Here is a 72,089-nt window from a genome sequence, read left to right as displayed (position 1 = left end):
CACAATAATACTACCTTTAAAGGAGTATACCAGGCCCAAAGGCCCACTGTACGGGCTCTATAGTACTAGAGGTTGTACTCGGTTCTCCCAACAACTTCCGAAGTGAAAAGTTAACCTTCGACATCGCTCCATTCCGAAGCGGCTATCAAGCACTACTCGGAAGAACAGCTTTCACTCGTTTTAATGCAGTACCACATTACGCTTCTCTTAAGCTTAAGATGCCCGGTCCACGTGGCATCATCACAATTAGCAGAAATATTGAGCGTTCCTTGCGCGCGGAAGAACGTGTGGCGGCTTTAGCAGCCGAACACTAAACGGCCTCTCCAACCAGAACAAATGATCGGTCGTCAAGACCACGGACACGACTAGACTAGTCCGGCGCATCACTAGCTGTAACAGCCTAGTTAAACATGAGATTGGTTTGATGGATATACCCCCATAGGCGGTACCAGGGGCTCCCGCATGTAAAAAGGACCACAGTTCGGCTCGACCTTACTTATCTTTAATTTTAATGGTCTATTGAGAATAACCAATTTTTTGCACGACAACTTTCACCTAAGTTTTTCTCTTTTACAGATGATAATCGTGCTACACCCTTCTAGGATACGGCACAACGGAGACACGGGCGCAGACGTGCAGCAGGGCCCCGCTCAAAGGTTTCTATTTTAGATTAAGACCCTGTGTAAACCTTTTTTACTGTCTCTTGTTGCTTCACATCCTCCGGATACTCAGTATAACCGAGAGGGATGCTGACGTTATTGGCATTTCGCTACGTCAGAATAATGCACGTACCTGGACACTTGGGGTTCATTATCAAGGGCGCTACTCAGCCCGGCATATGTTGTAAAGACCGAATACCTTAGGGAGTGTTCGGCGTCGCGAGTTTGGCCTTATATGCATCAGCTCCGAATCATGTCTTTGGTCAAATGTTGGGTTTGCCCGGCTCCCGCGTTTTGCTACCTTACGTTCCGCTCTATCGGCTAAGGTGGCACCGGGAGAACTACTGCGATTGTGCCCTCGTTCATCCGGATGAGCACCTCAGTAGAGAAAGCCAAAAACTGACTGTCGTGATAAAGCGTGCGGCTGGTCAACCACTTGATGACTCATCGGAATCTTCGGGATTCCTCTGCATTAACGAAGGACAGGTTTCCCCGGTCACGTACGTATGCGCACCGTATTCGGATAGCCGCGGAAATATCAGGGGCTATATCGTAGCCCCACTATCAAACTCCTATGGTTAAGTGAAAGTGTTAAAGCAATATAGTCCGATTGCCTCGTTCATCGCGCTACCACCTCCTTCATGGACCAAGACGTCGGATCAAGTGTGAAGACGCGTTTTTGCGAACACCCCCGCATTATATGCGTGGGGGCTGAAGCCGACGACTGCAAACTTTCAGGATATATATATACATACATAAACGACCGCACAGGAGGCATAATCATACTTTCAGGCAAAAGTATAAACACGACCTTTATAATTCAAATAACATTGTTTTTACAATTGGGATACATGTCACTAGAACATGATACTCTTCGAGCACTGAGCCTCTATTAAACGAGTGCCTTCTAAGACTTCTTCAAAATAGTGCTCGGCCGATACCGGGCCTACCGCCGAACTGTGGGATGCAATAGTGGTGGCCTCCATCTCTGCCCAATATGTCTTGACACGGGCAAGAGCCATCCGCGCACCCTCAATGCACGCCGACCTCTTCACAACGTCGATATGCAACACAGCACCAATGAATTGTTGCACTAAGCCAAAATAACTATTCGGCTTTGGTCCTTCCGGCCAAAGATGATCCACAACAGACCTCATGGCAAGCCCGGACAACCTATGGAGCTCGGCCCACTCGGCCATTTGCTCATTTAACAGTAGCGGACGCGCCGGAGCATTGAACTGCGACCAGAACAACTTTTCCACTTCGTGATCTTTTTGATCTTCGAAAAACTTGGTCGCATCAGCAGCACTCGCTGCCAAATCCAGGTACGCATTCGCAGAACTCCATAATTGATCCAGAAGGGCATACTCAGGATCTCCGAACTTTGTCCGCAACAAAAAGGGCTTCCCAGCCGTGATATTTCTGGCTTGACGTAGCTCCTCCTTCGCTGCTCTGATCTTAGAGCGGGCTTCCTTGGCTGCTACCGTGGCTTTCTCTAGGTCCGCCGTCTTCGTTCGGTTTTCCTTTTCAAGAAGCTCATAACGGTCGGCGGCCCCTTTCAGCTCAACAGCCATCTTGGCTATTTTCTCTTTGCTCTGGCAATGGGCAGCCTGTTCGGCTCTTAGCTCTTCGATCGCCTTTAGGGCGGCCGCATCACTCCTCTTGGCTTGTTCCTTGGCTCGGGCAAGTTCCGCCCAAAGGGTCTCCACGGCGGCAGCTCCATCTGCAGTCACAGCATATTACAGATACTAGCATCATGCTCCTCTTAATATGTGTTGATCATAGGAGAATATGTACCATGTGCCTCGTCAAACCGCTTGTTTACAAGCACGATGTCGGCATCTGCCGCATCAAGTTGCCGCTTCAGTTCGGCAAACTCACCAGTCCGGCTAGCCACCGGACCCTCAGACGCCTGCACATGAAAGCAACACGGTTATTACCTGGGACTATGATCCTCTATTTGCTGTCCTTTTTGACAGCAACCAGAGTCTCAGGGGCTACTATCTGCATAGGGCACACCTAGCATGTGCAGTACCATCAAAAAATACATATTACTTTGCGTACCTCAAAGCCTCTCAGCAGGCTCATAAAAGCTTCATGCAACCCGCTTTTGGCAGATGAAATCCTCTCAACCACCGTACCCATTAGCGTACGATGCGCTTCTGAGATAGCCGCTTGCTCCAGAAGATTCATCAGTGCGTCTGGTCGCACACCGGATAGTTCCGGACTCTTTCTGTTGCTCTCCTTAGGAGTCGAATACCCCGGACTTCGGGTGGCCGAAGGGTTACCTTCTGGCCTTGGCGGATCAGGAGAAATCCTCCGTGACGACACCTCAGGGTTGCCCGCTTCACGAGGCGGGGAGGTGCGGGGAGGTGTTTCGCTTTCCATCATCTCCGGAAGAAGATCCCCCGAAGACGAACTCTGTCGAGAAGAGCTATGATCCGAACTACAAAACATACGTCTCGGTTATTATTCTCAGAAATGAAGCAGGGTATAATTACTATAAAGTACTTTTGTTTACTTACAGCTCGGTGGAGGGCTGGTCCCCTAGCGGGCACAGTGCAGTAAGGATGCCCTCCGGGGTAGGGCCCCCTGACAAAGGTTTCTTCCCTCGCTTGGAGAACATTGCTTCCAAGTCTTCAGAGGCGGTCCTCTTCCTTCCCTGGGGAGAGGGAATTTTAGATCCTTCTCCCCGGTTATCCTCCTTCGTGGAGGCACTAATTCCCCCGGTCTGGATGAATAATGAGTGAGGCTCGCTTTCGGCTTCTTTGTTCCTCCCTTTATCTTCCCCTGATGGCGCTTGATAAGGCACAAGCTCAAGCATCCTAGCTAGTACGGGATCCGGTGAGCCTTCGGGAAGGGGGGCCGAACACCTGATCATCTTCGCCTTCTTTATCCAGTCCTGGTCAAAAGGCGACTTTTCAGAACAATGTTGTGACAAATAGAAGACAACATGTTCAGCCGCGGAATTACTTACTTGGGTATCTGGACAATTGCAGTTCAGACCCGCATCCTCGGTGATGTCCGAACACTTTATTCGTGATCCGAAGAACAATTTGTACATCTCTTCGAGCGTCATGCTGAAGAAGTGCTGGATAGTTCGCGGTCCTTCCGGGTTGAACTCCCACATACGGAGAGGTCGACGTTTGCAAGGTAGGACTCGACGAACTAGCATGACTTGCTTTACCTTAACGAGGTTGACATCTCTCTCTAGGAGATCTCGGATGCGACTCTGCAATATCGGCACATCATTTACTGGTCCCCAGTCCAGCCCCTTGTTGACCCAGGATGCCAATTGAGGCGGGGGGTCCGAGCGGAAGGCAGGGGCGGCTACCCACTTGGTACCTCGGGGAGCTGTGATATAAAACCACTCCCGTTGCCACAAGCTAGACACCTCCGGGAAGGAACCCTTTGGCCATGGAGCATCGGCGCCTTTGCTTATTACGGCACCTCCGCACTCTGCGTGTCGCCCCCTCAATCATCTTCGGCTCCACATTGAAGGTCTTGAGCCATAAGCCGAAGTGTGGGGTAATGCGGAGGAAGGCTTCGCACACGACGATGAACGACGAAATGTGAAGGACGGAATCCGGAGCCAGATCATGGAAATCAATCCCGTAGTAGAACATGAGCCCTCTGACAAAGGGATCTAGACTAAAACCTAGCCCTCGGAGGAAGTGGGAAATAAATACGACACTCTCGTTGGGTTCGGGAGTGGGGATGACCTGCCCTCGAGCAGGCAGCCTGTGCGAGATTTCGCCGGTCAAATATCTAGCTTCTCTTAGCTTCTTGATGTCCTCCTCTGTGACAGAGGAGGGCATCCACCGACCTTGATGGTTGGATCCGGACATGATTGTAGGTCCGAAGCGCCTAGCCTGAGCCCTGGGTGTTGGAACTCAAGGTGGGGGAAGGGTTCGTCATGACCAGACCACATCAGCACGTCACGTTATGAAAAGCTGTCAGCAGATTAGATTTGTGGAAATATTCTTCTCTCTACGGTAGTATGTGGAATTTGTTTTGCAGAGCCGGACACTATCCTTGTGTTCAAAAACTTCTGTGGAGTATTCGGAGGAGGAACCCGCCTTGCAATGCCGAAGACAATCTGCGCGCCGGACTCATCGTCATTGAAGCCTGGTTCAGGGGCTACTGAGAGAGTCCTGGATTAGGGGGTCCTCGGACAGCCGGACTATATCCTTTGGCCGGACTGTTGGACTATGGAGATACAAGACTCAAGACTTCGTCCCGTGTCCGGATGGGACTCTCCTTGGCGTGGAAGGCAAGCTTGGCAATACGGATATGTAGATCTCCTCCCTTGTAACCGACTCTGTGTAACCCTAGCCCCCTCCGGTGTCTATATAAACCGGAGGGTTTTAGTCCATAGGACAACAACAATCATACCATAGGCTAGCTTCTAGGGTTTAGCCTCTACGATCTCGTGGTAGATCAACTCTTGTAATACTCATATCATCAAGATCAATCAAGCAGGAAGTAGGGTATTACCTCCATCGAGAGGGCCCGAACCTGGGTAAACATTGTGTCCCCCGCCTCCTGTTACCATCCGCCTTAGACGCACAGTTCGGGACCCCCTACCCGAGATCCGCCGGTTTTGACACCGACAGCGGGCACACTCCAGATCTGGTGAGGGAGCGAGAGAAGGGGATCGGGGCGAGTGGGGAGAGCGACGGGGATCGAGCGCCCTCTCTTGTGACGGTGCTGGAGGGAGAGGGTGGAGATCGTGCTGGGAGTGGGGTTGGTTCTAGGGTTTGGTTAGGGGGAGTGGCCTAATAGGCCAGGGGCAAAGTGGCCGGCTGGGCCAGTTGGCCCAGCGTGGGGAGGGGGTTGTTTCTTTTCCTTTTTTTACTTTTCTGCTTATTCAGTTCACCACTATTTGACATTTTACTTTATTACCAAATGAGTTTTCTTCAACATGAAACTTGTCACATAGATAGTGGTCATTATTTTTGAGAGGCCCACAAAGTTTCAAGTGGTTTGGGAAAGGTAAGACTGCTTGTTGAAATTTTAAACGACCAAATTAAATGTTGCTGATCCACCAAAATATTGCTAGGGCCAAAATAAAATTCCAATTTGATTTGATTTCTTCATGAGAATTACTCAAGGGTGATTTGCAATAACTCGAACATTTTTGTCTCTCTGTTTGGAGAAATAATAATTTGACTTGAAACTTAAGTTTGATTTCGAGGTTGGATTGGAACAAAGTGAGGACTAGCAACTTAACCCTGATGACATGGCATCATTAACAGGAGATTACTGTAGCTTAATTATCCGGGCGTCACAATTCTCCTCCACAACAAGAAATCTCGTCCTGAGATTTAAGAGGTAGGGTTAGGGGGAAAGATCTGGTTACTAAATTCTAACGATTCTTCCCGGTCTTAGTTGCTCTTCTCGAAGAGGTCAATCCATTACATTGATGTCTTCATTTCTCTGCTTCGGGCCATCATGATGAAGTGGTCTCCTTCCTTCCAGATCTTCATCGTACTTACGAAAAGGATAAGGGGTATCTTCAAAAGGACAGACCTCTACAAGGTTGCTTATCTGATAGATAATATTAGGGAAGGTGGCGGAAAGTAACTCTCGAGTTGAAACTTAAGAAATTATCGAGAGCAAAGTAAGAAGGTGCATAATAGAAGTTTCAAGCGCATAGGCAATCGTTCGTTGCCTGATACGAAATGTGAAAGGGGTTTAGAGCAACGGGGATAAGTATTGTGTTTGATACCAGAATTGATGATCCCTCAGAATGGTGGCTCATGAATTACATACGAGGCCACGCGCGAGGAAAAACCTTGGGAACAGGGGGTGTACAGGAGATTCAGGTTTCGATCCTGTGGAACTGTGGGTTATGGGCCCACCATATGGGTTACAAAGTAGGGAGGGCTCTTTCATCATGCACGATCATGATAGCAAGGCATGTCAGAGAATAGACTGTTAGTTATGTCGGCAACAACATCGGTACCAAGGGCGAGGGGCGAAGAGAACCATTTTTCTGCTCGTTGAAACGAGGCAGACCAATAGGCAAAGTTCTCGTCCATCGGTGGTTACCAAAATGTCATCAACAATAGTATCACGGTCTTACTAACAAGGTTGTACACCGGGGTGTTTATATAAGTAGCAAATTATTACTGCTTAGATCATATAACCCACGACAATGGTTAAACAAGACAATGGAAAGGAAAATGTGCTCATCACATTAAACAGAAAAATGGAAAGGAAAATGTGTTTAAACACATATTTCAGGGGTATATCCTTCCCAAGGACAAGCAGATGATATCCATGATAGGATAGAAGGTAGAAAACCATTTAGGTAAGGGGAGAGAAATTTCCTGACATTACCCATACAACGGTGTTTGGATAATTGATAAGGAAAATTTAGCATTGTGCTTTAAATGTTTTTATTGAAAATCAAAGTACCATAGACATGTTTCGAGATAGCATTGACATGGTCTTCAAGCAAAGGTCAGACTTTGGATACACAAAGGATCCATCGGGATAAACTTATTAAACAAGGCATTCAATTTCCTCATGGAAAAATGGTTAACCTTGTTAAAAAGGAAACTATAACACTTGGTCCTCCGGTCAGGTGTGCATGACATCACCTTACCGGGTCATATGAGGATCAATGTTATAACTCTTGAAAATATGTTGCAACCATCATATCTGACCGAGATTCAGATCTGATTGGTGTCAAGATAACTCAGACACGGGATTCCTGAAAAGAAAAGGTGCAACACAAATTGACGAGATGACATTGTAAGATTCTTGGGAAATGGACTATGGAAGCAGGTCCCGAAACCAAAGTTCAGCTTTAAACCAAGGAGAGGATGAGGAGGTGGCTGATGGACTCAGCGACATATCATCGAGATTTCCAAAAAGATGGATTTCCAAAATTATGTGAACAAGGAGATAACATTTGTCATATCAAATGATATAACAATGTATGCTAGAGGAAAAACATACATATTTAAACTTTGGTTGAAAGGTGTGCCCGAAATATGGGCATAGGTAGCCTGATCAATTGTCAGAATGGTGATCCAATAACCGATAGGCTAAGAATGAACTGTCGATCATTAACTTCAAAGCAATAGGGTTGTGCTACCTCTTGAGCACAGTGTTGGTTTTCCCTTGAAGAGGAAAGGGTGATGCAACAAAGTAGCGTAAGTATTTCCCTCAGTTTTGATAACCAAGGTATCAATCCAGTAGGAGGCCATGCACAAGTCCATCGCACCCACACAAACAAATAAATCCTCGCAACCAACACAATAAAGGGGTTGTCAATCCCTTCACGGTCACTTACGAGAGTGAGATCTGATAAATATGATAAGATAATATTTTTGGTATTTTTATGATAAAGATGCAAAGTAAAGAAAGCAAAATAAAGACAACGCTAGAAATAACTTCTTGATCGGAGATTAATATGATGGAAAATAGACCCGGGGGCCATAGGTTTCACTAGTGGCTTCTCTCAAGAGCATAGGTATTTCGGTGGGTCAACAAATTACTGTTGAGCAATTGACAGAGCATAGTTATGAGAATATCTAGGTATGATCATGTATATAGGCATCACGTCTGAGACAAGTAGATCGACTCCTGCCTGCATCTACTACTATTACTCCACACATCGACCGCTATCCAGCATGCATCAAGAGTATTAAGTTCATAAGAACAGAGTAACGCTTTAAGTAAGATGACATGATGTAGAGGGATAAACTCATGCAATATGATATAAACCCCATCTTGTTATCCTCGATGGCAACAATACAATACGTGCCTTGTTGCCTCTACTGTCACTAGGAAAGGACACCGCAAGATTGAACCCAATGCTAAGCACTTCTCCCATTGCAAGAAAGATCAATCTAGTAGGCCAAACCAAACTGATAATTCGAAGAGACTTGCAAAGATAACCAATCATACATAAAAGAATTCAGAGAAGATTCAAATATTGTTCATAGATAAACTTGATCATAAACCCATAATTCATCGGTCTCAACAAACACATCGCAAAAGAAGATTACATCGAATAGATCTCCACAAGAGAGGGGGAGAACATTGTATTGAGATCCAAAAAGAGAGAAGAAGCCATCTAGCTAATAACTATGGACCCGAAGGTCCGAGGTAAACTTCTCACACATCATCGGAGAGGCTATGGTGTTGATGTACAAGCCCTCCATGATCGATGCCCCCTCCGGCGGAGCTCCGGAAAAGGCCCCAAGATGGGATCCCACGGGTACAGAAGGTTGCGGCGGTGGAATTAGATTTTTGGCTCCGTATCTGGTATTTTGGGGGTACGTAGGTATATATAGGAGGAAGAAGTACGTCGGTGGAGCAACGTGGGGCCCACGAGGGTGGACGGCGCGCCTAGGGGGGTAGGCGCGCCCCCTACCTCGTGCCTTCCTGGTTGATGTCTTGACGTAGGGTCCAAGTCCTCTGGATCACGTTCGTTCCAAAAATCACGTTCCCGAAGGTTTCATTCCGTTTGGACTCCGTTTGATATTTTTTTCTGCAAAACTCTGAAATAGGCAAAACAACAACAATTCTGGGCTGGGCCTCCGGTTAATAGGCTAGTTCCAAAAATAATATAAAAGTGTATAATAAAGCCCATTAATGTCCAAAACAGAATATAATATAGCACGGAAAAATAAAAAATTATAGATACGTTGGAGACGTATCAAGCATCCCCAAGCTTAATTCCTGCTCGTCCTCGAGTAGATAAATGATAAAACAGAATTTTTGATGTGGAATGCTACTTGGCATAATTTCAATGTAATTCTCTTAATTGTGGTAGGAATATTCAGATCCGAAAGATTCAAGACAAAAGTTTAATATTGACATAAAAATAATAATACTTCAAGCATACTAACTAAGCAATTATGTCTTCTCAAAATAACATGGCCAAAGAAAGTTATCCCTACAAAATCATATAGTCTGGCTATGCTCTATCTTCACCACACAAAGTATTTAAATCATGCACAACCCCGATGACAAGGCAAGCAATTGTTTCATACTTTTGATGCTCTCAAACTTTTTCAATCTTCACGCAATACATGAGCGTGAGCCATGGACATAGCACTATATGTGGAATAGAATGGTGGTTGTGAAGAAGACAAAAAAGGAGAAGATAGTCTCACATCAACTAGGCGTATCAACGGGCTATGGAGATGCCCATTAATAGACATCAATGTGAGTGAGTAGGGATTGCCATGCAACAGATGCACTAGAGCTATAAGTATATGAAAGCTCAACAAAAGGAACTAAGTGGGTGTGCATCCAACTCGCTTGCTCACGAAGACCTAGGGCATTTTTAGGAAGCCCATCATTGGAATATGCAAGCCAGGTTCTATAATGAAAATTTCCCACTAGTACATGAAAGTGATATTATAGGAGACTCTCTATCATGAAGATCATGGTGCTACTTTGAAGCACAAGTGTGGTAAAAGGATAGTAACATTGTCCCTTCTCTCTTTTTCTCTCTTTTTTATTTGGGCCTTTTCTTCCTTTTTATGGCCTCTTTTTTTTAGTCCGGAGTCTCATCCCGACTTGTGGGGGAATCATAGTCTCCATCATCCTTTCCTCACTTGGGACAATGCTCTAAAAAATGATGATCATCACACTTTTATTTACTTACAACTCAACAATTACAACTCAATACTTAGAACAAAATATGACTCTATGTGAATGCCTCCGGCGGTGTACCGGGATATGCAATGAATCAAGAGTGACAGGTATGAAAGAATTATGAACAGTGGCTTTGCCACAAATACAATGTCGACTACATGATCATGCGAAGCAATATGACAATGATGGAGCGTGTTATAGTAAACGGAACGGTGGAAAGTTGCATGGCAATATATCTCGGAATGGCTATGGAAATGCCATGATAGGTAGGTATGGCGGCTGTTTTGAGGAAGGTATATGGTGGGTGTATGATACCGACGAGAAGTGTGCGGTATTAGAAAGGCTAGCAATGGTGGAAGGAAGGAAGAAAAGTGCGTATAATCAATGGACTCAACATTAGTCATAAAGAACTCATATACTTATTGCAAAAATCTACAAGCTATCAAAGCAAAGTATTACGCGCATGCTCCTAGGGGGATAGATTGGTAGGAAAAGACCTTCGCTCGTCCCCGACCGCCACTCATAAGGAAGACAATCAATAAATAAATCATGCTCCGACTTCATCACATAACGGTTCACCATACGTGCATGCTACGGGAATCACAAACTTGAACACAAGTATTTCTCAAATTCACAACTACTCAACTAGCATGACTCTAATATCATCATCTCCATATCTAAAAACAATTATCAAGCATCTAACTTGTCATAGTATTCAACACACTCATAAGAAAAAAATATTACTAATCTTGAATGCCTATCATAATTAAAGAAAATTACCATGCTGTTTTGTAGGACTCTCAAAATAATCTAAGTGAAGCATGAGAGAACAATAGTTTCTATAAAACAAAACCACCACCGTGCTCTAAAAGATATAAGTGAAGCACTAGAGCAAAAACTATATAACTCAGAAGATATAAGTGAAGCACATAGAGTATTCTAACAAATTCCGAATCATGTGTGTCTCTCTCAAAAGGTGTGTACAGCAAGGATGATTGTGGCAAACTAACAAACAAAGACTCAAATCATACAAGACGCTCCAAGCAAAACACATATTATGTGGTGAATAAAAATATAGCTCCAAGTAAAGTTACCGATGGAAGCAGACGAAAGAGGGGATGCCTTCCGGGGCATCCCCAAGCTTTGGCTTTTTGGTGTCCTTAGATTACCTTGGGGTGCCATGGGCATCCCCAAGCTTAGGCTCTTGCCACTCCTTGTTCCATAATCCATCAAATCTTTTACCCAAAACTTGAAAACTTCACAACACAAAACTTAACAGAAAATCTCGTGAGCTCCGTTAGCGAAAGAAAACAAAACAGCACTTCAAGGTACTGTAATGAACTCGTTCTTTATTTATATTGGTGTTAAAACTACTGTATTCCAACTTCTCTATGGTTTATAAACTATTTTACTAGCCATAGATTCATCAAAATAAGCAAACAACACACGAAAAACAGAATCTGTCAAAAACAGAACAGTCTGTAGTAATCTGTAACTAACGCAAACTTCTGGAACTCCAAAACTTCAGCCAACATAGGACGACCTAGATAATTTGTTTATTGATCATCAGCAATTGGAATCAATATTTTATCACGTTCTGGTGATTTCTAACAATTGTTTTCGTGAACAGAAAGTTTCTGCAATTTTCAGCAAGATCAAATAACTATCATCCAAGAAGATCCTATAGGTTAAACTTGGCACAAACACTAATTAAAACATAAAAACAAATCTAACCAGAGGCTAGATTAAATATTTATTCCTAAATAGAAGCAAAAAGCAAAAAACTGAAAATAAAATTGGGTTGCCTCCCAACAAGCGCTATCGTTTAACACCCCTAGCTAGGCAAAATAGCAAGGATAGATCTAGGTATTGCCATCTTTGGTAGGCAATCCATAAGTGGCTCTCATGATAGATTCATATGGTAATTTTATTTTATTTCTAGGAAAGTGTTCCATGCCTTTCCTTAACGGAAATTGGAATCTAATATTTCCTTCCTTCATATCAATAATTGCACTAATCGTTCTAAGAAAAGGTCTACCAAGAATAATAGGACATGAAGGATTTCCAACTATACCAAGAACAATAAAATCTATGGGCACATAATTCCTATTTGCAATAATAAGAACATCATTAATTCTTCCCATAGGTTTCTTAATGGTGGAATCCGCAAGGTGCAAGTTTAAAGAGCAATCATCAAAATCACGGAAACCTAGCAAGTCGCACAAAGTTTTTGGGATCGTGGAAACACTAGCACCCAAATCACATAAAGCATAGCAATCATGATATTTAATTTTAATTTTCATAGTAGGTTCCCACTAATCATAAAGTTTTCTAGGGATAGAAACTTCCAACTCAAGTTTTTCTTCATAAGATTGCATCAAAGTATCAACGATATGTTTAGTAAAAGGTTTATATTGGCTATAAGCATGTGGAGAATTTAGCATGGATTGCAACAAGGAAATACAATCTATCAAAGAGCGATTATCATAATTAAATTCCTTGAAATCCAAAATTGTGGGTTCATTAATATCTAGAGTTTTGATCTCTTCAATCCCACTTTTACCAAATTTTGCATCAAGATCTAAAGGCTCTGAATTTTTGGAACGCCTTCTAGGTAAAGGTGGATCATATTCAGTCCCATCATTATCAAGATTCATATTGCAAAGCAAAGATTTAATAGGGGACACATCAATAACTTTTAGATCTTCATCTTTATTTTCATAGAAATTTTCTGGCTTAGCGGCCATCTTATTAACTAAGGTGGCCTGCTTATCCGAAACTTCAGCTATTAACTTCTCAAAATGAGCAATCTGAGATTTCAAACCATCAAATTCTTTAGACATATCATCGAGCTCTTTATTCATATAACCCATAAAGCTTTTTTGTTCTTTCAGCTCATTTCTAAAGAAATTATTATGCTCAAATTGTAAGACCATAAAACTCCTAACGTTGCTTTCGATCTCTTCTAACCTTTTAAGGTGAAGATCACCAAATCTAGGTAGGGTCATCGTGACAAGCAAGCGATCCAACACACGAGCAAACAAGAAGCAAGCGAGAAAAAAGCGAACGGAAAAGAGAGGGCGAATAAAACGGCAAGGGTGACGTGGGGAGAGGAAAACGAGAGGCAAATGGCAAATAATGTAATGCGGGAGATAAGGGTTTGTGATGGGTACTTGGTATGTTGACTTTTGCGTAGACTCCCCGGCAACGGCGCCAGAAATCCTTCTTGCTACCTCTCGAGCACTGCGTTGGTTTTCCCTTGAAGAGGAAAGGGTGATGCAGCAAAGTAGCGTAAGTATTTCCCTCAGTTTTTGAGAACCAAGGTATCAATCCAGTAGGAGGCCACGCACAAGTCCCTCGCACCTATAGAAACAAATAAATCCTCACAACCAACGCAATAAAGGGGTTGTCAATCCCTTCACGGTCACTTACGAGAGTGAGATCTGATAGATATGATAAGATAATATTTTTGGTATTTTTATGATAAAGATGCAAAGTAAAGAAAGCAAAATAAAGACAACGCTAGAAATAACTTGTTGACGGGAGATTAATATGATGGAAAATAGACCCGGGGGCCATAGGTTTCACTAGTGGCTTCTCTCGAGAGCATAAGTATTACGATGAGTGAACAAATTACTGTTGAGCAATTGACAGAATTGAGCATAGTTATGAGAATATCTAGGTATGATCATGTATATAGGCATCACGTCCGAGACAAGTAGACCGACTCCTACCTGCATCTACTACTATTACTCCACACATCGACCGCTATCCAGCATGCATCTAGAGTATTAAGTTCATAAGAATAGAGTAACGCTTTAAGTAAGATGACATGATGTAGAGGGATAAACTCATGCAATATGATATAAACCCCATCTTGTTATCCTCGATGGCAACAATACAATATGTGCCTTGCTGCCGCTACTGTCACTGGGAAAGGACACCGCAAGATTGAACCCAAAGCTAAGCACTTCTCCCATTGCAAGAAAGATCAATCTAGTAGGACAAACCAAACTGATAATTTGAAGAGACTTGCAAAGATAACCAATCATACATAAAAGAATTCAGAGAAGATTCAAATATTGTTCATAGATAAACTTGATCATAAACCCACAATTCATCGGTCTCAACAAACACACCGCAAAAGAAGATTACATCGAATAGATCTCCACAAGAGAGGGGGAGAACATTGTATTGAGATCCAAAAAGAGAGAAGAAGCCATCTAGCTAATAACTATGGACCCAAAGGTGTAAGGTAAACTACTCACACATCATCGGAGAGGCTATGGTGTTGATGTAGAAGCCCTCCGTGATCGATGCCCCTCCGGCGGAGCTCCGGAAAAGGCCCCAAGATGGGATCTCACGGGTACAGAAGGTTGTGGCGGTCGAATTAGGTTTTTGGCTCCGTATCTGGTAGTTTGGGGGTACGTAGGTATATATAGGAGGAAGAAGTACGTCGGTGGAGCAACATGGGGCCCACGAGGGTGGAGGGCGCGCCCAGGGGGGTAGGCGCGCCCCCCTACCTCGTGCCTTCCTGGTTGATGTCTTGACGTAGGGTCCAAGTCCTCTGGATCACGTTCATTCCAAAAATCACGTTCCCGAAGGTTTCATTCCGTTTGGACTCCGTTTGATATTCTTTTTCTGCGAAACTCTGAAATAGGCAAAAAAACAGCAATTCTAGGCTGGGCCTCCGGTTAATAGGTTAGTCCCAAAAATAATATAAAAGTGTATAATAAAGCCCATTAATGTCCAAAATAGAATATAATATAGCATGGAACAATAAAAATTATAGATACATTGGAGACATATCAGGTTGCTAGAAGTGCAGAATCCAAACAACACCGTTCACTTGTTGGTACCCCGGTTAGAACCAACACGGGGACCAAGAAAGAATGATGATGGGGAGAAGTATCACTATACCAAGAATTCTTAAGAGGTGGAGCAATCCTCACAACATTCTTGATATAGAAGACAGTAATACTACAAGGTAGAACATAACCTAAGCTAGATAGCTAGGGAATCAAGATACAACACAAAACAAGAACACATTTCGTGTTGGAGGGAATGCAATAATGTTGTCGATGATAACCCAAATTATCAAGGGGTAAGGATGATATCTCTCATCATGAATTTGATTGATATCCTGGAAACGCTCAGAATGTAGATGATGATCACGACACATTTGTCGAGAGGTTTCATGAAGATGTAATCGAACATCGATGACATCAAGTCAAAGGACTGATGAAGCGAAGTTATTGGAACCAAGGGTACGACAGGAACTCGAAATCAAGCTTGATGTTAAAGGCGAAATGATATGACAAGGAAGATCGACGTAAGTTTAGCTCATCATTTAAAGTTGTGCTCCGGGAAGGACCAGGTAGTACAGTTAAAATTGGCACAATAATGATGTAGCCGATCAGGCTAGGAATGAGTTGAAAGATTATTAAACTCATAAGCAATGAAAATTACTTAAGAGTTATTGAATCGGAGTGCGGAATCGATTCACTTATCGATGTTCTTGAGTGAAATAACTCAGAACCCGGGGGAAATCTGAAATCGGTGAGAAGCAATACTAGATGAAGACTCATAGGGAGCAACACAGTTCTTTGATATTCTCGAGATACTGGAGGGTATTACTCGAAGGAAGATCGACATAGGGGTTGTGGAGATGTATTTATCTGTAGAAGACAAGTGTTTTCACTTGCCTGAGAAATGGAATCAAGGAGAATATATGGTCGGAACCACGATTGCAAAGGATCAATTCACAGATACCAGATGATATTATAACAAGGAAATAGTTATTATTACAAGAAGCTTCCATGATAGGATCTACATCGTGTCCATGGGCATGAACACAAAGTTCATGGTCGACTCCCACTTCTCCAATGCATAACCTTTCATTCACTTCTCGCGTTTGATGAAGTTATCGTGTTGAAATTTTATCTGGCAAAATACCAGAAGAATATGACTAGTGAAAACTTTCGCGTTCACACATAGTAAAGAAGCCATAGGTCAACCCATCGGGGCATCGTGGAAACATATACCACAAGATTCAATAGTAAATATCACCAGCTCGAAAGCAGAGCAAGTTCGACAAAGCAGAGGATACAATTTACCAAAGGCATTATGTATCCGAGAAAAGACTCACAAAGTTATTGAATATGAAGGACGTTGTCGGATAAAATCCAACAAAGGATTTGATGGTCCACAAGAGATCTGATGTGAGCATCGGTACTCAAGTAGAAGAAGAAACAATGCGAAGGCATTGGATTATAGAAGCAACTGGCTAATTCAAAGCTCACATGTAAAGGAATTATGATTTCCAAATCAAAGGATCAGAAGCAAACGCTCTGACTAAGGATGGATAAGTTGAGTAGGCTTAGGGTACAATCGACGGCAATTGGATTGGTTGAGAACCAACTCACGTTTAAAATGACGTCTGAGCCGAAAGGATGAACTCTAGGATCTGATTGAGGATTGCGAACATTTGAAACATATTGAATCAAGGGACCCAAGATGATAAATGCAAAGAACGTTAATGAATATTGCTAGGCATTTGGAATTAACCATAATGCAGGCAGACAAGAATTTCAAGAGCCATAGGCTGTGGAGGATTCTCGAAAGATCAGATAGTACTTCGAAGAATTTTGTGAAACACCTGAACAACTGGGGATGGACGGATCCCTGGTAAGTATGAGGAATTATTCGTGGGGGTATTAATGCGGAAAAGAGCTGCAAGGCAGTAGGCACAAGGATTCTTGGAACAACATCGAGTATTTCAGGGTATCTTGTAATAACAAGACCAACTGGGGATGAATGTAAGAATGACAACTGCATGTAGTTATCCATAAGGGTTGACGGTGGAGGGAGAATTGCAAACGTGATGAACACAAGTTCTCGAGTTAACAGCGGAGAATATCTTCAGGGTCTTCTGGTGCAGCAGACGATCATCGGTAATAAGGTGCTCTCTGGGTGAAAGTGATAACGAGATACTAATGTTAGATTTAGCAAAATTCATTTTAACCCGAATAGAAGAGAGATCAGAGTCCCAGAGTATAGATGAGGAATAAAAGATCCTAATACCACCCAATTGCGACGTGGGCCCGTAAGCCACACAACCATGTTAGTAAAAGTTTTGCAATGTCTAGACTCGACTTCGGCCAAGGAGTTTGGAAGGGGGATTCCTACAGGCAGTCGGCTCTGATACCAACTTGTGACGCCCCCGATTCAATCGTACACTAACCATACAAGCAAACGTGTACGATCAAGATCAGGGACTCACGGGAAGATATCACAACACAACTCTAATAATAAAATAAGTCATACAACCATCATAATACAAGCCAGGGGCCTCGAGGGCTCGAATACAAGTGCTTGATCATAGACGAGTCATCGGAAGGAAAAATATCTAAGTACAGACATAAGTTAAACAAGTTGCCATAAGATGGCTAGCACAAACTGGGATACAGATCGAAAGAGGCGCAGGCCTCCTGCCTGGGATCCTCCTAAACTACTCCTGACCGTCGTCAGCGGCCTACACGTAGTAGTAGGCACCTCCAGTGTAGTAGGAGTCGTCGTCGACGGTGGCGTCTGGCTCCTGGGCTCCAGCATCTGGTTGCGACAACCAGGTAGAAGGGAAAGGGGGAAAAGAGGGAGAAAAGCAACCGTGGGTACTCATCCAAAGTACTGGCAAGCAAGGATCTACACTACATATGCATGGGTATATGTGTAAAGAGGCAATACCGGTGGACTCAACTGCAGAATGCCAGAATAAGAGGGGGATAGCTAGTCCTGTCGAAGACTACGCTTCTGGAAGCCTCCATCTTGCAACATGTAGAAGAGAGTAGACGGTAAGTTCACCAAGTATCATCGCATAGCATAATCCTAACCCAACGATCTTCTCCTCGTCGACCTATGAGAGAGCAATCACCGGGTGGTATCTGGCACTTGGAAGTGTGTGTTTTATTAAGTATCCGGTTCTAGTTGTCATAAGGTCAAGGTACAACTCCAAGTCGTCCTGTTACCGAAGATCACGGCTATTCGAATAGATAAACTTCCCTGCTGGGGTGCACCACATAACCCAACACGCTCGATCCCATTTGGCCGGACACACTTTCCTGGGTCATGCCCGGCCTCGGAAGATCAACACGTCGCAGCCCCACCTAGGCACAACAGAGAGGTCAGCACGCCGGTCTAAATCCTATGCGCGCAGGGGTCTGGGCCCATCACCCATTGCACACCTGCACGTTGCGTACGCGGCCGGAGAGTAGACCTAGCAACCTCCATTTCATAGGAAGTTGCGTTACGCGGTCCAACCCGGCGCGCGCTGCTCAGTCGCTGACGTCACGAAGGCTTCGGCTGATACCACGACGTCGAGTGCCCATAACTGTTCCCGCGTAGTTGGTTAGTGCGTATAGGCCAGTGGCCAGACTCAGATCAAATACCAAAATCTCGTTAAGCGTGTTATTTTAAAGTAACCGCGGACGCCGACCAGGGCCAGGCCCACCTCTCACCTAAGTGGTCTCAACCTGCCCTGTCGCTCCGCCTCAAAGTAACAGCCGGGGGCCGTCGGGAACCCAGGCCCACCTCTACCGGGATGGAGCCACCTGCCACTTCAGCCCCCATCTCCAAACAGTATCATAAGTAATGTAACAGTATAAAGTATATAGCATATGCCCGTGATCACCTGCCGAAGTGATCACGGCCCAGTAGTATAACATGGCGGACGGACAAGAGTGTAGGGCCACTGATGGAATACTAGCATCCTATACTAAGCATTTAGGATTGTAGGTAAAGGTAACAACAGTAGTGGCAAAGACAGGCTATGCAGCAGAATAGGATTAACCGAAAGCGGTAACATGCTACACTATTCTAATGCAAGTAGTAGAGAGAAGGAATAGGCGATATCTGGTGATCAAGGGGGGGGGGCTTGCCTGGTTGCTCTGGCAAGAAGGAAGGGCCATCAACAACGTAGTCGGTCGGGGCACCAGCAGCTGCGTCGGTCTCGTAGTCTACCTGAGAGAAGAGGGGGAAGAAACAATGAATACAATGGAAACAGACGCATAACGATGCATGACAAAGCAAACGGCGGTGCTAGGTGTGCCCTAACGCGGTAAGAGGTGATACCGGCGAAGGGGGAAAACACCCGGGAAAGTATCCCCGGTGTTCTGCGTTTTTGGACAGATGAATCGAAGGGAAAAAGTTGCATGTTTGCTATGCTAGGGATGCATGGCGGACGAACGGGCTGCGTATTCGGATTCGTCTCGTAGTTCTGAGCAACTTTCATGTATAAATTATTTTCATCCGAGTTACAGATTATTTTATATTAATTTTTAAAGATTTAATTCATTTTCTGACATTAGTGTATTTAATTAAATCCGAATTATTAAATAGCTATTTCGTTAAGTGCACCTAGTATTACACCTAGTCAGAGACTAACTGGTGGGTACAGTCAACTGCTGACTCAGCAGTCAAAGTGGACCAGGTCAACAGTGAACAGTGCAGGTGGGGGCCATCTGTCATTGGCTAGGTGATACATAGTCAGCACTTTGACTAGTCAAGGTGGGGCCACATGTCATAGATGGTGGCAATATTAACGGAGTTTACTTAAACTAATTAACTTAATTAGGCGGGGCCTAGTGGTCAGTGGGTCAAAATGCTAACAGATTTTATTAGATTTAAGCCTAATCGCTACAGTTGCATGGCCCACCGTCAGTGGCCATCAGGATTAATTTAATTAGCCTGCTAATTATGCCCATGATTAATTAGGTGCGGGTCCCACTTGTCATTTTCACTTGGGTGGTGGATTTGAGTCTAGCTTAGCGGCTAATCCCGCTGGGTCCACTTGTCGGTGGCCCACGTGGCAGTTCGAATGGTCGCCATGCTGGTGAGGCAGAACACGGCGGCGCCACGCGGGACCTCGCCAGAATCGCCCCTCCGGCCATGAACAGGCACGAGGTTGGGCGCGTCCGACGGCGCGGGAGATGGCGCGTTGGACGGTGGTCGTGACGGTCGCATGAGAGGCCGGGAACGCTGTCGGCACTGACGGCAGGCGGCGGCCGGAGCTCAACCTCGCGGCAAACGACGCTAGGGATGGCCAAAACGAGCAAGGGGAGGGGGAAAGCGGACGGTGGCTCACAGTGGAGCTGTAGGGATGGCAGCGGGCTTGTGGTGGTGCTTGAGGCATTGAGGCCAGGGCCGAAATGGCGACGACGACGCGAATCCCAACGAGGTAGGGGAGGCGGCAGCAACTTGGTGCTCCTCGGGCAGCGAGGCGGCACAGGAGGACGGACTTGGCGCCGGGGACGACGTGGATGCAACCGGATCCGTCCGGGAATGGGAATGGGTGGCGGAGGCTGATCGGATTTGCTCGTTGGTGTGGCGGAGGTCGGGGCCGAAGGACGTGGAGGCGTGATATCCAGCCAGGTCCTGGGTGAGGACGACGGCGCAAGGACGGAGAGAGGAGTTGCGAGCGGAGGTGGCGGTCCTCGGGCGCGGGCACGCTCCAGATCTGGTGAGGGAGCGAGGAAAGGGGATCGGGGCGAGTGGGGAGAGCGACGGGGATCGAGCGCCCTCTCCTGTGACGGCGCTGGAGGGAGAGGGTGGAGATCGTGGTGGGAGTGGGGTTGGTTCTAGGGTTTGGTTGGGTGGAGTGGCCTAATAGGCCAGGGGCAAAGTGGCCGGCTGGGCCGGCCGGCTGGCTAGCTGGGCCGGTTGGCCCAGCGTGGGGAGGGGGGTTGTTTCTTTTCCTTTTCTTTACTTTTCTGCTTATTCAGTTCACCACTGTTTGACATTTCACTTTATTACCAATGAGTTTTCTTCAACATGAAACTTGTCACATAGATAGTGGTCATTATTTTTGGGAGGCCCACAAAGTTTCAAGTGGTTTGGGAAAGGTAAGACTGCTTGTTGAAATTTTAAACGACCAAATTAAATTTTGCTGATCCACCAAAATATTGCTAGGGCCAAAATAAAATTCCAATTTGATTTGATTTCTTCATGAGAATTACTCAAGGGTGATTTGCAATAACTCGAACATTTTTGTCTCTCTGTTTGGAGAAATAATAATTTGACTTGAAACTTAAGTTTGATTTCGAGGTTGGATTGGAACAAAGTGAGGACTAGAAACTTAACCATGATGACATGGCATCATTAACAGGAGATTACTGTAGCTTAATTATTCGGGCGTCACAAGTTTATGATCAGTCATATCTTTTTATATCCATGAAAGTTATTTGAGTTTATTTGATCTCTTATATGCATGATCTCTTATAGCCTCGTATTTCTTCTCCGATATTTGGGTTTTGTTTGGCCAACTTGATCTATTTATCTTGCAATGGGAAGAGGTGCCTGGTAGTGGGTTCGATCTTACGGTGCTCGATCCCAGTAACAGAAGGGGAAACGACACGTATGTATCGTTGCTACTAAGGATAAAAAGACGGGATCTATATCTACCGCCATATAGCTAAACGGATCTTGTCTACATCATCTCATCGTTCTTATTGCATTACTCCGTTTTTCCATGAACTTAATGTTGGGGAACGTAGTAATTTCAAAATTTTCCTACGCACACACAGGATCATGGTGATGCATAGCAATGAGAGGGGAGAGTGTTGTCCATGTACCCTCGTTGTCCGCCTCTCCTCTTCTCCACTAAGGCCCATGTAGGCCCATTAAACCCCCGGGGGGGTTCCGGTAACCCCCGGTACTCCGGTATATATTCGATAACCCCCGGAACCATTCTGGTGTCCGAATATAGTCGTCCAATATATCAATCTTCATGTCTCAACCATTTCAAGACTCCTCGTCATGTCCGTGATCACATCCGGGACTCTGAACTACCTTCGGTACATCAAAACATATAAACTCATAATATAACTGTCATCGAAACTTTAAGCGTGCGGACCATACGGGTTCGAGAACTATGTAGACATGACCGAGACACGTCTCCGGCCAATAACCAATAGCGGAACCTGGATGCTCATATTGGCTCCCACATATTCTACGAAGATCTTTATCGGTCAAACCGCATAACAACATACGTTGTTCCCTTTGTCATCGGTATGTTACTTGCCCGAGATTCGATCGTCGGTATCTCAATACTGATAAGTCTCCAACGTATCTATAATTTTTGATTGCTCCATGCTATATTATCTACTGTTTTGGACATTATTGGGCTTTATTATTCACTTTTATATTATTTTTGGGACTAACCTATTAACCGGAGGCCCAGCCCAGAATTGCTGTTTTTTTGCCTATTTCAGAGTTTCGCAGAAAAGGAATATCGAACGGAGTACAAAGGGAATGAAACCTTCGGGAACATGATTTTTAGGAAGAATATGATCCAGGAGACTTGGACCCTACGTCAAGAAACAAAACAGGAGGACACGAGGTAGGGGGCGCGCCAACCCCCCCAGGGCGCGCCCTCCACCCTCGTGGGCCCACTGTTGCTCCACCGACGTACTCCTTCCTCCTATATATACCCACGTACCCCCAAACGATCAGATACGGAGCCAAAAACCTAATTCCACCGCCGTAACCTTCTATACCCACGAGATCCCATCTTGGGGCCTGTTCCGGAGCTCCGCCGGAAGGGGCATCGATCACGGAGGGCTTCTACATCATCACCATAGCCCCTCCGATGAAGTGTGAGTAGTTTACCTCAGACCTTCGGGTCCATAGTTATTAGATAGATGGCTTCTTCTCTCTTTTTGGATCTCAATACAATGTTCTCCCCCTCTCTCGTGGAGATCTATTCGATGTAATCTTCTTTTTGCGGTGTGTTTGTTGAGACCGATGAATTGTGGGTTTATGATCAAGATTATCTATGAACAATATTTGAATCTTCTCTGAATTCTTTTATATATGATTGGTTATCTTTGCAAGTCTCTTCGTATTATTAGTTTGGTTTGGCCTACTAGATTGATCTTTCTTGCAATGGAAGAAGTGCTTAGCTTTGGGTTCAATCTTGCGGTGTCCTTTCCCAGTGACAGTAGGGGCAGCAAGGCACGTATTGTATTGTTGCCATCGAGGATAACAAGATGGGGTTTTTTTTATCATATTGCATGAATTTATCCCTCTACATCATGTCATCTTGCTTAAGGCGTTACTCTATTTTTATGAACTTAATACTCTAGATGCATGCTGGATAGCGGTCGATGAGTGGAGTAATAGTAGTAGATGCAGGCAGGAGTCGGTCTACTTGTCTCGGACGTGATGCCTAAATACATGATCATACCTAGATATTCTCATAACTATGCTCAATTCTGTCAATTGCTCAACAGTAGTTTGTTCACCCACCGTAAAATACTTATGCTCTTGAGAGAAGCCACTAGTGAAACCTATGGGCCCCCGGTCTATCTTCATCATATTAATCCTCCAATACTTAGTTATTTCCTTTGCTTTTTACTTTGCTTTTATTTTACTTTGCATCTTTATCACAAAAATACCAAAAATATTATCCTATCATATCTATCAGATCTCACTCGTAAGTGGCCGTGTAGGGATTGACAACCCCTTATCGCGTTGGTTGCGAGGATTTATTTGTTTTGTGTAGGTGCGAGGGACTCGTGCGTAGCCTCCTACTAGATTGATACCTTGGTTCTCAAAAACTGAGGGAAATACTTACGCTACTTTGCTGCATCACCCTTTCCTCTTCAAGGGAAAACCAACGCAGTGCTCAAGAGGTAGCAAGAAGGATTTCTGGCGCCGTTGCCGGGGAGGTCTACGCAAAAGTCAACATACCAAGTACCCATCACAATCCCTTATCTCCCGCATTACATTATTTGCCATTTGCCTCTCGTTTTCCTCTCCCCCACTTCACCCTTGCCGTTTTATTCACCCTCTCTTTTCCGTTCGCCTCTTTTTCGCTTGCTTTTTGTTTGCTCGTGTGTTGGATTGCTTGTTTGTCACGATGGCTCAAGATAATACCAAATTATGTGACTTTACCAATACCAACAATAATGATTTCCTTAGCACTCCGATTGCTCCTCTTACCAATACTGAATCTTGTGAAATCAATGCTGCTTTGTTGAATCTTGTTATGAAAGATCAATTCGCCGACCTTCCTAGTGAAGATGCCGCTACTCATCTAAATAGCTTCCTTGATTTGTGTGATATGCAAAAGAAGAAAGATGTTGATAATGATATTGTTAAATTAAAGCTATTTCCTTTTTCTCTTAGAGATCGTGCTAAAGCTTGGTTTTCGTCTTTGCCTAAAAATAGTATTGATTCATGGAATAAGTGCAAAGATGCTTTTATCTCTAAGTATTTTCCTCCCGCTAAGATCATCTCTCTTAGAAACGATATTATGAATTTTAAGCAACTTGATCATGAACATGTTGCACAATCTTGGGAGAGGATGAAATTAATGATACGTAATTGCCCTACTCATGGTTTGAATTTATGGATGATTATACAAAATTTTATGCCGGCTTGAATTTTGCTTCTAGAAATCTTTTAGATTCGGCCGCGGGAGGCACTTTTAGGAAATCACTTTAGGCGAAGCTACTAGACTCCTAGATAATATTATGGTTAATTATTCTCAATGCCACACTGAAAGATCTACTAATAAAAAAGTGCATGCGGTAGAAGAAATTAATGTTTTGAGTGGAAAGATGGACGAACTTATGAATTATTTGCTACTAACAGTGTTTCTTCTGATCCTAATGATATGCCTTTGTCTACTTTGATTGAGAATAATAATGAATCTATGGATGTGAATTTTGTTGGTAGGAATAATTTTGGTAACAACGCGTATAGAGGAAACTTTAATCCTAGGCCTTATCCTAGTAATTCCTCTAATAATTATGGTAATTCCTACAACAACTCTTATGGAAATTTTAATAAGATGCCCTCTGAATTTGAGACTAGTGTTAAAGAGTTTATGAATTCACAAAAGAATTTCAATGCTTTGCTTGAAGAGAAATTTCTTAAAGTTGATGAATTGGCTAGGAACGTTGATAGAATTTCTCTTGATGTTGATTATTTAAAACTTAGATCTATTCCTCCTAAGCATGATATCAATGAGTCTCTCAAATCCATGAGAATTTCCATTGATGAGTCCAAAGAAAGAACCGCTTAGATCTATTGCTAAGAAAGATTGCTTTATGAAAGCGTGTTCTTCAAATTTCTATGAAAATAAAGATGAAGATCTAAAAGTTATTGATGTGTCTCCTATTAAATCTTTTTTTTGCAATATGAATCTTGATAATGATGAGACTGAATATGATCCACCTCTACCTAGAAGGCGTTCTAAAAATTCAGAGTTTTTAGATCTTGATGCTAAAATTGATAAAAGTGGGATTGAAGAAATCAAAACGTTAGATATTAATAAACCCACTATTTTGGATTTCAAGGAATTTAATTATGATAATTGCTCTTTGATAGATTGTATTTCCTTGTTGCAATCCGTGCTAAATTCTCCTCATGCTTATAGTCAAAATAAAGCTTTTACCAAACATATCGTTGATGCCTTGATGCAATCTTATGAAGAAAAACTTGAGTTGGAAGTTTCTATCCCTAGAAAACTTTATGATGAGTGGTAACCTACTATTAAAATTAAGATTAAGGATCGTGAGTTCTATGCTTTATGTGATTTGGGTGCTAGTGTTTCCACTATTCCCAAAACTTTGTGCAATTTGCTAGATTTCCGTGATTTTGATGATTGCTCTCTAAACTTGCACCTTGCGGATTCCACTATTAAGAAACCTATGGGAAGAATTAATGATGTTCTTATTGTTGCAAATAGGAACTATGTGCCTGTAGATTTTATTGTTCTTGATATAGATTGCAATCCTTCATGTCCTATTATTCTTGGTAGACCTTTCCTTAGAACGATTGGTGCAATTATTGATATGAAGGAAGGGAATATTAGATTCCAATTTCCATTAAAGAAAGGCACGGAACACTTCCCCAGGAAGAAAATAAATTACCATATGAATCTATCATGAGAGCCACTTATGGATTGCCTACCAAAGATGGCAATACCTAGATCTATCCTTGCTTTTATGCCTAGCTAGGGGCGTTAAACGATAGCACTTGTTGGGAGGCAACCCAATTTTATTTTTAGTTTTTTGCTTTTTGCTTTTGTTTAGGAGTAAATATTTGTTCTAGCCTCTGGTTAGATGTGTTTTTATGTTTTAATTAGTGTTTGTGCCAAGTTAAACCTATAGGATCTTCTTGGATGATAGTTATTTGATCTTGCTGTAATTTCCAGAAACTTTCTGTTCACGAAAACAATTGTTACAAATCACCAGAACATGATAAAATACTTATTCCAAATGCTGCTGATCAATAAACAAATTGTCTAGGTCGTCCTATTTAGGCTGGAGTTCCAGAAGTTTGCGTTAGTTACAGATTACTACAGACTGTTCTGTTTTTGACAGATTCTGTTTTTCGAGTGTTGTTTGCTTATTTTGATGAATCTATGGCTAGTAAAATAGTTTATAAACCATAGAGAAGTTGGAATACAGTAGGTTTAACACCAATATAAATAAAGAATGAGTTCATTATAGTACCTTGAAGTGGTCTTTTGTTTTCTTTCGCTAACGGAGCTCACGAGATTTTCTGTTGAGTTTTGTGTTGTGAAGTTTTCAAGTTTTGGGTGAAAGATTAGATGGATTATGGAACAAGGAGTGGCAAGAGCCTAAGCTTGGGGATGCTCATGGCACCCCCAAGATAATCTAAGGACACCAAAAAGCCAAAGCTTGGGGATGCCCCGGAAGGCATCCCCTCTTTCGTCTACTTCCATCGGTAACTTTACTTGGAGCTATATTTTTATTCACCTCATGATATGTGTTTTGCTTGGAGCGTCTTGTATGATTTGAGTCTTTGCTTTTTAGTTTACCACAATCATCCTTGCTGTACACACCTTTTGAGAGAGCCATACATGATTTTGAATTTGTTAGAATACTCTATGTGCTTCGCTTATATCTTTTGAGTTACATAGTTTTGCTCTAGTGCTTCACTGATATCTTTTAGATCACGGTGGTGGATTTGTTTTATAGAAACTATTGATCTCTCATGCTTCACTTAGATTATTTTGAGAGTCTTAAATAGCATGGTAATTTGTTTAAATAATCCTAATATGCTAGGTATTCAAGAATAGTAAAAATTCTTATGAGTGTGTTGAATACTATGAGAAGTTTGATGCTTGATAATTGTTTTGAGATATAAAGATGGTGATATTAGAGTTATGCTAGTTGAGTAGTTGTGAATTTGAGAGATACTTGTGTTAAAGTTTGTGATTCCCGTAGCATGCACGTATGGTGAACCGTTATGTGATGAAGTCGGAGCATAATTTATTTATTGATTGTCTTCCTTATGAGTGGCGGTCAGGGACGAGCGATGGTCTTTTCCTACCAATCTATACCCCTAGGAGCATGCACGTAATACTTTGCTTTGATAACTTGTAGATTTTTGCAGTAAGTATATGAGTTCTTTATGACTAATATTGAGTCTGTTGGAGATATGCCCTAGAGGCAATCATGTGATGATGATATTTCCATATGTATTCATGAGTCCTTTGTATTGTCCTTGAACATCATCAATGATATGTATCAATACGTATGTGACTTGTTTGTGGAACTATGTATTGTATGATGATTGTTTTAATGGTCCCTAGTTGATAACGTTATGCGGACACATATCCTTCACTAGTATACGACTCGGTTGATGACTATGTTTCACAAGTCATGTGCATGGAGATGCTAAACCGATAGTATGGGCTCGGGGATGGAGATCATCGAGCCGGACAGACCCACTTTGAGACGCAGCGAGATATAGTCATTTGTTAGTCTCAAGTGCAATGTCTATGCCATGTCCTAGACCTAAGGTCCTCGCATGTTCTCGGGATGAGGATCGACTCACTTAGGGTCTATCAAACGCTACTCCGTAACTGGGTAGTTATAAAGGTAGCTTTCAGGTGAGTCGTGAGACATGCCGCGAGACATGGTTGACCAAGATGGAATTTGCCCCTCCTATTTGGAGAGATATTCTCTGGGCCCTCTCGAGTGATCAGATTCGGAAAGCATGGCCATGCGACTTGGGTTAAGTGTTAACCCAGTTCGGGAATCTGTATCATGGTTTCGAGAAGAGAGGTCGAGCTAACACAAGGGTGACAAGTACTCGCCTTGAGCTCGACAACAAATATCGTGAGGAAAAATGAATGTTGCATATGCCACATTGTTGAGGTTCGTCAAACGACTTTACGCCCACATGGGAGTTGGCACGTTCTGCTAGGAGCCGCTACCAACTATCGACTCTGGTCGTGTCCATGTGTACGTGAACCTATAGGGTCGCACACTTAAGGGGCTGTAGCCCATTCAGATTGGATCTGAGTGGAAAATGGATGTGGACTCCTAGTGGTCTCAAGTGTTGAGCCCACCTCGGAGGTCTATATAAAGGGGAGTGGGCACACCACTTAGGGTTGCTCGCATTGAACCCTGGTTAGCCACCGCCACTCCCCATGCCCATGTCGCGCGACCAGACCTAGCAGTCCGCCGCTCGACGCTGCTCCCCGTACGTGTGGATACCTTGGAGGCATCGCATCTGTGGTGCTTGGACGAATCGTTCGAGGGAACCACGAGGTGCCGTTCGCGGGAGATCACCGTTCACGGTTCTTCGTTGTTCCCGGGAGATCGGCTACACGCATCACCAACTCTACTTCCGCTATGGTGACTGCGCGTCTAGTGGTAAACCCGATCCCGTGATCTATTTCCAGCAGCTTGATCTTGGGTGCGCGGTAGAAAATTTTATTTGGCGCTAGCGTAGTGTACCGCGTGTTTCAGCAGTGGTATCAGAGCCTCTGCTGTGTGGTAATAGATTTGATGATATGCATATGAGATATGTAGATCGGTTCAGGTGCGGGTCGATGAGATCGGTCGCGCATGTTAGTGTTGAAGGTTGGTTTCGTGATCTTGTTTCCGTGATCGTGATGCAGAGGTCGTGACACGACTTACCCCTACCGGTCGGTTGTCCGCCATCGGGGTAGACAGTGGAACATAAATCCGGATGCAGCACGCGAAGATCAATGAGATTGATCGAATCGGAACATAGATCAACACCTTGGAAATGTGATTTCCGCGGTGCTGAAATCTGTTGGAGCAGTCTCGGTAAAACGGCTGTAACTTTTGCATACGAACTCCGATTTTGCTCCACGACCTGTCAAACAGAAGCTAACGAAAAGTTGGATTAGCCAAAATCCGCTTGGAAGATAGAGTTTCAGGAGGTTTTATCTTCGGCGGTAGAACGTCTGACTCGTTTTTGCAGGGAATGACTGTGATTTGGTATAGCCCATGTATGTTGCTTGTATATTATTGTTTCATGACCTGCGTGTCATGAGTGCGGCAACCGGCAGGAGCCATATGGTTGTCCCATTATTGTATTAATGACCTGCGTGTCAACATGAGAAGCCATGTAATGTAATTTACTTTCAGTAGCTATTAGTTTTTAATAGCATAGTATCTTATGTAACACTTGGCGGTTGACACCATGGCGTGGAGATGGACATCACCACGAGGACAACCATGCATGGGCAGACTGCGCACGTGGAGATGGAGATCACCACGCGCTGTGAAAAGGGGCTATACCATATCACACATACATAAACTGCCTGTGAAAGTTTATCCCTTTTATGCACCCTTCCTTTTGCATGGTAGATGTTTTAAGTAGGGTGATCCCTCAAAGAATGTCAAGTACAAATGCCTCCCCAATTGCTGCACCTTCACATATCAAGTATATTTAGTGGCGGGCCTATGAAATTAGGGTGCCACTAGATCTCCTTGAAGTGATGGGTTTGTGTCGGACACTTACACGCGGAGCATTGGTTGACTTGTCGTGGCTATCAAAACAGTTTTGGGCTACGAGGCATATGAGTTGGCGAGGCATGAGATGTCCCCAACAACAAGAGTCGTATGGAGATACGATTAGCAAGAGTTGCTTACTGAGTGATCTTGTCCTCTAGCGGTGATGCAAAAGCTCACTAGTTGACATGTTGATCTTGGATCTTGAATCACTAAGTATCAACCGAGGGATGTTGATTTTAGTGGGAGTAATGATCTTATTAAAATGTTTAATATGAATTACTCTTCATGAATACATGTCTTAGTGTTTTGCATATTTCTGTTGTAGATCAATGGCACCACCTGCTCAAGTTACCCCTTTTGCGTTGAAACCAATCCTGGAAAAAGATAAATTGAATGGAACAAACTTTACCACCTGGCATAGAAACCTGAGAATTGTTCTTAGGCATGAGAAAAAGGAACAAGTTCTAGAGAATCCGCTTCCAGAGGAACCTGCCGATAATGCTAATGCCACAGCCAGAAATGCCTACCAGAAACTTGTTGATGAATCAAACGAGATCAGATGTCTCATGCTGGCTTCTATGGAGCCCGATCTGCAGCAGTAGTTCAAAAATATTGAGGCTTTCGATATGATCGAGAACTTTAAGAGCATGTTTCAAATGCAGGCTAGGACTGAAAGGTTCAACGTCTGGCGATCCTTGATGGATTGTAAGCTGAAAGAGGGTGATCCACTGAGCCCGCATGTGATCAAGATGATCGGGTACATGCAAGCTCTAGATAGGCTGGACTTCCCACTTGGGGATGAGTTGTCCACAGATACAATTCTGGGTTCTCTTCCGGACAGCTATGGGCCGTTCATCTCGAACTACCGTATGCATGGGATGGAAAAGAAGCTCACTGAATTGCATGGGATGCTCAAAGTGGCAAAGCAAGATGTCAAGAAAGGTACACATCGTCAAGTGTTGATGGTGCAGAACTCGGCTAAGTTCAAGAAGAGCTGGTCCAAGAAAAAGGCTAAGGCAAAGGGCAAAGAGAAGGAGGCAACTCCAACTACAGCCGCTGCGCCTAAGTCTGGGACAGCTTCGGGGAGTATTTGCTTTCATTGCAAGGAACCCGGACACTGGAAAAGGAACTGTAGCAAGTGGCTTGCCGAGAAGGGAAAGAAGACTGGAAGTATGACTTCTTCTTCAGGTACACTTGTTGTATATGTTATAGACATTTATCTTGCTGATGTTTCTAATAGCTCTTGGGTATATGATACCAGATCGGTTGTTCACATATGCAACTCGATGCAGGGGCCAAACAGAACTAGGAATGTCGCAAGAGGAGAAGTTGACATTCGCGCCGGGAATAAAGCAAGAGTTCCTGCATTGGCCGTCGACACTATGCAACTTAATTTACCTTCAGGATTTGTAATGGAACTTGATAATTGTTATTATGTTCCTGCTTTGAGTCGAAACATTATTTCTGCCTCATGTTTGATGAGACAAGGTTATGAATTCAGTATTACGGACAATGGTTGTTCTATTTACTTGAATAATATGTTTCATGGCTTTGCACCCGTTGTAAATGGGTTATTTATCCTAGATCTTGAAGGTGAATCAGTCTATAACATAAATGTCAAGAGGCATAAGCCTAATGAGATAAATCCGACTTACATCTGGCATTGTCGACTAGGACACATTAGTCAAAAGCGCATGAAGAAGCTCCATGATGATGGAATTCTAACTTCGTTTGAGTTTGAATCATTCGAGACATGCGAGTCTTGCCTACTCGGTAAGATGACTAAGACTCCTTTTGCAAAGAGTTGCGAGACGACGTCCGAGTTGTTGGAACTTATACATAGTGATGTATGTGGACCAATGAGCACAGAAGCCAGAGGTGGTTTCCAATACTTCGTGACTTTCACTGATGACTTGAGTAGATATGGATATGTCTACTTGATGAGGCACAAGTCAGAAACTTTTGAAAAGTTCAGGGAGTTTCAGAACGAAGTGGAAAATCAACTCGGCAAGAAAATCAAACTTCTACGATCTGATCGTGGCGGTGAGTATATGAGCCAGGAGTTTGATGATCATCTGAAGAATCGTGGAATAGTTCCACAACTGACTCCTCCGGGTACGCCACAGAGAAATGGTGTGTCAGAACGGAGGAATCGGACCCTGTTGGACATGGTCCGATCGATGATGAGTCAGTCGGATTTACCCTTGTCATTTTGGGGATACGCTCTAGAAACTGCAGCTTTCACACTAAACAGGGTACCATCTAAGTCCGTAGATAAGACACCATATGAGATATGGACTGCGAAGAGTCACAGTTTGTCTTTTCTGAAAATTTGGGGATGTGAAGCATATGTCAAGCGACTCCAGTCGGATAAGCTCACACCCAAATCGGACAAGTGCATATTCGTGGGATATCCAAGGGAAACCTTGGGATATTACTTCTACAACCGTGAAGAGGGCAAAGTGTTTGTCGCTCGACATGGTGTTTTCCTTGCGAAAGAGTTTCTCAATCGGAAGGCTAGTGGGAGGACGGTCCGACTAGAAGAAATTCAAGAACCACACGGGGACGTTCCTGTAGGTGATACTATCACACCGGAGTTAGTCTGGGAACCCGTAGTGGAGTCGACACCGGTTCCATGGAGGTCGGAAAGGTTACGCAATTTGCATGACTACAATGTGTTGTTCTTGGAGAACAACGAGCTGACTACGTATGCGGAAGCGATGGAGTGCCCTGATTCCGAGTTATGGCTTGAGGCCATGAGATCCGAATTAAAGTCCATGGATGACAATCAAGTTTGGAACTTGGTTGATCTGCTAGATGGCGTTCGAGCCATTGAGTGCAAGTGGATCTTTAAGAAGAAAACTGATATGGACGGAAATGTCACAGTCCATAAGGCTCGACTTGTTGCTAAAGGTTATTGACAAGTTCAAGGAGTTGACTACGATGAGACTTACTCACCGGTAGCGATGCCTAAATCAATTCGGATCATTCTTGCTATAGCGGCATATTTCGACTATGAAATATGGCAGATGGATGTCAAAACGGCTTTCCTTAATGGAAATTTAACCGAGGATGTGTATATGACACAACCCGAGGGTTTTGTCGATCCAAAGAAGTCTAGCATGGTATGCAAGCTTCAGAGATCCATTTATGGATTAAGGCAAGCATCTCGGAATTGGAACATTCGTTTTAATGAAGCTGTTAAAGAGTTTGGCTTCATCAAGAATGACTGTGATCATAGTGTATTCAAGAAGGTCAGTGGGAGCTCAGTTGCATTTCTGATCTTATATGTGGATGACATATTATTGTTTGGAAATGATGTTCAAATCCTTGAATCTATCAAGGACTCATTGAAAAATAGTTTTTCTATGAAGGACTTGGGAGAAGCAGCTTACATTTTGGGAATCAAGATCTATAGAGATAGATCGAGATGGCTTATTGGATTAAGCCAGAGTGCGTATATTGACAAGGTGTTGAAGCGGTTCAACATGCAAGATGCCAAGAAAGGTTTCTTGCCCATGTCACATGGCATTAGTCTTAGCAAGACTCAGAGTCCTACGACTCCTGATGAGCGAAGACGCATGGATGGGATTCCGAGTGCTTCGGCTGTTGGGTCCATCATGTATGCTATGGTATGTACTCGTCCCGATGTTATTTTTGCTCTTAGCGTGGTGGGCAGATACCCGGCAGATCCAGGGGAGAGTCACTGGACAGCGGTTAAGAATATCCTTAAGTACTTGAGAAGGACTAAGGATATGTTCCTGGTTTATGGAGGTGAGGATGAGCTCGTTGTAAATAGTTACACCGATGCTAGTTTCCAAACAGATAGGGATGATAGTCGATCGCAATCTGGGTTTGTGTTCATTCTGAACGGAGGAGCAGTGAGCTAGAGGAGCTCCAAGCAAGATACGGTAGCTGATTCTATAATAGAGGCCGAGTACATTGCGGCTTCTGAAGCTGCAAAAGAAGGTGTTTGGGTGAAGAATTTTATTTCTGATCTTGGTGTGGTTGAGGGCGCGTCTAATCCATTGGACCTCTATTGTGATAATAGTGGTGCCATTGCGCAAGTCAAGGAACCACGGAACCATCATAAAACCCAACACATACTCAGGCGTTTTAACCTTATTCGCGACATTTGTCCAAAGTGGTGATGTAAACATATGCAAGGTACACACGGATGCAAATGTTGCTGATCCATTGACGAAGCCTCTCCCATGTCCGAAGCATGAGGTGCACATGAGCTCCATGGGCATACAATGCCTAAATGATTGACTCTAGTGCAAGTGGGAGACTGTTGGAGATATGCCCTAGAGGCAATCATGTGATGATGATATTTCCATATGTATTCATGAGTCCTTTGTATTGTCCTTGAACATCATCAATGATATGTATCAATAAGTATGTGACTTGTTTGTGGAACTATGTATTGTATGATGATTGTTTTAATGGTCCCTAGTTGATAAGGTTATGCGGACACATATCCTTCACTAGTATACGACTCGGTTGATGACTATGTTTCACAAGTCATGTGCATGGAGATGCTAAACCGATAGTATGGGCTCGGGGACGGAGATCACCGAGCCGGACAGACCCACTTTGAGACGCAGCGAGATATAGTCATCTGTTAGTCTCAAGTGCAATGTCTATGCCATGTCCTAGACCTAAGGTCCTCGCATGTTCTCGGGATGAGGATCGACTCACTTAGGGTCTATCAAACGCTACTCCGTAACTGGGTAGTTATAAAGGTAGCTTTCAGGTGAGTCGTTAGACATGCCGCGAGACATGGTTGACCAAGATGGAATTTGCCCCTCCTATTTGGAGAGATATTCTCTGGGCCCTCTCGAGTGATCAGATTCGGAAAGCATGGCCATGCGACTTGGGTTAAGTGTTAACCCAGTTCGGGAATCTGTATCATGGTTTCGAGAAGAGAGGTCGAGCTAACACAAGGGTGACAAGTACTCGCCTTGAGCTCGACAACAAATACTGTGAGGCAAAAGGAATGTTGCATATGCCACATTGTTGAGGTTCGTCAAACGACTTTACGCCCACATGGGAGTTGGCACGTTCTGCTAGGAGCCGCTACCAACTATCGACTCTGGTCGTGTCCATGTGTACATGAACCTATAGGGTCGCACACTTAAGGGGCTGGAGCCCATTCGGATTGGATCTGAGTGGAAAATGGATGTGGACTCCTAGTGGGCTCAAGTGTTGAGCCCACCTCGGAGGTCTATATAAAGGGGAGTGGGCACACCACTTAGGGTTGATCGCATTGAACCCTGGTTAGCCACCGCCACTCCCCATGCCCATGCCGCGCAACCGGACCTAGCAGTCCGCCGCTCGACGCTGCTCCCCGTACGTGTGGATACCTTGGAGGCATCGCATCTGCGGTGCTTGGACGAACCGTTCGAGGGAACCGCAAGGTGCCGTTCGCGGGAGATCACCGTTCACGGGTCTTCGCTGTTCCCGGGAGATCGGCTACACGCATCACCAACTCTACTTCCGCTGTGGTGACTGCACGTCTAGTGGTAAACCCGATCCCGTGATCTATTTCCAGCAGCATGATCTTGGGTGCGCGGTAGAAAATTTTATTTGGCGCTAGCGTAGCGTACCGCGTGTTCCAACAGAGTCCATGGATTATACGCACTTTTCTTCCTTCCACCATTGCTAGCCTCTCTAATACCGCGCACTTTTTGCCGGTATCATTCACCCACCATAAACCTTCCTCAAAACAGCCACCATACCACCTATCATGGCATTTCCATAGCCATTCCGAGATATATTGCCATGCAACTTTCCGCCGTTCCGTTTATTATGACATGCTTCATCATTGTCATATTGCTTTGCATGATCATGTAGTTGACATCGTATTTGTGGCAAAGCCACCGTTCATAATTCTTTTATACATGTCACTCTTGATTCATTGCATATCCCGGTACACCGCCGGAGGCATTCATATAGAGTCATATTTTGTTCTAAGTATCGAGTTGTAATTGTTGAGTTGTAAGAAAATAAAAGTGTGATGATCTTCATTTTAAGAGCATTGTCCCAAGTGAGGAAAGGATGATGGAGACTATGATTCCCCCACAAGTCGGGATGAGACTCCGGACGAAAAAAAAAGTGGCCATAAAAAAGAGAGAAGAAAAGGCCCCAAAAAAATGAGAGAAAAAGAGAGAAGGGACAATGTTACTATCCTTTCACCACACTTGTGCTTCAAAGTAGCACCATGATCTTCATGATAGAGAGTCTCTCATTTTGTCACGTTCATATACTAGTGGGAATTTTCATTATAGAACTTGGCTTGTATATTCCAATGATGGGCTTCCTCAAAATGCCCTAGGTCTTCGTGAGCAAGCAAGTTGGATGCACACCCACTTAGTTTCTTTTGTTGAGCTTTCATATACTTATAGCTCTAGTGCATCCGTTGCATGGCAATCCCTACTCACTCACATTGATATCTATTGATGGGCATCTCCATAGCTCGTTGATACGCCTAGTTGATGTGAGACTATCTTCTCCCTTTTTGTCTTCTCCACAACCACCATTCTATTCCACATATAGTGCTATGTCCATGGCTCACGCTCATGTATTGCGTGAAGATTGAAAAAGTTTGAGAATATCAAAAGTATGAAACAATTGCTTGGCTTGTCATTGGGGTTGTGCATGATTTAAATACTTTGTGTGGGGAAGATAGAGCATAGCCAGACTATATGATTTTGTAGGGATAACTTTCTTTGGCCATGTTATTTTGAGAAGACATAATTGCTTTGTTAGTATGCTTGAAGTATTATTATTTTTATGTCAATATTAAACTTTTGTCTTGAATCTTTCGGATCTGAATATTCATACCACAATTAAGAAGAATTACATTGAAATTATGTCAAGTAGCACTCCGCATCAAAAATTGTATTTTTATCATTTACCTACTCGAGGACGAGCAGGAATTAAGCTTGGGGATGCTTGATACGTCTCCAACGTATCTATAATTTTTGATTGCTCCATGCTATATTATCTACTGTTTTGGACATTATTGGGCTTTATTATTCACTATTATATTATTTTTGGGACTAACCTATTAACCGGAGGCCCAGCCCAGAATTGCTGTTTTTTTGCCTATTTCAGAGTTTCGCAGAAAAGGAATATCAAACGGAGTCCAAACGGAATGAAACCTTCGGGAACATGATTTTTAGGAAGAATATGATCCAGGAGACTTGGACCCTACGTCAAGAAACAAAAGAGGAGGCCACGAGGTAGGGGGCATGCATACCCCCCAGGGCGCGCCCTCCACCCTCGTGGGCCCACTGTTGCTCCACTGACGTACTCCTTCCTCCTATATATACCTATGTACCCCAAACGATCAGATACGGAGCCAAAAACCTAATTCCACTGCCGCAACCTTCTGTACCCACGAGATCCCATCTTGGGGCCTGTTCCGGAGCTCCGCCGGAAGGGGCATCGATCACGGAGGGCTTCTACATCATCACCATAGCCCCTCCGATGAAGTGTGAGTAGTTTACCTCAGACCTTCGGGTCCATAGTTGTTAGCTAGATGGCTTCTTCTCTCTTTTTGGATCTCAATACAATGTTCTCCCCCTCTCTCATGGAGATCTATTCGATGTAATCTTCTTTTTGCGGTGTGTTTGTTGAGACCGATGAATTGTGGGTTTATGATCAAGATTATCTATGAACAATATTTGAATCTTCTCTGAATTCTTTTATGTATGATTGGTTATCTTTGCAAGTCTCTTCGAATTATCAGTTTGGTTTGGCCTACTAGATTGATCTTTCTTGCAATGGGAGAAGTGCTTAGCCTTGGGTTCAATCTTGCGGTGTCCTTTCCCAGTGACAGTAGGGGCAGCAAGGCACGTATTGTATTGTTTCCATCGAGGATAACAAGATGGGTTTTTTATCATATTGCATGAATTTATCCCTCTACATCATGTCATCTTGCTTAAGGCGTTACTCTATTTTTATGAACTTAATACTCTAGATGCATGCTGGATAGCGGTCGATGAGTGGAGTAATAGTAGTAGATGCAGGCAGGAGTCGGTCTACTTGTCTCGGACGTGATGCCTATATACATGATCATACCTAGATATTCTCATAACTATGCTCAATTCTATCAATTGCTCAACAGTAATTTGTTCACCCACCCTAAAATACTTATGCTCTTGAGAGAAGCCACTAGTGAAACCTATGGCCCCCGGGTCTATCTTCATCATATTAATCCTCCAATACTTAGTTATTTCCTTTGCTTTTTACTTTGCTTTTATTTTACTTTGCATCTTTATCACAAAAATACCAAAAATATTATCCTATCATATCTATCAGATCTCACTCTCATAACTGGCCGTGTAGGGATTGACAACCCCTTATCGCGTTGGTTGTGAGGATTTATTTGTTTTGTGTAGGTGCGAGGGACTCGCGCGTAGCCTCCTACTGGATTGATACCTTGGTTCTCAAAAACTGAGGGAAATACTTACGCTACTTTGCTGCATCACCCTTTCCTCTTCAAGGGAAAACCAACGCAGTGCTCAAGAGGTAGCAAATACCTAGTTCAATCTCGTTACTGGCAAGTCTCTTTACTCGTTCCGTAATACATCATCCCACAAGTAACTCATTAGTTGCAATGCTTGCAAGGCTTAAGTGATGTGCATTACCGAGTGGGCCCAGAGATACCTCTCCGACAATCGGAGTGACAAATCCTAATCTCGAAATACGCCAACCCAACAAGTACCTTCGGAGACACCTGTAGAGCACCTTTATAATCACCCAGTTACGTTGTGACGTTTGGTAGCACACAAAGTGTTGCTCCGGTAAACGGGAGTTGCATAATCTCATAGTCATAGGAACATGTATAAGTCATGAAGAAAGCAATAGCAGAATACTCAACGATCATGTGCTAAGCTAACGGAATGGGTCAAGTCAATCACATCATTCTCCTAATGATGTGATCCCATTAATCAAATGACAACTCATGTCAATGGCTAGGAAACATAACCATCTTTGATCAACGAGCTAGTCAAGTAGAGGCATACTAGTGACACTCTGTTTGTCTATGTATTCACACAAGTATTATGTTTCCGGTTAATACAGTTCTAGCATGAATAATAAACATTTATCATGATATAAGGAAATAAATAATAACTTTATTATTGCCTCTAGGGCATATTTCCTTCAGTCTCCCACTTGCACTAGAGTCAATAATCTAGATTACACAGTAATGATTCTAACACCCATGGAGCCTTGGTGTTGATCATGTTTTGCTCGTGGAAGAGGCTTAGTCAACGGGTCTGCAACATTCAGATCTGTATGTATCTTGAAAATTTCTATGTGTCCCACCTGGACTAGATCCCGGATGGAATTGAAGCGTCTCTTGATGTGCTTGGTTCTCTTGTGAAATCTGGATTCCTTTGCCAAGGCAATTGCACTAGTATTGTCACAAAAGATTTTCATTGGACCTGATGCACTAGGTATGACACCTAGATCGGATATGAACTCCTTCATCCAGATTCCTTCATTTGGTGCTTCCGAAGCAGCTATGTACTCCGCTTCACACGTAGATCCCGCCACAAGGCTTTGTTTAGAACTGCACCAACTGACAGCTCCACCATTCAATGTAAACACGTATCCGATTTGCGATTTAGAATCGTTTGGATCAGTGTCAAAGCTTGCATCGACGTAACCATTTACGACTAGCTCTTTGTCACCTCCATAAACGAGAAACATATCCTTAGTCCTTTTCAGGTATTTCAGGATGTTCTTGAGCGCTGTCCAGTGATCGACTCCTGGATTACTTTGGTACCTCCCCGCTAAACTAATAGCAAGGCACACATCAGGTCTGGTACACAGCATTGCATACATGATAGAGCCTATGGCTGAAGCATAGGGAACATCTTTTATCTTCTCTCTATCTTCTGCAGTGGTCGGGCATTGAGTATTACTCAACTTCACACCTTGTAACACAGGCAAGAACCCTTTCTTTGCTTGATCCATTTTGAACTTCTTTAAAACTTTGTCAAGGTATGTGCTTTGTGAAAGTCCAATTAAGCGTCTTGATCTATCTCTATAGATCTTGATGCCCAATATATAAGCAGCTTCACCGAGGTCCTTCATTAAAAAACTCTTATTCAAGTATCCCTTTATGCTATCCAGAAATTCTATATCATTTCCAATCAGCAATATGTCATCCACATATAATATCAGAAATGCTACAGAGCTCCCACTCACTTTCTTGTAAATACAGGCTTCTCCAAAAGTCTGTATAAAACCAAATGCTTTGATCACACTATCAAAGCGTTTATTCCAACTCCGAGAGGGTTGCACCAGTCCATAAATGGATCGCTGGAGCTTGCACACTTTGTTAGCTCCTTTTGGATTGATAAAACCTTCCGGTTGCATCATATACAACTCTTCTTCCATAAATCCATTCAGGAACGCAGTTTTGACATCCATTTGCCAAATTTCATAATCATAAAATGCGGCAATTGCTTACATGATTCGGACAGACTTAAGCATAGCTACGGGTGAGAAAGTCTCATCGTAGTCAATCCCTTGAACTTGTCGAAAACCTTTCGCAACAAGTCGAGCTTTATAGACAGTGGCATTACCGTCAGCGTCAGTCTTCTTCTTGAAGATCCATTTATTCTCAATGGCTTGCCGATCATCGGGCAAGTCAACCAAAGTCCACACTTAGTTCTCATACATGGATCCCATCTCAGATTTCATGGCCTCAAGCCATTTTGCGGAATCTGGGCTCACCATCGCTTCTTCATAGTTCGTAGGTTCGTCATGGTCTAGTAACATAACCTCCAGAACAGGATTACCGTACCACTCTGGTGCAGATCTTACTCTGGTTGACCTACGAGGTTCAGTAACAACTTGATCTGAAGTTTCATGATCATCATCATTAACTTCCTCACTAATTGGTGTAGGTGTCATAGGAACCGATTTCTGTGATGAACTACTTTCCAATAAGGGAGCAGGTACATTTACCTCATCAAGTTCTACTTTCCTCCCACTCACTTCTTTCGAGAGAAACTCCTTCTCTAGAAAGATTCCAAATTTAGCAACAAAAGCCTTGCCTTCGGATTTGTGATAGAAGGTGTACCCAACAGTCTCTTTTGGGTATCCTATGAAGACACATTTTTCCGATTTGGGTTCGAGCTTATCAGGTTGAAGCTTTTTCACATAAGCATCGCAGCCCCAAACTTTAAGAAACGACAACTTTGGTTTCTTGCCAAACCACAGTTCATAAGGCGTCGTCTCAACGGATTTCGATGGTGCCCTATTTAACGTGAATGCAGCCGTCTCTAAAGCATAACCCCAAAACGATAGCGGTAAATCAGTAAGAGACATCATAGATCACACCATATCTAGTAAAGTACCATTACGACGTTCGGACACACCATTACGCTGTGGTGTTCCGGGTGGCGTGAGTTGCGAAACTATCTTGCATTGTTTCAAATGAAGACCAAACTCGTAACTCAAATATTCTCCACCACGATCAGATCATAGAAACTTTATTTTCTTGTTACGATGATTTTCATGTTCACTCTGAAATTCTTTGAACTTTTCAAATGTTTCAGACTTATGTTTCATTAAGTAGATATACCCCTATCTGCTTAAATCATCTGTGAAGGTGAGAAAATAACGATACCCGCCGCGAGCCTCAATATTCATCGGACCACATACATCTGTATGTATGATTTCCAACAAATTTGTTGCTCGCTCCATAGTTCCGGAGAACGGCGTTTCAGTCATCTTGCCCATGAGGCACGGTTCGCAAGTACCAAGTGATTCATAATCAAGTGGTTCCAAAAGTCCATTAGTATGGAGTTTCTTCATGCGCTTTACACCGATATGACCTAAACGGCAGTGCCACAAATAAGTTGCACTATCATTATCAACTCTGCATCTTTTGGCTTCAATATTATGAATATGTGTATCACTACTATTGAGATTCAACAAAAATAGACCACTCTTCAAGGGTGCATGACCATAAAAGATATTACTCATATAAATAGAACAACCATTATTCTCTGATTTAAATGAATAATCGTCTCGCATCAAACAAGATCCAGATATAATGTTCATGCTCAACGCTGGCACCAAATAACAATTATTAAGGTCTAAAACTAATCCCGAAGGTAGATGTAGAGGTAGCGTGCCGACCGCGATCACATCGACTTTGGAACCATTTCCCATGCGCATCGTCACCTCGTCCTTAGCCAATCTTCGCTTAATCCGTAGTCCCTGTTTCGAGTTGCAAATATTAGCAACAGAACCAGTATCAAATACCCAGGTGCTACTGCGAGCATTAGTAAGGTACACATCAATAACATGTATATCACATATACCTTTGTTCACCTTGCCATCCTTCTTATCCGCCAAATACTTGGGGCAGTTCCGCTTCTAGTGACCAGTCTGTTTGCAGTAGAAGCACTCAGTCTCAGGCTTAGGTCCAGACTTGGGTTTATTCTCCTGAGCAGCAACTTGTTTGCTGTTCTTCTTGAAGTTCCCCTTCTTCTTCCCTTTGCCCTTTTTCTTGAAACTGGTGGTCTTATTGACCATCAACACTTGATGCTCCTTCTTGATTTCTACCTCCGCAGCCTTTAGCATTGCGAAGAGCTCGGGAATTGTCTTATCCATCCCTTGCATGTTATAGTTCATCACGAAACTCTTGTAGCTTGGTGGCAGTGATTGAAGAATTCTGTCAATGATGCTATCATCCAGAAGATTAACTCCCAGTTGAATCAAGTGATTGTTATACCAAGACATTTTGAGTATATGCTCACTGACAGAACTATTCTCCTCCATCTTACAGCTGTAGAACTTATAGGAGACTTCATATCTCTCAATCCGGGCATTTGCTTGAAATATTAACTTCAACTCCTGGAACATCTCATATGCTCCATGACGTTCAAAACGTCGTTGAAGTCCAGGTTATAAGCCGTAAAGCATGGCACACTGAACTATCGAGTAGTCATCAGCTTTGCTCTGCCAGACGTTCATAACATCTGGTGTTGCTCCTGCAACAGGTCTGGCACCCAGTGGTGCTTCCAGGACGTAATTCTTCTGTGCAGCAATGAGGATAATCCTCAAGTTACGGACCCAGTCCGTGTAATTGCTACCATCATCTTTCAACTTTGCTTTCTCAAGGAACGCATTAAAATTCAACGGAACAACAGCACGGGCCATCTATCTACAATCAACATAGACAAGCAAAATACTATCAAGTACTAAGTTCATGATAAATTTAAGTTCAATTAATCATATTACTTAAGAACTCCCACTTAGATAGACATCCCTCTAATCCTCTAAGTGATCACGTGATCCAAATATACTAAACCATGTCCGATCATCACGTGAGATGGAGTAGTTTCAATGGTGAACATCACTATGTTGATCATATCTACTATATGATTCATGCTCGACCTTTCGGTCTCAGTGTTCCGAGGCCATATCTGTTATATGCTAGGCTCGTCAAGTTTAACCTGAGTATTCCGCGTGTGCAACTGTTTTGCACCCGTTGTATTTGAACGTAGATCCTATCACACCCGATTATCACGTGGTGTCTCAGCACGAAGAACTTTCGCAATGGTGCATACTCAGGGAGAACACTTATACCTTGATAATTTAGTGAGAGATCATCTTATAGTGCTACCGTCAATCAAAGCAAGATAAGATGCATAAAAGATAAACATCACATGCAATCAATATAAGTGATATGATATGGCCATCATCATCTTGTGCTTGTGATCTCCATCTCCGAAGCATCGTCATGATCACCATCGTCACCGGCGCGACACCTTGATCTCCATCGTAGCATCGTTGGCGTCTCGCCAACTTACGCTTCTACGACTATCGCTACCGCTTAGTAATAAAGTAAAGCATTACAGGGCGTTTGCATTGCATACAATAAAGCGACAACCATATGGCTCCTGCCAGTTGCCGATAACTCGGTTACAAAACATGATCCTCTCATACAATAAAATTTAGCATCATACCTTGACCATATCACATCACAACATGCCCTGCAAAACAAGTTAGACGTCCTCTACTTTGTTGTTGCAAGTTTTACGTGGCTGCTACGGGCTGAGCAGGAACCATTCTTACCTACGCATCAAAACCACAACGATAGTTCGTCAAGTTAGTGATGTTTTAACCTTCTCAAGGACCAGGCGTAGCCACACTCGGTTCAACTAAAGTTGAAGAAACTGACACCCGCCAGCCACCTGTGTGCAAAGCACGTCGGTAGAACCAGTCTCGCGTAAGCGTACGCGTAATGTCGGTCCGGGCCGCTTCATCCAACAATACCGCCGAACCAAAGTATGACATGCTGGTAAGCAGTATGACTTGCATCGCCCACAACTCACTTGTGTTCTACTCGTGCATATGACATCTACGCATAAAACCTGGCTCGGATGCCACTGTTGGGGAACGTAGTAATTTCAAAATTTTCCTACGCACACACAGGATCATGGTGATGCATAGCAACGAGAGGGGAGAGTGTTGTCCATGTACCCTCGTAGAACGAAAGCGGAAGCGTTAGCACAACGCGGTTGATGTAGTCGTACGTCTTCACGATCCGACCGATCAAGTACCGAACGCACGGCACCTCCGAGTTCAGCACACGTTCAGCTCGATGACGTCCCTCGAACTCCGATCCAGCCGAGTGTTGAGGGAGAGTTTCGTCCGCACGACGGCGTGGTGACGATGATGATGTTCTACCGATGCAGGGCTTCGCCTAAGCACCGCTACGATATTATCGAGGTGGACTATGGTGGAGGGGGCACCGCACACGGCTATTGTTGTGTCTATGGGGTGCCCCCTTGCCCCCGTATATAAAGGAGCAAGGGGGGAGAAGCGGCCGGCTAGGAGGAGGCGCGCCAGGAGGAGTCCTACTCCCACCGGGAGTAGGACTCCCTCCCTTCCTTGTTGGATTAGGAGAAGGGGGAAAGAGGAGAGAGAGAGGAAGGAAAGGGGGGCGCCCCCCCCCCCCTTGTCCAATTTGGACTAGAGGGAGAGGGGGCACGCGGCCTGCCCTGGCCTCCTCTCCTCTTCTCCACTAAGGCCCATGTAGGCCTATTAAACCCCCGGGGGGGTTTCGGTAACCCCCGGTACTCCGGTATATATCCGATAACCCCCGGACCCATTCCGGTGTCCGAATATAGTCGTCCAATATATCAATCTTCATGTCTCGACCATTTCGAGACTCCTCGTCATGTCCGTTATCACATCCGGGACTCCAAACTACCTTCGGTACATCAAAACATATAAACTCATAATAGAACTGTCATCGAAACTTTAAGCGTGCGGACCCTACGGGTTCGAGAACTATGTAGACATGACTGAGACACGTCTCTGGCCAATAACCAATAGCGGAACCTGGATGCTCATATTGGCTCCCACATATTCTACAAAGATCTTTATCGGTCAAACCGCATAACAACATACGTTGTTCCCTTTGTCATCGGTATGTTACTTGCCCGAGATTCGATCGTCGGTATCTCAATACCTAGTTCAATCTCGTTACCGGCAAGTCTCTTTACTCATTCTGTAATAAATCATCCCGCAACTAACTCATTAGTTGCAATGCTTGCAAGGCTTAAGTGATGTGCATTACCGAGTGGGCCCAGAGATACCTCTCCGACAATCGGAGTGACAAATCCTAATCTCGAAATACGCCAACCCAACAAGTACCTTCGGAGACACCTGTAGAGCACCTTTATAATCACTCAGTTACGTTGTGACGTTTGGTAGCACACAAAGTGTTCCTCCGGTAAACGGGAGTTGCATAATCTCATAGTCATAGGAACATGTATAAGTCATGAAGAAAGCAATAACAGAATACTCAACGATCGTGTGCTAAGCTAACGGAATGGCTCAAGTCAATCACATAATTCTCCTAATGGTGTGATCCCGTTAATCAAATGACAACTCATGTCAATGGCTAGGAAACATAACCATCTTTGATCAACGAGCTAGTCAAGTAGAGGCATACTAGTGACACTCTGTTTGTCTATGTATTCACACAAGTATTATGTTTCCGGTTAATACAATTCTAGCATGAATAATAAAAATTTATCATGATATAAGGAAATAAATAATAACTTTATTATTTCCTCTAGGGCATATTTCCTTCACTTAATACACTAATGCATACTGGATAGCGGTCGATGTGTGGAGTAATAGTAGTAGATGCAGGCAGGAGTCGGTCTACTAATATTGGACGTGATGCCTATGTAATGATCATTGCCTGGATATGTCATAATTATTTGAAATTCTATCAATTGGCCAACAGTAATTTGTTTACCCACTGTTTGCTATTTTTCTCGAGAGAAGCCACTAGTGAAACCTACGGCCCCTGGGTCTTCGTTCTCATATATTTGCCTTGCGATCTACTTTTCCTTTGCATTTTTATTCACATCTATTAAACCAAAAAAGTACAAAAATACTTTGCTGTGTTTTATTTTATTTGTGATATATTATTTCAATCTATTACAACTTTCTCCCGTCAACTTGCCAATTTCTGGCGTTACCCGAAAGGGATTGACAACCCCTTTAACACGTTGGGTTGCGAGGTGTTGTTATTTGTGTGCAGGTGTTGTTTACGTTGTGTTGCTTGGTTCTCCTACTGGTTTGATACCTTGGTTTCATAACTGAGGGAAATACTCTACCGTCGCTGTGCTACATCATCCTTCCCTCTCCGGGGAAATACCGACGTAGTTTCAGCTACCTTCACCATGCGTTCACCCGCATGTAGTTGGGATCCAGAGCGCGAGTGTTTGGCGTTGTGCGGTTCCACCGCCGCCCAAATCCATCACCACCATGGCTGAACCGCCAGAGTTTGGGAGGCAAGGGGTGGATCCCTAGAAGGGATTAGAGTGAGGTGTAGAGGCACACCGTGTGTGCGGCTATAGAGCCTCTCTTCCCCTATCTCGTTTGAAGCAGGGCGGAGGAGGGTGACGGTCGTCATTGACGGTGCACTTATTCCGCCAAGCGGGAAGGGGGATCTCCGATCAAAATCAGTGGTGAGCGTCTTCTACCTCATTTTCTTTTCATGCACTTCTCTACGGGCGCCCCGGGGAAGGTTCTCTGATAGGGGATTTTTGATTTCATGCGGGGGTGGGTTGATTTTTCTTGTGTGATACACCACGCCCGCCGGCGACGGATTTTGGTCGCAAGAGATGATCATTTTTTCCATCTTGTCGTCGGTGACATTTTGAGGGGAAGGGGATGGGGTGGATACATGTATGAATCTGGGAGGGGTGAAATAGGGTGTGTGTGAGTTGATGTCTTTGATTTGTTTGGCAATAAGATTCTACTCGCAGTAGACAATACCTAGACTGTTGGTGTTGGAAGTCACTATGAGAGAGGCCACGAGTTTCCTGGTATGCGTTACCAGTTTGCCAAAGATCGACGGTATGTTGTTGGGGTTGGAAGTTTCCAAGTGAGTGCCAGTGAGTTGCCTGATCTGTGGTACCAGATTTGCCTGAATACACGGTGTATGAGTGTGAGGGTTGGGAGTTGCCAGGAGAGAGGCCATGAGTTGCCCGATCTCATGAGCTGCCTGATCTTATGAGCTGCCTGATCTCCAGGCAAGTTTGGAGGGTGGGAGGTGGATTTGGCCACGACAGAGGCTATGAGTTGCCTTTTTATGGCATGATTTTGCCAGATCCTTTTGTCCTTTGAGTGTTTTCCCTTCACCAAACTTGCCTAACGCTTGCTATGTAAGATTTGAGCTTTTTTGTGTCTGGGGTGAAATACTTCAGATAATGAACAATCCTAAACTTTTGTGTAATTTTTTTGTTTACTTAATTGCCTGACATGGTTTAGATTTTGGTTAATGGTTTTTACTTAGTTGCTTGAGTTGTTGCCAAAACTTGCCCGACAAATTGTAGGTTTTTGCCTCGAAATAACTCGGATAATGAACAATCCTAAAGTTTTCTCTAATGTTTTTGTTACATAGTTGCCTGACATGGTTCAGTTTTTTTTTGCTTTAATAATGGTTGTATACACATTAAACTCGTCAATGCTGAGATCAGTAAATTGTAAAATCATATTACTACTAACTATGTTGCCTACAGTAAAAAAATCTAATATATCAAGTCTACATCTTCTTGATCCTATAAATGACTAATAGCTCAAGTCTACAGTATTTTGATTATAGACTTGCCTACAATGAGAATTAGACTGGCCTACAACAAGCAGGGAGTTGCCTGCCTTTTCCCTGAACATGTTAATTAGGATCTTGCTTACATTTCCTGAACATGACTTGCATTTTGATTTCTTTACCGTATTACCTACTTTTTTGTCTATACACGTGGGCGGATGCAACATAATTGTGTTCTTTTTTCCCACCAACTGGACTGATTTTAGCCAAAAAAATCCATAGTAGTTGATTTTTTTGTTGACTAACTTTTACAAAGGATGCCATCCCCAAGCAAGAAGATCCATTAAACTTTTTTCCATGTAGGAATATCACATAGCTATAAAGAGCCAAGCAACCTTTTGTGTTTTGTCTGCACCAATCGTCATAACACAAGTTCTTGTTTTTTTATCTTCAAATCCAACAGGTTTATGGGCAAACAGTCCCCCTATTCTTCCATACAGACATTTTTTTCAGGTAAACATATCTCAGTCCCCAAAGAGCCTCCCAACTAATTGGTTTATTCCAGCCAAAATATGGAGTTTCAGGCTGAAACTTGTATGCAATTTTTGTTCTACATTTCTTGGCAGGACTTTATGGTTTTCGAATCAATGTATTCGATCCCAAGAAAGAAAACTTTCAATAGCCACCACAAGTTAAACTTCACAGAGTCCCTGAGAGCTTTTTATTTTCTGCCCCCTTTGTTTTTTGCCTGGATTTAGATGGGATTTGGTATGTCCCCCTGCCCCAACCCCTTCTCGGTCTTTTTTCCTTGGGTTACAAGCCAGTTAACTGCTCCCCTAGGGCTAGGGTGTTTTATAAACTCACAAAACATGCAGGTTGTTTCTTCATCGAGATGTCCACACAATATATGCTCACATTTTTTGCCTGAAACTTGTAGGCGAATTGCCTACAAACCAAGTAGCAGTTGCTCCTATCTTCCACTTTCTTTTTCTTCGGCAAGCAAGACAATGAGTTGGTTGTAGAATATATGGAAATTACCCACAAACCTGGTACGAGTTTCTACCTTTTTCAATCTGTATTTTTAAAAAACAAAAAAACATGGAGTTTGCCTGTATATACTATGCAAATTGCTTAGATCATAGCACAACTTGCCCCGCAACCACAAATGCATTTGCCCCGGGGGGGCATCACAACTTGATGTTTGATGTTCCACAAAATACAGAAAATAGGGCCACAATTTTTTCTGAAACTTGTACACAATTGCTCTTTACTAGTAGTGCGCTGGGTACCTGTAAGTAAGAGTTTGATGAGAGTTTATGTTTTTTTGCAGCTCTTTTGTGGGCCAATGGCAATGGCGTTGGAGCTATGGAACTAGATCTGGAAGGAAGAAGATGAAGAAGAAACAAGATAGGCTCTAGCAGGCAGCGTGGGTGCATGAGGGACTTTTGTTTTCATGGGGGAGGGAAAAGGACAAGGATAAGGTGGGATCGGTGTTGTTGGGCACCGTAAGGACTAGTCACGTGGGCTTACCATTTTGGTGAGAGGGGACAAAAACTTTCCTAAAACGGGTGTGTGCCAGGGGATTTTAGGACGCACATGTTTGCTCCATAGAAGCGTCCCTCTTTAAAACATATCCTCCCAATATTCAGGGAGCTATAATAAAATATTCCGTTAATTTGGAATTAACCATAACACACTTGCAAAATAATGTCGTGCCTTTTCTGCTTCAAGTTTGGTCTCCAAACTTTGCCCTAAATTCTTTCATTACTTTCCCGAGCTCCACCAAAATTCTCGATATTTTGGACCTACCGAATACCCACTTCTTCACTCGTGTGCTTTTTTCTATTTTTCTTGGATCAAGCTCATTTTTATGAGTCCGAGAAAAATACCCTCCTGCTCAAGCTCCAACGCCTCACCTCTCTTTCTTTTGTTTCTTATCTCTGTTTTGTTTCTATTATTTAGAAGAGAGAGAGAAGAGAGCCCAGCAGCCACAAGCAGCCGAATTTGGCCAAGGCCCACCCGGGCCTCCATCTTATTCCCTAGCTGATCGAACCCTAGCCTCCTCCTGATCCTCTCGATCCCCCACGCTTGATCCCCATATCTCCCTCCTCGCGCCGTCACACACTCAGCGCACGCACGCATCGAGCCAAGGAGAGGAGCTCCCCGCACCCGATCCATGGCGCTCTGACGCCCCTTGCCTCGCCCTCCTCCGTGGCTGCAGCAGCCTGCCCCGAGCTTGCCGCCGTGCTGCTCCGCCGCTAATCCGCCGTCCATGGCCGCCGCATGCTCGCCATGGCCTCCTGCCACGGACCAGTTGCTGCCAGCATCCACCTCCTCGCCATCTCCTTCAACTCGCTGCTCCGCCACCGCTTGCCTCCGTGTGCGCCGCCACCCTTGCCTTGCTGCTCTGCTCCTGACTCATCGCCGCAGTCGCGCCGTGCTGCAGCTGCTCTTCCCGCGTGTCGCTGGACCTCCCCGCTGCCAGCATCATCGCCTCCCCGCCATGATGCCGCCATGAAGCTCCCAGCCACTGGCTCGGCCGCTCCTCTGCTCCCGCCTTCGCTCTGCTGCTTCACCGGTTCCTCTGCTCCGTCTCCGCCACCGCGCCGGCTGCGCTTCCGCGCAAGCCTCCGTGCCTGCTTGGTGAAGCTGCCATGATCCTCCCCTACCTATTGCACCACCATCACCACGACCGACCTCGCAGGCCACTCCATGCTTCTCCTGGATGCCCGTGTTTCCTCCTCTGTTCGGCGACAAGTGCATCGACCATCGTCCAGAGCACCGGGGCACTGGCTGCCTCTATTTGTGGGTGCTTCGTTTTGTGCTTCATAGAAACGTCGCCAAGTCCGACTCCTGTATCGCCGAGACCCCGCCTCTGTGGTTACTTTTTGCCAAGTACCACGACGTATGGTTCCCGAACGACCACCACAACGGCGCCAAGTTCCACCACCAACGACCGTTTTGGATTCGCCAAGTCCGACTACAAAGCGAAGACCATGTACCACTACTGTTCCCGTGGATTTTGTCAAGTACCCCTACGCACTGATACGCCAAGGTCGACTATGCTCGACGATGCGACAAGTACCTCTACCGATGACTCGAACGTCTACGAACCATGTACGACTACCATCGCTGAGGATCGATAGTACCCCTACTTCCCACGACGCCTTGTGAACGACTACTTCTACTACCGTCACGAGAACGACTACTTCTCCCATCGAACCCGAACTGCCCCGATTGCACGCTTCGAAGGTATAACCGCCCGTGGACGAATGCTTGCGATGTATGAGATGCATCCTATGCTTGCACCGTGTCCGAGTTGTCGCTTGCACGCTCCTCCTCATTTGTCATGCGTCGACGCGTGGGAACCTGGTAACCGGGATCACCCCAGCATCTCTAGCATGTTCCGCACGTCAGCACACTTGCTCTTTTGCACCGGTATTTCAATGAGTTGTCGGATCATTGGAATGTTGTCGTGGCATCATTTCCGTTGTCATTGCCGTGGCACCCCTTTCTTTCTGCCATGGTGACAAAATGCTTCATATCATGCTCATGTCAACATTTTCATGAAATTGCATCAACTTGTATATGTCATTCGCATCATGATAATAATATTTAAAATTGTTGTTTGCTTTAAAACTTGCTAAATGACATGTGGAGATTTTCCGGAATTGTTGTTTGTTGTTCCGGCCTCATTTAAACTTGCCTAGATGGGTAGTTTCATTATGCTCCACCTCTTGCCATGTTTAACAATATTTAATATTGTTGGGTACATAAACGAGAGTTAACTAAATATTTGAATGTGGTCTTTCGTCCGTTGCATATTGAGCTCCACTTAATTTGTAGTATTGTTTGTGCACTTTGCCATGCCATGCCTCATGAAACCGGACATGCATCATACTTGATTGTGCATCGTGCCATGATTATGCTTGTTTGTTCACCATGTTGTTTGCTTCTTTCTGGTGTTGTTTTTTCTTGATAGTTCCGGTTACGTTGCGATTGTGAGGATTCGTTCGACTACTTTGGTTCGTCTACTTCATGGATTTGGTCTTCTTCTTAGCGGGATTTCAGGCAAGATGACCGTTACTCTGGATACCACTACTATTTTTGGTATGCTAGTTTCTCGATGCCTCTAACCTTTTTCACCATCCTAGCAAACCGTTGTTTGGCTATGTTACCGCTTTGTCCAGCCCCTCCTATAGAGTTGCTAGCGTTGCTAGTTGCAGGTGCAGTTACAGGTTGTTCCATGTTTGGGACATGGATATCATGGGATATCACAATATCTCTTATTTGATTAATGCATCTATATACTTGGTAAAGGGTGGAAGGCTCGGCCTTTTTCCTGGTGTTTTGTTCCACTCTTGCCGCCCTAGTTTCCGTCATACCGGTGTTATGTTCCTTGATTCTACGTTCCTAACACGGACGGGGTTTATGGGCCCCCCTTGACAGTTCGCTTTGAATAAAACTCTTCCAGCAAGGCCCAACATTGGTTTTTCATTTGCCTAATAACAGCTAAAACTTGCATAGGGACCTGCCGGCCCCCGAGGTCTCTTAATCAACCCCCGGGCCAGTGCTCGACATGACTGTTGGTCCACCTACCTAGCAGTCGGCGGTGCCGCCTCAGGGCAATCGATGGTATTTTGGCTACCGTCCACTTTGCATAGAGGGTGTTGTCCTAAGAACGAGATACGCGCGGCTCTTAGCGGGCTATCGACGCACCGGGTGGTCTTGCTGGTTTTGTTTTACCATTATCAAAATGTCTTGTGAACTGGGATTCCGAGCTTGATCGGGTTGTCCCGGGAGGAGGGGTTTCCCCCGTTGATTGTGAGAGCTTGTCATGGGCTAAGTTGGGACACCCCTGCAGGGTTTAAACTTTCGAGAGCCATGCTCGCGATTATGTGCCGGATGAGAGTTTTTAATATCCGGTTGTAGAGAACTTGACACTAAACTCAATAAAATACAACAACCGCGTGTAACTGTGATTGTCTCTTTTCGACGAAGTTCGGGAAGAGAACACAGTTGGGTTATGTTTGAACGTAAGTAGTTCGGGATCACTTCTTGATCATTACTAGTTTGCGACCGTTGCATGGTTTCTCATCCTATTTTTCTACTCGTAAGTTAGCCACCGTACGATGCTTAGTGCTTGTTGCAACCTCACCACTTATCTATTCAACACCAATTAAGCTTTGCTAGTCTTGATACCCATGGTAATGGGATTGCTGAGTCCTCGTGGCTCACCGGTTACTACAACAACAGTTGCAGGTACAGGTAATGCGATGATCTGATGTGAGAGCGATGCTTGATTTCGGGTCAAGGGATGCTTGATTTTGGAGTTCTTCTTCTTCTTCGATCAAGGGATAGGTTCCGGGTCGAGACCCTGGGATTAGCAGGGTGGATGTTGTTCTTTTTTCCGTTTGATTTCATCCGTAGTCGGATCCTGCTCTTCTGTATGATGATTGCTATTTATTGATGAACTATTGTATTCATGTTGTAGTTTGTGGCGAGTGTAAGCCTTTATCTTGTATTCTCATCTATTCAGTACATGGTATATATGTTGTAATGATATCCACCTTGCTACGCACTCGAAATGCGGTTGTTCCCCAATCATGAATTCATCACGTGATTGGGATAGAATCGCATCTTGGGCGCTACAAAAATGCCACATGATAAGGAACCATAACCTCACTGCCCAAGGAGACAACATGAATCATGACGGACAAACTAGACGAGGATCAAAGCTTAAATTAAAGACAAACTTGTAGAAAAGGGGCAATCGATATATGTCCTAATTAACATAGCCAGCTTGACCTAGATGGCAGCCGAGTAGTCTTCGTGCATGTGCCCCCAATGACCAGCGCCTTGGAGGAACGCAGTTGTCTTTGTTTAACCCTCGCAGTGATCCGAAGCACATGACACCTAATATTGTGAGATGACAAGAAACCTTTTTTTAGATTTCTCATTAGAACTACAACCGTGTACAACACAACCTGCACGATATATAGACGATAGACAATCCAACCGTTTGGTGGAGTCTGGTCACATGCATGGACAAACTGACCTCCCATGTCGTGTAGGGATCGTCCAGGCACCGACGTGTGTACAACACTACCCCACTACTATCGCTCGTCCCTCTCTTCTATTAACTCAGTCGACTTGCGGGGATGGGGGAGTGTGCCTATGGTCGGTTCTCAATTGCGTTCCCACATGTGTGTGCAAATGCAATATGACGCGCGTTCCGTCCGGAGAGCGGCGTGCCAGACCGACCGACCGTCTAGGATGCGGCGCGAACGCGACATGCGTGTTGTATACATGTGTACCGCCGTTTTCTTCAGGCTTTGCTCCATGGCGCAATCCATGGATACAAAATTATATTTCAAAGTCAAGGGCGGGGCTTTTCCCGTGCGGTAGGCGGGGCAGTTTCGCCTAGACGGTTCGACAGAGAGGGGAGAAAGTGAGGGAGTAGGCTGCTGCAAATGTAGGGCTGTGTGATTTGATGGCTTGTTACTGATGGACAGGTGGGGCCCTGTGATTTGACTTGCCAGTATCATTATTACTGCGGCGCTACGACCGACATGAGTCTCCTGATTCCTGACCACCTCCATGGTATATAGGTGCCAAGTACTGTACTACCTAGCTACTTACTCCTTGGAAAATGCAATAAATACTACGAAGAAAGAGATAGAGAGAAGTAAAAAAATATATACTCTTATAGCCAACCTTATAGCTAACCTTGTTGTATGAGTGACTATAAGTGATGACTATGTATGACATGCCAACATCAGATAGCCTAACACACCTAGACGGAGGAAGTAGTTTCATGCATGCGAACTAGGCAAAAAAATGCTTATTTATAACTGTAAGAAATCTCCAAGGGCTCGACCGCGGGAGCGAGGCAACGGTCATGGTAGGGCGACCATGATACGGGCTGCTGACAGCCCTTGGATCTGAGATCAAACGGTCGCATGCTAAGTTGCTGAAAATTTGCAAAATAACCCTCTGGGATAGGATATTCACCTATAGGTTTAGAATCACGCCATGCAACCGTTCGATCTCAGATCCAAGGGCATTCGGAAGCCTGTATCATGGGAGCATGGAAAGCTTCATATCACCTGTAATTTTCGCGACGCTAGACGTGCAAACACGCAGATGTTATACTGCCAGGCCTACAAAGTGGGTTTAGTAGACATGACATCTAATTGGGCCCCCATAGTACTATGCATGAATCCATTTATCCACCGGCCAAGCCACTACCCTGCCGTTCACACACCCCACTTAGCATTTTTACAATCGGAAAGCCGCTTGCAGTTCACTCCTACTCGTCCTGGCCGTCCTTTAACATTACATCAGTTCGGTACTAGTCGTCCATCCTTTCACATTACAGCAGTTCCACTAAACCTAACCCTCCTCCAAAATCCATGGCGTCCCAAATCTCCATGATCGGCGGTGAGTACAAGGTTAGAACCATCACCGGCGATGAGTTCGACGTCATCTACACCCGTTCTTCCGCGACGGTGAAAGGATTCCTTGCTCGCTTCAAACGCATGCTTGAAAAGTCAGATGGTGATGAGTGGGTCACTGGGCTGGACGTTGAGTACACCATAGTCCTGGAAAAGAGAAGAACCTAAAGGAGGAAGAGAAGAAGAATCCTGCCGTGATCTAGGTTTGCGTGCATAACTTGTGCTTGGTCTACTACATATGCCATGCCGACGTTAAGTGCGAGGATTTTAATAACTTCATCACAGACTTTCCTAACGACGAGGAAGTCCTGGGTCGAATAGGCCTCATTGTAGGCCAACCCTTCGACCTCCAGAAGAATAGGCTGGTGTCCTCCCGTCAGCCTTCAATGCTGACCCTGGTAGGAGCCATGGTTGATCCTTCGTACGGCAAACTCACAAAACTTGACCACAAGTTTCATCTTGCATGGGAGTGGAATTTAATAGATAAAGACCACATCCAGTATGCTACAATGGATGCCTACCTTTGTTTCAATATCTACAAGGGTTGGATGAAGAGCGAAAGCCTAGTGTGCGGTTCAAGCAAGGAAGTATCGGCCAAGAGGAAGAGGGACAAGGACGAAGTCGAGGACATGGACGAGGAGTCCGTGTAACTAAGGTGGCAGTGTCATTGCTTATGGTGGTTCTAATGCAGTGTCTATCGGATTAGTTGCTTAGTTTAATTTCAGGGTGCTTAGTTTTATTTCAGGGGTGTGTTGTGCTGAGCCCCCAGCTGAACTATTTTATGTTCTTTCTCGTTACTTTAACTCTTCAGTACGTACATACTTGTATTTCTTACAGTTCATCTCGTAGTTGGTAGTACTACCACTCATTTCTTCACGTTATATACGTACAATATATATGGCCAACATCATATAGCCAGTAGTTGGCTATACTATTAACCACGCTCTTGAAGGAAATATGCCCTAGAGGCAATAATAAATTTGTTATTTTATATTTCCTTATTCATGATAAAGGCTTATTATTCATGCTAGAATTGTATTGATCGGAAACTTAAATACATGTGTGAATACATAAACAAATACCATGTCCCTAGTAAGCCTCTACTAGACTAGCTCGTTCATCAAAGATGGTTAAGGTTTCCTAACCATAGACATGTGCTGTCATTTGATAACGGGATCACATCATTAGGAGAATGATGTGATGGACAAGACCCATCCGTTAGCTTAGCATACTAATCGTTCCGTTTACTGCTATTGCTTTCTTAAAGTCAAATACATATTCCTTCAACTATGAGATTATGCAACTCCCGGATACCAGAGGATTACCTTGTGTGCAATCAAACATCACAACATAACTAGGTGATCATAAAGATGCTCTACAGGTATCTCCGAAGGTGTTTGTTGAGTTGGCATAGATCGAGATTAGGATTTGTCACTCCGAGTATCGGAGAGGTATCTCTGGGCCCTCTTGGTAATACACATCATAAGAAGCCTCGCAAGCAAAGTGACTAATGAGTTAGTAAGACAATGTATTACAAAACGAGTAAAGAGACTTTCTGGTAACAAGATTGAACTAGGTATGAAGATACCGACGATCGAATCTCGGGCAAGTAACATACCGATGGACAAAGGGAATTATGTATGTTGTCATAAGGTTTAAAAAATAATGATCTTCGTAGAATATGTAGGAGCCAATGTGGGCATCCAGGTTCCGCTATTGGTTACTGACCGGAGAGGTGTCTCGGTCATGTCTACATAGTTCTCAAACACATAGGGTCCGCATGCTTAACATTCGTTGACGATATAGTGTCATATGAGTTATATGATTTGGTGACTGAATGTTGTTCGGAGTCCCGGATGAGATCACGGACATGACGAAGAGCTCCGGAATGGTTCAGAGGTAAAGATTGATATATAGGACGATGATATTTGGACACCGGAAGAGTTTCGGAATGTACCTGGTAGAAATTGGGTCACCGGAAGGGGTTCCGGACACCCCAGGAGGTTAATGGGCCATATGGGCCAAAGGGGGGGACACACTAGCCCACAAGGGGCTGGCGTGCCTCTCCTAGGCTGCAGCCCTTAGGGAGAGAAGGAAAGGGGGGAGTCGGCCTCCCCCTTCCTTTCCTCTTCCCCCTTTCCTTCCCTCCTCCGACAAATATGGTAAGGGAGAGCGGCTAGGGAAAGACCCCACGTAGGATTCGGCCCTACTTGGGGTGCCCCTTGGCCTCTCCCCTCTCCCCCACCTATATATGAAGGAAAAATGCCCTAGAGGCAATAATAAAGTTGTTATTTATATTTCCTTATATCATGATAAATGTTTATTATTCATGCTAGAATTGTATTAACCGGAAACTTAGTACATGTGTGAATACATAGACAAAACAGAGTGTCCCTAATATGCCTCTACTTGACTAGCTCGTTAATCAAAGATGGTTAAGTTTCCTAACCATAGACATGTGTTGTCATTTGATGAACGGGATCACATCATTAGAGAATGATGTGATGGACAAGACCCATCCGTTAGCTTAGCATAATGATCATTTAGTTTTATTGCTATTGCTTTCTTCATGACTTATACATGTTCCTATGACTATGAGATTATGCAACTCCCGAATATCGGAGGAACACCTTGTGTGCTATGAAACGTCACAACGTAACTGGGTGATTATAAAGATGCTCTACAGGTGTCTCCGATGGTGTTTGTTGAGTTGGCATAGATCGAGATTAGGATTTGTCACTCCGTGTATCGGAGAGGTATCTCTGGGCCCTCTCGGTAATGCACATCACTATAAGCCTTGCAAGCAATGTGACTAATGAGTTAGTTGTGGGATGATGCATTACGAAACAAGTAAAGAGACTTGCCGGTAATGAGATTGAGCTAGGTATGAGGATACCGAGGATCGAATCTCGGGCAAGTAACATACCGATGACAAAGGGAATAACGTATGTTGTTATGCGGTTTGACCGATAAAGATCTTCGTAGAATATGTAGGAACCAATATGAGCATCCAGGTTCCACTATTGGTTATTGACCGGAGATGTGTCTCGGTCATGTCTACATAGTTCTCGAACCCGTAGGGTCCGCACGCTTAACGTTCGATAACGATTTGTATTATGAGTTATGTGATTTGATGACCGAAGTTTGTCCGGAGTCCCGGAGGAGATCACGGACATGACGAGGAGTCTCAAAATGGCCGAGAGGTAAATATTGATATATTGGAAGGTAGTATTCGGACACCGGAAGTGTTCTGGAGTTTATTGGGTACATACCGGAGTACCGGAGGGGTTACCAGAACCCCCCGGGGAATGATATGGGCCTTATGGGCCATAGGAGGGAGGCTAACCAGCCGACAAGCGCCTGGTGCGCCCCCCACAAGGGAGGAGGCCGAATTGGACTTGGGAAGGGGGCGCACCCCCTTTCCTTCTCCTACTCCCTCTCCTTCCCCTTTTCCCCCTCCGGTAGAAGGAAAAAAGGGTGGGGCCGAATCCTACTAGGACAGGAGTCCTAGTAGGACTCCCCTCTCCCTGGCGCGCCCCTTGTTGGCCGACCTCCTCCTCCCCTCCTTTATATACGGGGGCAGGCGGGCACCCCAAAGGCACAACAGACAATCTCTTAGCCGTGTGCGGTGCCCCCCTCCACAGTTACACACCTCGGTCATATCGTCGTAGTGCTTAGGCGAAGCCCTGCGCCGGAAACTTCATCATCACCGTCGCCATGCCGTCGTGCTTACGGAACTCTCCCTCGGCCTCAACTGGATCAAAAGCTCAAGGGACGTCATCGAGCTGAACATGTGCTGAACGCGGAGGTGCCGTACGTTCGGTGCTTGGATCGGTTTGATCGCGAAGACGTTCGACTACATCAACCGCGTTACTAAACGCTTCTGCGTTCAGTCTACGATGGTACGTGGACACACTCTCCCATCTCGTTGCTATGCAGCTCCTAGATAGATCTTCTGTGATCGTAGGTAAATTTTTTGAAATACCGCGTTCCCCAACAGTGGCATCCGAGCCAGGTCTATGCGTAGATGTTATATGCATGAGTAGAACACAATGAGTTGTGGGCGATAATAGTCATACTGCTTACCAGCAACGTCTTACTTTGATTCGGCGGTATTGTTGGATGAAGCGGCCCAGACCAACATTACATGACCGCGTTCATGAGACTGGTTCTACCGATGTGCTTCGCACACAGGTGGCTAGCGGGTGTCTGTTTCTCCAACTTTAGTTGAATCGAGTTTGACTACACCCGGTCCTTGTTGAAGGTTAAAACAACACACTTGACGAAAAATCGTTGTGGTTTTGATGCGTAGGTAAGAACGGTTCTTGCTAGAAGCCCGTAGCAGCCACGTAAAACTTGCAACAACAAAGTAGAGGACGTCTAACTTGTTTTTGCAGGGCTTGTTGTGATGTGACATGGTCAAGACGTGATGATATATAAATTGTTGTATGAGATGATCATGTTTTATAACAGTTATCGGCAACTGGCAGGAGCCATATGGTTGTCGCTTTATTGTATGAAATGCAATCGCCATGTAATTGCTTTACTTTATCACTAAGCGGTAGTGATAGTCGTAGAAGCAATAGTTGGCAAGACGACAACAATGCTACGATGGAGATCAAGGTGTCAAGCCGGTGACGATGGTGATCATGATGGTGCTTTGGAGATGGAGATCAAAGGCACAAGATGATGATGGCCATATCATATCACTTATTTTGATTGCATGTGATGTTTATCCTTTATGCATCTTATTTTGCTTAGTATGGCGGTAGCATTATAAGATGATCCCTCACTAAAATTCAAGGTACAAGTGTTCTCCCTGAGTATGCACCGTTGCTATAGTTCGTCGTGCCGAGACACCATGTGATGATCGGGTGCGATAAGCTCTACGCTCACATGCAACGGGTGCAAGCCAGTTTTGCACACGCAGAATACTCGGGTTAAACTTGACGAGCCTAGCATATGCAGATATGGCCTGGGAACACTAAGACCGAAAGGTCGACGTGAATCATATAGTAGATATGATCAACATAGTGATATTCACCATTGAAAACTACTCCATCTCACGTGATGATCGGACATGGTTTAGTTGATATGGATCACGTGATCATTTAGATGACTAGAGGGATGTCTATCTAAGTGGGAGTTCTTAAGTAATATGATTAATTGAACTTTAATTTATCATGAACTTAGTCCTCATAGTATTTGCAAATTATGTTGTAAATCAATAGCTCGCGATGTAGTTCCCTGTTTATTTTTTATATGTTCCTAGAGAAAAATAAGTTGAAAGATGATAGTAGCAATGATGCAGACTTTGTCCGTGATCTGAGGATTATCCTCATTGCTGCACACAAGAATTATGTCCTTGATGCACCGCTAGGTGACAGACCCAATGCAGGAGCAAATGTAGATGTTATGAACATTTGGCAAGCTCGGTATGATAACTAATTGATAGTTTAGTGCACCATGCTTTACGGCTTAGAACCGGGATTTCAAAACGTTTTGAATGCCACAGAGCATATAAGATGTTCCAAGAGCTGAAATTGGTATTTCAGACTCATGCCCGAGTCAAGAGGTATGAGACCTCTGACAAGTATTTTGCCTACAAGATGGAGGAGAATAGCTCAACTAGTGAGCATGTGTTGAGAATGTCTGAGCACTACAATCGCTTGAATCAAGTGGGAGTTAATCTTCCAGATAATATAGTGATTGATAGTGTTCTCTAGTCACTATCACCAAGTTACTAGAACTTCGTGATGAACTATAATATGCAAGGGATGACGAAAACGATTCTCGAGCTCTTCGTGATGCTGAAATTGGCGAAGGTAGAAATCAAGAAAAAGCATCAAGTGTTTATGGTTGACAAGACCACTAGTTTCAAGTAAAAGGAAAAGGAAAAGAAAGGGAACTTCAAAGAAGAATGGCAAGCAAGTTGCCACTCCCATGAAGAAGCCCAAAAATAGACCGAAGCCTGAAACTGAGTGCTTCTACTGCAAAGGAAATGGTCACTGGAAGTGGAACTGCCCTAGATACTTGGCGGATAAGAAGGATGGCAAAGTAAAGAAAGGTATATTTGATATACATGTTATTGATGTGTACTTTAGTAGTGTTTATAGCAACCCCTCGGTATTTGATACTGGTTTAGTTGCTAAGAGTAGTAACTCGAAAACAGGAGTTGCAAGATAAACGGAGACTAGTTAAGGACATGGTGACGATGTGTATTGGAAATGATTCCAAAGTTGATAAGATCACAATCGCACACTCCCTTTACCTTCAGGATTAGTGTTGAGCCTAAAATAAATTTTATTTGGTGTTTGCGTTGAGCATAATATGATTGGATCATGTTTATTGCAATACGGTTATTCATTTAAGTCAAGGAATAATTGTTATTCTGTTTACATGAATAAAACCTTCTATGGTCATACACCCAAGGTGAATGGTTTATTGAATCTCGATCCTAGTGATAACCATATTCATAATATTGATACCAAAAGATGCAAAGTTGATAATGGTAGTGCAACATACTAGTGACACTGTCGTTTAAGTCATATTGAAGTAAAGCGCATGAAGAAACTCCATGCGGATTGACTTTTGGAATCACTTGATTATGAATCATTTGATGCTTGCGAACCATGCCTCATGGGCAAGATGACTAAGACTCCGTTCTCCGGAACAATGGAGCGAGGCACTGACTTATTGGAAATAATACATACCGATGTATGCGGTCCGATGAGTGTTGAGGCTCGCGGTGGGTATCATTATTTTCTGACCTTCACAGATAATTTGAGCAGATATGGGTATATCTACTTAATGAAACATAGGTCAAAAACATTTGAAAAGTTCAAAGAATTTCAGAGTGAAGTGGAAAATCATCGTAACAAGAAAACAAAGTTTCTATGATCTGATCACGGAGGCGAATATTTGAGTTACGAGTTTGGTCTTAATTTGAAACAAAGTGGAATAGTTTCACAACTCATGCCACCTGGAACACCACAGTGTAATGGTGTGTCCGAACGTCGTAACTGTTGGAGATATGCCCTAGAGGCAATCATGTATGATGATATTTCCTATGTGTTTATGAATAAAGATAGTCCATGGACATTATCAATGATGTGTATCAGCAAGTACGTGACTTGTTTGTGGGACTATCCATTGTATGATGACTGTCCTAAAAGGTCCCTAGTCGAAAGGGTTGTGTGGACGCGCAGCCAACTAGACTAGCATATGACACAGTCTATGGCTTGGTCTCACTAGACATGGATCATTGGATGCTAACCATATAATATGGACTTGGAAGGATCTGGTCGGATTCGACGTAGTCGGATCTGAGTCGAGATAAGGTCCGAGTCGGACAGACCCACCTATGAGACGCAGCGATATGTCATCTGTGAGTCTCTAGTACAACATACGTTCTATGTCCTAAGACCTGAGCAGGCACATGTACTCGGGATGGTGACAGACTTGCTTTGGGCCGACTAAACGCTACTCCGTGACTGGGTAGTTACAAAGGTAGGTTTCAGGCTTGTCCAGACCCATGCTGCGAGACATGGTCGAGCAAGATGGGATTTGCCCTCCGATCAGGAGAGATATACTCTCGGCCCCTCATGTGATCCGACCAGGATAAGCATGGCCATGCGACAAGGATTATGAGATAATCTGGTTTGTTGTCGGCATCACTGGGACGAGAAAGAGGTCGGGCTAGCACAAGGATGACAGACTCGCCTTGATCCCGACAACATATATCGTGTGCCAAAAGGAACGGAAGTATGATGTGCAGGTTCGCCTAACCAGCTTCATCGTCTGCTTGGTGGTCGGCACGCCTTGCTAGAGGCCGCTACCAGCCATGTAGTTCGGAGGTGATCCGAACTGCGACCGAGCCGGCTTGAACCTAAGGGGTCGCGCGCTTAAGGGAAGGAACCTACGAGGTTGGATCCGAGGACACTGGTCGGATGTGATCCGGGCTGTATTCGGATTGTGGCCGAGTAGACTTATGGGCTTTAGGGTCCGTGCGAGGCCCAAATGTTGAGCCCGCGACGGACGCCTATATAAAGTGGGGTGCGGCACACTCATGCGATTGATCGCTTCGGCGTTGTCACTAGGGTTTGCATGTGTTGCGAATAGATACCTCCACTCGCCGCCGGTTGTGTGATCGGACCTAGTAGTCCGCCGCACGACGTTCCTCCTGCACTCGCGGATACCGTTAGAGGCGGTGCACTTGCGCCGCTCTGGCGAATCTGTACGTGGGAACCGACGACCAGCTGTTCGAGGGAGATCGGACGAGGAGGAGACGATCCACGCGGGCGCGCTGCCCCAATTCTTCTTCCGCTGCACAGCACTCCGCGTCTAGTGGTAAGGAACTGTGATCCATCTCCCGTAGCATGTTCTTGCTTGTTTTGTGCGTAGGAAATTTTAATTTGAAGTTGACGCACCCTACCGTAGAACCCAACAGTGGTATCAGAGCCTCTGCTATAGGATTTGGATTCAGATCGTATGCATATTAGATATGTGAGACAACAGATGAGATCTGTTGTCGTTGATGAGATCGGCTGTGTGCATGTTGATGAGATCAACTGCACACGAGGATCAATATGGCTATGTTTTCTGATGATCGGAGTCGATGGGGTCGTGACACAACCTACCCCTACCGGTCGGTATCCGCCATCGGGGTTAACAGTGAAACGTAAATCCAAATCGGACTCGCGATGATCGATGAGATCGGTCAAATCAGGAAATTCGGCGTGATCGGAGTTCAGATGTTATCTGTGATTTCCAAAAACGTCGGGCGCTGCCCGCACCCGCGAGGGGCGCTGTGCGTATTTCGTACACGATCACTCAAACCGGTAGAATGCGATTCTATGTGTAACTTTGCTTTGCGGGTTTGATGTGAATAGTATGGCTCATGTGTATGTGATGCATGTGTGTAATTTATACATGGCCCGCGTGTCATGTTTGTCAGCCGGAAGGAGCCAAAGTGCTGTCATTATATTGTATAACGACCTGCGTGTCGACTTGTGACTCTACGTAAAATTCATTACTAGTTGTAGTAGTTGGATAATAGAGATCAGGTTGGTGGCTTAGCGTCCGGGCGTGACAAACAAGATGGAGTTCTTAGATGGTCATCGGAGTCGGAGCCGACCTGGAAGAACATCCATGAAGGAGCCATACTATTTCACAATATATGTTTATTTGTGATTGTTATGCTTCGTGTTTTCTATGCATGTTAGAATGGTAGAAAGATCCCTCGTTAATATCAAGAAATTTGCCATTCCCGATGTTGCACCTTCGCACGTCTAGTAGTGGGCTCATAAAATTGGGGTGCTGCTAGGTGTCCTTGAACTGAAGGGTTCGTGTCGGACACGGACATGCACTGCTATCAAAACGGTTTTGGGCCTTGTGGCAAAGGAGGTCGGAAGCCGGGGTATAAGATACCTACCCGACCGGCAGGAGTCGTATAGAGATACGATTAGCAAGGAGTTGCTTACCGGATAGGCATGTTGTCTAGCAGTGATGCTAAAGCTCACTAGTCACATGTGCTAGTTGGATCTGGAATCACTGAGAGTTTGCGGAGGGATGCTGACTTCAGTGGGAGTATTTTTGTTTAAGGCTAGAATTACTCTACATAAACACATTGCTTAGTGATTGCATATTTTTCTGTTGTAGATCAATGGCACCACCTGCTCAACCCAACTTTGCATTGAAATCAATTCTGGAAAAGGATAAACTGAATGGAACAAACTTTACCACCTGGTATAGAAATCTGAAAATTGTTCTCAAGCATGATAAAAAGGAACATGTTCTAGAGGATCCACTTCCAGAGGAACCTGCCGATAATGCTAATACCACAACTAAGAATGCCTACCAGAAACTCGTTGATGAATCAACGGAGATCAGCTGTCTGATGCTGGCTTGTATGGAGCTCGATTTGCAACAACATTTGGAAATCTCGAGGCTTACGATATGATCGAGAGTCTCAAGAGCATGTTTCAGACACAGGCTAGGACCAAAAGGTTCAATGTCTGGCTATCCTTGATGGATTGCAAGCTGAAGGAAGGTGATCCACTGAGCCCACATGTGATCAAGATGATCGAATATGTGCAAGCTTTGGATCGGTTGGGCTTCCCGCTCTTGGATGAGCTGGCTACTGATGCAGTTCTGGGTTCTCTTCCGCCCAGCTATGGGACGTTCATCTCGAACTATCATATGCATGGCATGGATAAGAAGCTCACTGAATTGCATGAGATGCTCAAAGTGGCAGAGTAGGATATTAAGAAAGGCACGCATCAAGTGTTGATGGTGCATAAATCGGCTAAGTTCAAGAAGAGTTGGTCCAAGGAAAAGGCTAAGGCAAAGAGCACGGAGACGGTAACCTCCGCCGCTGTGCCGAAGTCTGGACCGGACTCGAAGACCATTTGCTCTCATTGCAAGGAGACCGGTCACTGGAAGAGGAACTGTAGCAAGTGGCTTGCAGAGCATGGCAAGAAGGCCGGGAATGCTGCTTCAGGCAAAGGTACACTTGTTGCATATGTTATAGACATTTACCTTGCTGACATACCTAGTAGCTCTTGGGTATTTGATACCGGATCGGTTGTTCATATTTGCAACTCGATGCAGGGGCTGGTAAGAACTAGGCGTGTGGCACAAGGGGAGATTGACATCAGGGTCGGCAACAAAGCAAGAGTTGCTGTGTTGGAGGTTGGCACGATGCAGCTCCAACTTCCTTCTGGATTTATTTTGGAATTGAATAATTGTTATTACATTCCTGCACTTAGTCGGAACATTATTTTTGCCTCATGTTTGATGAGTTAGGGTTATGAATTCAATTTAAAGGACAATGGTTGTTCGTTTTATTTGAATGGTATGTTCCACGACTATGCACCCATTGTTGATGGGCTATTTATATTGAATCTAGAATATGAACCGGTCTATAACGTGAATGTCAAGAGGCATAAGCCTAATGAGATAAATCCGATGTACTTCTGGCATTGCTGGCTTGGACATATTAGTCTGAAACGCATGATGAAGCTCCATGATGATGGGCTCCTAACTGCGTCCAACTTTGGGTCGTTCGAGACATGTGAATCATGCTTGCTCGGCAAGATGACTAAGTCTCCTTTCGCAAAGAGTTGTGAGAGGGCGTCCGAGCTGTTGGAGCTTATACACAGTGATGTGTGTGGTCCAATGAGCACCACCGCCAGAGGTGGCTATCAGTACTTCGTGACTTTTATCGATGACTTGAGTAGATATGGATATATCTATTTGATGAGGCACAAGTCGGAAACTTTTGAAAAGTTCAAAGAGTTTCAGAACGAGGTTGAGAATCAGCTCGGCAAGACTATAAAGCTTCTATGATCTGATCGTGGAGGTGAGTACATGAGCCAGGAGTTTGATGATCATCTGAAAAGCCGAGGTATAGTACCTCAGCTCACACCTTCGGGTACGCCACAAAGAAACGGCATGTCGGAACGGAGGAATAGGACCTTGTTGGACATGGTCCGGTCTATGATGAGCAAATCGGATTTACCCTTGTCATTCTGGGGATACGCTCTAGAAACTGCAGCTTTCACACTTAACAGGGTACCATCAAAATCCGTAGACAAGACACCACATGAGATGTGGACCGGGAAGAGTCCCATTTTGTCTTTTCTAAAGATTTGGGGTTGTGAAGCATTTGTCAAGTGACTTATGTCAGACGTACACCCAAGTCGAATAAATGCATATTCGTGGGATATCCAAGGGAAACCTTGGGATATAGCTTCTACAACCGGGAAGAGAACAAAGTGTTTGTTGCTCGGAACGGGGTTTTCCTTGAGAAAGAGTTTCTCAGTCGGGAGGCCAGTGGGAGGACGGTCCGACTCGAAGAAATTCGAGGACCACTCGGGGACGGCTCGGCTGGTGATGAGATCATACTGGAGTCAGTCAGGGAACCCGTAGTGGAAGCGACACCGGAACCACGGAGGTCGGAGAGATTGCACAGAGTGTGCGATGTAATGTTGCTAGAAAGCGACGAGCCGGCTACTTATGCGGAAGCGATGGTGAGCCCAGATTCCGAGGCATCGCTAGAGGCCATGAGATCCGAGTTCAAGTCCATGGATGAGAATCAAGTCTGGCACTTGGTTGATCCGCCGCCTGGCGTAACAGCCATTGGTTGCAAATGGGTCTTTAAGAAGAAAACCGATGTGGACGGAAATGTTCAGATCCATAAAGCTCGGCTTGTCGCTAAGGGCTATGGACAAGTTCAAGGAATTGACTACGACGAGACTTACTCGCCGGTAGCGACGCTGAAATCGGTGAGGATCGTACTAGCTATAGCTGCATATTTCGATTACGAGATATGGCAGATGGATGTCAAGACGGCTTTCCATGGAAATTTAACCAAGGACATGTATATGATACAACCCGAGGGTTTTATCGATCCGACTAACACTAGTAAGGTATGCAAGCTCAAGAGATCCATTTATGGGTTGAGGCAAGCATCTCGGAGCTGGAACATTCGTTTTGATGAGGTTGTCACTGGTCTCGGTTTCATCAAAAGCGGAGAGGACTCTTGTTTATACAAGAGGTTAAGTGGGAGCTCGATAGTGTTTTTATCTTATATGTGGATGACATATTGTTGATCGGGAACGATGTTTCGATGCCGAACAAGGTCAAGGAATCATTGAATGGCAAGTTTTCGATGAAGGACCTTGGTGAGGCAATGTATATTTTAGGCATCAAGATCTATAGAGATAGATCGAGGAGGCTGCTCGGCTTAAGCCAGAGCATGTACATAGATAAAGTGTTGAAGCGGTTCAACATGAGTGAGGCGAAGAAAGGGTTCTTGCCACTCTCACATGGTATAAGGCTAAGCGAGACTCAGAGTCCTTTGACATCTGATGAGCGAAGCAGGATGAGTAGGATTCCGTATGCCTCGGCAATCGGATCCATCATGTATGCCATGATATGTACAAGGCCAGATGTTGCTTTTGCAATAAGCCTAACAAGCAAATACCAAGCCAACCCAGGTGAGATTCACTGGGCAGCGGTAAAGACTATTTTGAAGTACCTAAAAAGGACTAAAGAGATGTTCCTAGTTTATGGAGGTGAGGAAGAGCTCGTCGTAAGGTGTTACGCCGATGCTAGTTTCCAAACCGACAGAGCGATCACAGTCTGGATTCGTGTACGTCATGAACGGAGGAGCAGTGAGCTAGATGAGTTCCAAGCAAGATATGGTGGCCGATTCTACCACAGAAGCCGAATACATTGCGGCTTGTGAAGCTGCAAAGGAAGGTGTTTGGATCCGAAACTTTCTGGATGATCTTGGTATTTTCCCAGCCTCGGTAAAACCGTTGGACCTTTATTGTGATAATTCTAGTGCCATCGCACAAGCCAAGGAGCCGAGGAATCACCACAAGACCAGACACATAGATCAGAAATATCACCTGATACAAAAGATCGTAAAGAATGGTGATGTTGAGTTATGCAAAATTCACACAGATGCAATTATTGCAGATCCGTTGACTAAGCCGCTTCCACAATCCAAGCATGAGGGGCACGTTAGAGCCATGGGCATTCGATGCCTATTTGATTGACTCTAGTGCAAGTGCGAGACTGTTGGAGATATGCCCTAGAGGAAATCATGTATGATGATATTTCCTATGTGTTTATGAATAAAGATAGTCCTTGGACATTATCAATGATGTGTATCAGCAAGTATGTGTCTTGTTTGTGGGACTATGCATTGTATGGTGACTGTCCTAAAAGGTCCCTAGTCGAAAGGGTTGTGTGGACGCGCAGCCTACTAGACTAGCATATGACACGGTCGATGGCTTGGTCTCACTGGACAGGGAGCATTGGATACTAACCGGATAGTATGGACTTCGAAGGATCTGGTCGGATTCGACGTAGTGGGATCCGAGTCGAGATAAGGTCCGAGTCGGACAGACCCAACTATGAGACGCAGCGATATGTCATCTGTGAGTCTCTAGTACAACATACGTTATATGCCCTAAGACCTGAGCTGGCACATGTACTCGGGACGGTGACAGACTTGCTTTGGGCCGACTAAACGCTACTCCATGACTGGGTAGTTACAAAGGTAGGTTTCAGGCTTGTCCAGACCCATGCTGCGAGACATGGTTGAGCAAGACGGGATTTGCCCCTCCAATCAGGAGAGATATACTCTGGGCCCCTCGTGTGATCCGACCAGGATAAGCATGGCCATGCGATAAGGATTATGAGATAATCTGGTTTGTGGTCGGCATCATTAGAACGAGAAAGAGGTCGGGCTAGCACAAGGATGACAGACTCACCTTGATCCCGACAACATATATCGTGTGGCAAAAGGAATGGAAGTACGATGTGCAGGTTCGCCTAACCAGCTTCATCGTCTGCTTGGTGGTCGGCACGCCTTGCTAGAGGCTGCTACCAGCCATGTAGTTCGGAGGTGATCCGAACTGCGACCGAGCCGGCTTGAACCTAAGGGTTCGCGTGCTTAAGGGAAGGAACCTACAAGGTCGGATCCGAGGACACTGGTCGGTTGTGATCCGAGCTGTATTCGGATTGTGGCCGAGTAGACTTATGGGCTTTAGGGTCCGTGCGAGGCCCAAATGTTGAGCCCGCGACAGACGCCTATATAAAGTGGGGTGTGGCACACTCATGCGGTTGATCGCTTCGGCAATGTCACTAGGGTTTGCATGTGTTGCGAATAGACACCTCCACTCGCCGCCGGTTGTGTGATCGGACCTAGCAGTCCGCCGCACGACGTTCCTCCTGCACGCGCAGATACCGTTAGAGGCGGTGCACTTGCGCCGCTCCGGCGAATCTGTACGTGGGAACCAACGACCGGCTGTTCGAGGGAGATCAGACGAGGAGGAGATGATCCACGCGGGCGCGCTGCCCCAACTCTTCTTCCGCTACACGGCTGTCGGAGTAATGGGCCACATGTAGCCTAACCCGAGTCCCTCAACCTTTCAAGATATCGGGGCCGGCTGCACCCCTCAGGACATCCAGATGAAGCGCCGCCTTCTGATGGCCGGCTGGCCCAAGCGGCCGGCTGCCATAGGGCGGCTGAGCTCCGGAAGGCGGCACCAAAATGGGCCGACTCCTTGCAGGCGGCCTGCAGAGAGGCCGGCTTCTAGCAGGCGGCTCACGGCGCCCTCAAAGTCCGCGCCCACATTAAGAAGACAAGACAGGGTGAGGCTACAGTGTAGCCCATCACCCCCCATATCCAGGGCCGGGCGTGGCCACAGTACTCCATACAGGCGGAGATCTCCGCCCGGCGCGGCACTGTTGCCACTCCGCCCCTGACGTCACTGCTTGTAGGCGGAGCCCTGTTCCCACGACAGCCTGTCGGTACGGCCTGCAGGCAGCGGGCCCTACCAGGCAGTGAGAGCCCGGAAGACGGCGGAAGCCTGACCAGTCGGACCCGAGGGAGGCCGGCTTCTGGCAGGCGGCCCGTTCCTCCCTCGGGGCCCGCGTACCATTAACCAGATGAGACCCGGAGTGGCTACAGTGATCTCCCACCAGGCGGCAGGGCTGTAGCCACGCTCCCCTGACCAAGCATGCGTCATCAGCACTGCGGCTACAGTGATCAGCCGCCGACCAGACCCGCGAGCGGCGGAGGCGGCCTGCCGGCTCCGTACCAGACCAGTCGGCGGGGCCCACCAGGCGGCGGGCCCCAGCAGCCGGCGGAGAAGCCGGCGACCAGAGACACTGACAGCCGGGTCCTACACCCGGCCAGATTACCATTGTACCCCTGGGGGGTAGGCTTATATAAACCCCCCAGGGCCCCCATGCAAAGGGTTCCCAACCTGTTAGAACTAGACTCATACCTAGAGGAAGGAGAGAGCGTGCCTGCCTTCTTCTACCTCTAGCATACAGCTCGAGGAGCACCATTGTACTCACTAGTGCCTTAGTGATCATGCGGAGACCCCGCAGAGCAGGACTAGGGGTGTTATCTCCTAGGAGAGCCCCGAACCTAGGTAAAGTGCACCGGCGTTCGTGTCTACGCCTCATCCCGCTTCCAGGCACCGGCGACGTTCTACTCGCTCCCACCATGATAAACCATCCATTGGCATATGTCGCACCCAACCCCCCACATTTGGCGCCCATCGTGGGGTGAGGTGCACCGTCTTCCGGAGACCTGTTCTGGACAGGAACCTTGTTCCTTCCTGGCGAGCGCAGCTAGCCCGACACGCCAGACGGCGTTTGCGCTGATGCGCTGCACGGCGCGGAGGTCGCCTGTGCAGCGAGCTGCCTCGCCGATCTTGTTGGCGAGATCCGCCTCTCTGACGAGCCCGCGTCTGATGCGGGCACAGAGGGCCTCGAGAGCCGCCACGTCAGCCTCCTCGATCAGCTCCACGTCGCCAGCGAGCCTGCTGTGGACTTGGAGTCGGTTGGCTCCACTGACCTGATGCTTGTCGACTTCGAGACGGCGTCGCTTGACATGTTC

At 44.9% G+C, this 72,089-nt stretch overlaps 1 long non-coding RNA gene across 1 annotated transcript; it reads left to right on the top strand.

Annotated features, from left to right (window-relative positions):
- Nucleotides 1-47,399: 47,399 nt before the first annotated feature.
- On the top strand, nt 47,400-53,763 carry LOC141041638 (uncharacterized). Its single transcript, XR_012202439.1, has 3 exons — nt 47,400-51,455; nt 52,186-52,274; nt 53,460-53,763. It is a non-coding gene; the product is annotated as an uncharacterized lncRNA (long non-coding RNA).
- Nucleotides 53,764-72,089: the final 18,326 nt, after the last annotated feature.

The sequence above is a fragment of the Aegilops tauschii genome, chromosome 2 (genome assembly GCF_002575655.3).
Source record: "Aegilops tauschii subsp. strangulata cultivar AL8/78 chromosome 2, Aet v6.0, whole genome shotgun sequence".
Lineage (NCBI taxonomy): Eukaryota > Viridiplantae > Streptophyta > Magnoliopsida > Poales > Poaceae > Aegilops > Aegilops tauschii.
Note: the sequence above shows the minus strand (reverse complement) of the source record. Positions and strands in the feature narration are given on the sequence as shown.